The sequence below is a fragment of the Zingiber officinale genome, chromosome 5A (assembly GCF_018446385.1).
Source record: "Zingiber officinale cultivar Zhangliang chromosome 5A, Zo_v1.1, whole genome shotgun sequence".
Taxonomy (NCBI): Eukaryota; Viridiplantae; Streptophyta; class Magnoliopsida; order Zingiberales; family Zingiberaceae; genus Zingiber; species Zingiber officinale.
The window spans coordinates 635621-705221 of NC_055994.1; the positions used below are offsets into that span (position 1 = coordinate 635621).

General features: G+C 39.3%; 8 protein-coding genes across 17 annotated transcripts; 6 read left to right on the plus strand and 2 right to left on the minus strand.

Annotated features, from left to right (window-relative positions):
* The first annotated feature begins 892 nt into the window (after positions 1 to 892).
* Positions 893 to 4955, plus strand: LOC121979204 (trihelix transcription factor ASIL2-like). 5 transcript variants are annotated; one of them, XM_042531144.1, is made up of 4 exons: positions 893 to 1960; positions 3142 to 4025; positions 4122 to 4235; positions 4334 to 4955. In XM_042531144.1, the coding sequence occupies exons 1-2, from the start codon at positions 1090 to 1092 to the stop codon at positions 3192 to 3194; spliced, it is 924 nt and encodes a 307-aa protein (XP_042387078.1). In that variant the 5' UTR covers positions 893 to 1089; the 3' UTR covers positions 3195 to 4025; positions 4122 to 4235; positions 4334 to 4955. The 5 variants fall into 5 exon arrangements, with proteins under 5 accessions (XP_042387078.1, XP_042387080.1, XP_042387077.1 ...); XM_042531146.1 differs by having other exon boundaries at positions 893 to 2007; positions 3142 to 4049; positions 4334 to 4954; XM_042531143.1 differs by having other exon boundaries at positions 3142 to 4049; positions 4334 to 4954.
* Positions 3784 to 4667, plus strand: LOC121982645 (WRKY transcription factor 22-like). Its single transcript, XM_042535780.1, has 2 exons — positions 3784 to 4235; positions 4334 to 4667. The coding sequence occupies exons 1-2, from the start codon at positions 3784 to 3786 to the stop codon at positions 4665 to 4667; spliced, it is 786 nt and encodes a 261-aa protein (XP_042391714.1).
* Positions 4956 to 10067: 5112 nt separating the features above from the next.
* On the plus strand, positions 10068 to 12256 carry LOC121979206 (interactor of constitutive active ROPs 4-like). 5 transcript variants are annotated; one of them, XM_042531150.1, is made up of 4 exons: positions 10068 to 10548; positions 10623 to 10791; positions 10876 to 11738; positions 12121 to 12256. In XM_042531150.1, exons 1-3 carry the CDS (start codon positions 10535 to 10537, stop codon positions 11710 to 11712), a joined length of 1020 nt encoding a protein of 339 aa, XP_042387084.1. In that variant the 5' UTR covers positions 10068 to 10534; the 3' UTR covers positions 11713 to 11738; positions 12121 to 12256. The 5 variants fall into 5 exon arrangements, with proteins under 5 accessions (XP_042387084.1, XP_042387083.1, XP_042387085.1 ...); XM_042531149.1 differs by lacking the exon at positions 12121 to 12256 and having other exon boundaries at positions 10068 to 10277; positions 10367 to 10548; positions 10876 to 11863; XM_042531151.1 differs by lacking the exon at positions 12121 to 12256 and having other exon boundaries at positions 10068 to 10277; positions 10370 to 10548; positions 10876 to 11863.
* Positions 12151 to 16956, plus strand: LOC121979205 (sugar transporter ERD6-like 4). Its single transcript, XM_042531147.1, has 17 exons — positions 12151 to 12441; positions 12543 to 12632; positions 12731 to 12790; positions 12896 to 12961; positions 13043 to 13108; positions 13202 to 13277; positions 13561 to 13625; positions 13709 to 13801; positions 13935 to 14015; positions 14099 to 14183; positions 14452 to 14498; positions 14606 to 14668; positions 14756 to 14815; positions 14987 to 15052; positions 15141 to 15200; positions 16424 to 16538; positions 16639 to 16956. The coding sequence occupies exons 1-17, from the start codon at positions 12151 to 12153 to the stop codon at positions 16749 to 16751; spliced, it is 1497 nt and encodes a 498-aa protein (XP_042387081.1). The 3' UTR covers positions 16752 to 16956.
* Positions 16957 to 17122: 166 nt separating this feature from the next.
* LOC121979208 (peptide deformylase 1B, chloroplastic-like) lies at positions 17123 to 23062 on the minus strand. Its single transcript, XM_042531153.1, has 7 exons — positions 22793 to 23062; positions 22550 to 22688; positions 20466 to 20658; positions 19249 to 19359; positions 17923 to 17985; positions 17504 to 17642; positions 17123 to 17417 (listed from the first exon to the last, which is right to left on the minus strand). The coding sequence occupies exons 1-6, from the start codon at positions 23016 to 23018 to the stop codon at positions 17508 to 17510; spliced, it is 867 nt and encodes a 288-aa protein (XP_042387087.1). The 5' UTR covers positions 23019 to 23062; the 3' UTR covers positions 17123 to 17417; positions 17504 to 17507.
* A 728-nt stretch (positions 23063 to 23790) lies between these two features.
* Positions 23791 to 30503, minus strand: LOC121979209 (AMSH-like ubiquitin thioesterase 2). The gene is made up of 12 exons (XM_042531154.1): positions 30256 to 30503; positions 30117 to 30181; positions 29791 to 29866; positions 29540 to 29716; positions 26898 to 26929; positions 26345 to 26528; positions 26063 to 26152; positions 25891 to 25953; positions 25701 to 25775; positions 24716 to 24778; positions 24298 to 24350; positions 23791 to 24216 (listed from the first exon to the last, which is right to left on the minus strand). Exons 1-12 carry the CDS (start codon positions 30325 to 30327, stop codon positions 24033 to 24035), a joined length of 1134 nt encoding a protein of 377 aa, XP_042387088.1. The 5' UTR covers positions 30328 to 30503; the 3' UTR covers positions 23791 to 24032.
* A 25337-nt stretch (positions 30504 to 55840) lies between these two features.
* Positions 55841 to 58822, plus strand: LOC121979210 (ABC transporter G family member 22-like). 2 transcript variants are annotated; one of them, XM_042531157.1, is made up of 9 exons: positions 55841 to 55963; positions 56074 to 56420; positions 56487 to 56557; positions 56631 to 56866; positions 56931 to 57270; positions 57338 to 57646; positions 57720 to 58013; positions 58094 to 58486; positions 58570 to 58822. In XM_042531157.1, exons 2-9 carry the CDS (start codon positions 56096 to 56098, stop codon positions 58783 to 58785), a joined length of 2184 nt encoding a protein of 727 aa, XP_042387091.1. In that variant the 5' UTR covers positions 55841 to 55963; positions 56074 to 56095; the 3' UTR covers positions 58786 to 58822. The 2 variants fall into 2 exon arrangements, with proteins under 2 accessions (XP_042387091.1, XP_042387090.1); XM_042531156.1 differs by lacking the exon at positions 55841 to 55963 and having other exon boundaries at positions 55974 to 56420.
* A 5741-nt stretch (positions 58823 to 64563) lies between these two features.
* On the plus strand, positions 64564 to 65222 carry LOC121982562 (basic leucine zipper 4-like). The gene has a single exon (XM_042535713.1). The coding sequence runs from the start codon at positions 64582 to 64584 to the stop codon at positions 65056 to 65058; it is 477 nt and encodes a 158-aa protein (XP_042391647.1). The 5' UTR covers positions 64564 to 64581; the 3' UTR covers positions 65059 to 65222.
* Positions 65223 to 69601: the final 4379 nt, after the last annotated feature.

The window sequence follows — 69601 nt, forward strand, 5'->3', positions numbered from 1 at the left end:
TTCTAGTTGAAACATCAAACGCTCGTGTTTGCAGAATTCATAAATAGGCCAGGGACAGAGTCAAAGGGGGCATGGCAACGACAGCTTCTCAATTTTTAACTATAAGAAATGTATGTGTGTAACGAATGAAAGGTAACAATATGATCATCTCCACTCAACGTAAATACATACATTTCACCATCCTCGATATAAAAATTCAAGCTCCATCTGAAACAGAATCATATGATCTTATGATCCTACGTTCTAAAATATCAAATTGATCTTGGATTATACAAATCATAATTTTTAACTTAAATTAAATCACGAAATCTATAATATATCAACTTAAAACTTATTCAAATATTTACATTAATTAGCAAGTCAAATTCATAATCACCTAGTTTCAGATTTAAAAATATAATAAAAAATATATTTGTAGTCCAATTGATTTTTAAATATTTTTATTATATTTTGATTATCGTAAATTTAGGTTCTTTTGGTCTTTGTAAAGTTAGGGTTAAAGTTTTAATCATTTTTTATCAATAATATTTTTTGCTTTATAAGTTTTTGAATACCTATTATTTGACATTCTACAGAAGTAACAAATCTTTAAAAAATTATTTCTAATATTATTCAAATATTTCAATAATTTTTACTATTTTAATTGTTTTGTTACCTTTAAATTGAATTATCCTGAGAAAAAAAAAATTCAATAGACAATATTAAATTGAGACGACTAATTTAATTTTATAAAAAAAATTATCAATAATCAGAAAATCTAATATCACGTGATTATCCTTTGCACAATCGAATCGTCGGCCTAGGACTCCGAAAAATCAACGGCCATCCCCTGTCAGGCCCACCCACTTGATCTGCCTACAAAATTAACACGTGTCACAGTGGGCCTGGCCTTTTATCCGGTGAATTCCGAGTTCGCGTTATTCGCTTATCGCCGATTTCTTCTCCGTCGCTCTCCGCCGAGCCGAACCCTAATGTCGTCGGCGGTCATTAAATAACGACACGGTCTAATGAGGCGCCGACGCAAAGAGGGGAAACGAGGCGAACGAGAGAGATAAGAAGGGAACGGAGGAGTAGAGTTTGATCCTGTAGATGGAGAGGCGGGATGCTGCGCCGACGAGGCCGCCGAACCCGGGGCCGGGGGTGCCTTACCGAGAGGACTGCTGGAGCGAGGGGGAAACCTCCGTGCTTTTCGACGCCTGGGGTGATCGCTACATCGAATTCAACCGAGGGAACCTCCGGCAGAAGCAGTGGCAAGAAGTCGCCGACGCCGTTAACTCCCGACGCGGCGCCGGCCGCCGACCGTTGCGCACCGACGTCCAGTGCAAGAATCGGATCGACACGCTCAAGAAGAAATACAAGGTCGAGAAGTCCAAGGTTGCTGACGGCGGCGAGAGCCAGTGGCCCTTCTTCTCCCGCCTTGATGACCTCATTGGATCCGCCCTACCTCCGAGCTCCGAGAAGCAATCCATGTCTCCGCCACCTCTCGCTCATCCGATGCCTTCGCATCGAAAAGGCTCTGCCTTGCCCGTTGCCTCCGCCGTTCGACCAGCGGAGCCAAAGAAAAAGCCTGGGGTTGCTATTTCCGCAGCTGTAGACAACGCTTTCTTCAGGCGTGCTGCTGCTGCGGCGGCTGCCGCAGCTGCAGACGATGATGACGACGATGAGCAGGAGAAGGAAGATGATGGTTCAGATTCGTTATCAAGGTCGTCGTCAAGGTCTGGTAGAAGATTGAAAAGGGCGAGGGAAGAAGAGGGCAGCGGCGTTCGCGAACTGGCTAAGGCAATCATGAAGTTTGCTGAGATATATGAGAGAGTGGAGGAATCAAAGCAAAGACAGATGATTGAGCTGGAAAAACAGCGGATGGAGTTTGCTAAGGCGTTGATGTTCCAGAAGGTGCAGATCATCGTGGATTCGCAGATGCATCTTGCCAAAATTAAGCGTTCGAAGCGATCTGATACTGGTAAAAGAGTTGATCTTTCACTCCACCCTACCCTAGCCCATTTGTAGGTTAGTTTATTCTTCTTCTTGGCCAATGCCTACTTGTGGTACTGAATTATCTCTTCCTAATGTGAATTGGAACTGGAGCTTATATTCATGCCATGAATTCTGTCTGAATTTTCCTTTATTTGCTAAGTTGATTTGCACAGTTAGCATCATTAGCATCACTGGATTCTATGAGGTTTTGATGCACTGTTGTTGAAGGTTAAGATTCACTCAATTTTTATCTGATTAGGATTGGTTTACTGAGGTTTGGTTGTTGTAATTTAGTGTCACTTGTTGGATGTTTCATTGATTTAGTGGTCCATGATAAGTCCAATGCTAAATCAAAAAAATTTCACCAAATTTAAATTTGGTTTGATAATGTTAGCCATCCATATCCTAGTCAAATGGGAGATGCAAATTTTCCACTCAATAATTCTATGACTTGAATAAAAAGGACACAAACTCTAGAGGTTCTTACCTTCTGTATATGCATCTTTGAAGGTTAGTGTGTTCAATTGAAGGGCTTGCAACAAGTTAGTGAAACTTCCTGTACTATTGTTTCTTGAAATTTCTCTCCTTCAGTTGTGTTTTCCTTGTTTTTTGGTTGTGTGTGTGTTAGTGGATCAGAATTTGTTGCTACTTCTTGTGTACTTCCTTGATTGCTTTTGTTCTTCAACTTCATCCCATGTGAAGGATAAAAAAAGTCTACTCCTACGTTCCATAGTCATGATCCTGGTAATGAACTTATCTCAGCCAGTCCCCTCTCTCTCCCTTGATGCAATTTAAAGAGCTTGTCATGTTGCTTTTGAGCATTGTTGTGTTCTTGCTGCTCTAGATGAAGCTCAGAATCATCTGTCTCTGCCTATGTCTTCTATTGCGGCGAGGAAGGCAATGAATCTGTCATATTGGGACTTATTCTTGCGCCCCTTATGCAACACGCAGCAATCATATCACCATTCCAGTAGGGTGGGAATGGTTACTTCATAGTTGATACCTCCAATCAGAAATTAACTACTTTATTGTTTTCAAGATCTATAATCCCTAATTCTGTATAGCAGTGGCCCAGGTTAGCTAATCCTGGAACTGCTAATCTTGTCAGTCAGCATTTAATCCTTCTCTTGGATGTATCATTCATTCATGTGCTTGCCCTCTCTGCAGACAGTTATGTGGTGGACTTGGAAGATTCATCCAGAAACGTTTTAGCTTGTTGATCAGAAGCATATAGAGGGCCCGTAGTTCAGTAGCTTTAGGAACGTTTGAATTAATTTAGTAAACTTCTAGCAAGATTATTCAGTACCTGAGAGGATCTCTGAGATTTGAGAATGCTACTAGTTGCCCTGGATACAAAGTCCAAACCTTGATAAGGATATTGGAAGTGGGACATCCAATTACTTTTAATGCACGTGGAGTGTAGTGTGGGACTTCATTACCATGTAACGTAATATAGTGCTAATGGATAGGACAATGACTAATGAGGGCCGGAATAGATTTTGACATGAGCACGTGAATCGTGTGATTCCTTGACGGCTTCTTCTGCCTACTAATTAGGATTAAGGCACCGATATAGAAGGAGGTAACATTGAACATCAGCCGTTCGATCAGCATAACTTTTTGACTTGTACCTAGGGTCAACGCCAACTTGGCGGTAGGTTCTCATGATCCTTAGATTGTGTGAATCCATTATCCAGTCCCTGGCCCCACCAATGCGTCTAACAATCTGTCTCACCCATTATAAACACCCCCACCACTTCCCTCAGTTCCCTCCATTCGATTGAAGCTCTACTGGCTGACTCAGTTTCCATGCATGCTCCTCCCATGGACGACAACAACTGGGATCTATTCGCCGTGGTCAGAGCCGCCAGCTCCTTCGCCATTAGCGACTCCTTATCCAACTCCAAGGAGGAGGCTGTACGCGTTTCTAAAGACGAGGACGACGGCCTTTTCGGCTTCTGTGAGCTACAGGATCCCATAGAATTCCATCGACGAGCATTCAAACAGCAGCAAGTGATCTCTGATAGTCAGCAGAGCAGACGAGCCGAGAGGTTGATTACCCGTTCCAAACTAAGGTACAGATCGAGTCACTTTGCGACTCTCGCCTACCGTTCGGTAACTGTGGACGCCGGTGAACTTGATCGCAGGAAGAATCAGCAGAAGAAGGTGACCTGCCAAGTGCCGGCGGACGGCGCCCAGCCGGACCTGTGGGCATGGAGGAAGTACGGGCAGAAGCCCATCAAGGGCTCCCCTTATCCACGGTATAATGATTCTATGATTTGAAATTGATGATCGATTAATTTAGTTTTTGCTATCTTTGTTTGGATCGAAATTGATTGAGATTTTTGGGTGGAAACAGGGGATACTACAGGTGCAGCAGCTCGAAGGCGTGTGAGGCGAAGAAGCAGGTGGAGCGGAGCAGGGCGGATCCGGAGATGTTGCTCATCACTTACACGGCGGAGCACAACCACCCCGCCCCCGCCCATCGGAACTCGCTCGCCGGAACCGCTCGCCGGAAGCAAATCCTTCCGTCGACGATCTCGCCCGGCCAGGAACCGGCGAACGGCCGCGACGTGCACTTTTTGGAGGGCAGTGGGAACTTTGACGATCATTTCTATCGTTCGACGACGGCGCTGACTCTCTTCGATCCGCCGGCGCCGGATGACGGCCGCTCGTTGAGTTCCATCACTTGATTTGAATGATGTAGCCGTCGAGCAGGTTTAAGGATAACGAATTGTATGCCTCCGCAAGCTTTAAAACGATCTATGGCTGCGCAAGCAATCCGGCGTAAGATCGCAACGAAAAATAGTAAAATTCCGGTGGAGGTCAACTCGCTGAAACAGAGATTTTTAAATATTTAGGAAATGGGTTGGCAGATCTACCCATGAAATTGTTGTAGTTGCACTGTAGAACAAACCGGATTTGAGTTTGAACCTTATGTATCCTTTTTCGCTATCGAATTGCAAAAGGAATATGAAATTTCTCTAAACTACTGAAATATATAATTTTTAAAATTTCAGTTTTGACCGTGTGTAGCACCAATTTTATCTATTAATTGGTAAAAAGGTGGAACCGCCCTGGCCTCGATCCCACGAGATTCCAGAGGGAGTAAATCATGGTTTCGACCCCACGACTTCATTGGCAAACTACAGGTACCCAACCAGCTAATCCAGCTCGTGGGGGCAATTTTTTTTACCTATTAATGATATGATATATGAAAAAGTAAATTGAAAAATTATAATTAACTACTAAGGAAAATTATTCATTAGGCCCAAACCTATTGTAACAAGTCCTATCCCATTGAAACTAACTCAACCTTACCTCAGAGGCACTCTACATAAAGATCAAATGACAAAGGTGATTTCTTTGTTCCCAGTGTCCCCTCAATTCGTCCTTAGATCAACACGGTGAAAATAAATCATGAATGATTACTAACCATTAGTATAAGTGACCAAAATATCAAAGAAGGTATAGTCGAACACACTTGAATTTTAATCTCAAAATCTCATTTAATAATACCTCATATTTTAATTATCACACCGTCTCATAACACTATACATAAAGATCAAGTTAGTTCATAAGGCGATCAAGCGAGCGATTCATTAATGATTTTTAATAAATAGTTGAGGGATAATTAATCTTGTGCAACAGTAAAATAATATTATTGTAGGATTTAAAAGTCACATATTCAAATTTTAAAAATAACCTTTTACATACTAGTAAGATAAAACTCAACTTCCATGGAAATTTAGTGAACTCTTTTATTAAAATATTTCACATTGATATTTTATATATTTTTTATAACAATTATTTTTACAAGTCAATTATTCATAGATGATTTATAAATAACCTCTTATAAAAATAGAAGGATAAAATTACGTAATGAATGTTTCTTTGAAATCTCATATAACTAAAATTTTATGCATCGAACTGAATTTTTTAATTAATCATAGATGACCAACTTAGTTCTATAAAATACTTTTTTAATAATTCCAAGTAAATTTTGGAAATGCAGGCTTAAGTTGCTAATAAACTGTGATGATAAGGTCAAAGGCCCGACAAGGAAAGTGTAAGTGGAGATGCTATCCACTGTTTCTGCACGTGTTGTGTGGGCGTTCACTAGCTTCTTGTTAATGGTATATCGCCTATAGACATTGCATGTGGCGAATGGTGCACTTCTGATAGTGGAATTAGAGTAGAATCTTAGTTGGATACGATAATGAGATCGTGGGCTTAGATGGATTACGGATAGGATAATGAGAACATTCACATTTCACATGGCATCCCATTGGATTGGATATTTGGATTAGATTGGATGGGATTGGAGTGAGTCGGCAACGCGATATTATAGATGCAATGTCTTGGGTTCTTAGTTTAAGAGTGATAGTAAGTAATAATGTATAAAAGACATTGATAATGTAGGATCCATAAAAGAAAATTATAGGGAGATTTTTTGCTTGTGGAGAGAGTGGTGGGTTTTCATATTTTTCACATTTCATCGAGGTATCCTGACATGTATGGTTAGCATTTCAAAGGTCAATGCATAACTTTAACAAAAAAAAAAAAATTTATCAATGAATCCATTTACACCGATGAAAAAAATCAAAAAGGAATTGATTAACAACATACAATGAACTTTATTTCGACTATAGAAAAAGAAAAGGACTTTTCTAATCCTAGTAATAATTCAAATACTTATTACGATTTATCTTCCTTGTCCCAAGCATATGTATTTTACAAAATATTACAAACTCAATTATTTAACAACCATCACTTTAGATCTGTACTTCAATATCGCGGTACCCATCCTTTTAATCTCAGATGTGTCTATATCAATGGAATGAGTGACTCATTATTTCGATGAATTATTTCTTCGGATAGAAAGAGATTCTGGAAACACTTACTCGAAATCTTACTTATCAAACTCGAAATCTTACTTTTCAGAGTCAGAGTTCATTGTGGAAGAATCTTCTGAGGAATTGGCCATGATATATCTGATACATGCATAATATCTCTCAAAACGATTTTCATTTTATCCAATTTTATCATAAGTAATTCTTAAAATGAAAATAACACAAAAAAAAGAATGAATCGTTGGTCCTTAGTACGAACTTGAGTAAGGAGTAGTTCATTGTCTGTAGAGTTTTTCAAACAAACTATTAAAATAAGAAACAATTCCCTTTTTTGAGGTAACTACTTGTAACTCCCGAAAATTCTCAAAACTATTTTAGGAATATTCTATGATTTTTCTGGAATTTTTAGATATTTTTCCGGAATTTTCCGAGTAGCGGAAGTAGCAAAACTAATTAGAAGAATAAAAAGGCTTTAACGGGAATCGAACCCAGGACCTCTCGGGTCCGTTAAACCTTTAGTTAGCCTTAGTAACCGGTGAACCCAGCAGGGCCGTGCTGAGAGAAAGGAGAATCAAATATATTTATAATTGAGTTGGGCCAAAATACCCACTTAATATAAATGGGAAAACATAAGTTGGTTTGGTTTATTTTGTGTTGGTTCGGCAACTTCTCCTTCACCCTAACCTCACCGACGCCACCTCTCCCTCTCCTCCCTCTGTCGGCGCAAACCACAGGGAGACCTAGGGTTCTCTCCCTAGGGTTCCAAGGTCACTTTCCGGCGACGATTTCAGCACAAGGACGTTCCCCTCCGCGAGTAGAGCACGTGGACGCGTGCGAATCGTCGAGAAGTCGTCTCCACCGGAATTCCTAGCGATTAGATTTGTAAGAAATCTAGCACACAAGGTAAGAAACCCCTCACCTGCAGTATAAGTAGTTCCGTTTGGTTTTATACGCACTAGTTTAGCTATCTGTTGTTTTTATCGACGCATAGGGTGAATTTGACCCTCCTCGCAGATTTAGGGATTTAGTGAGTACTTCTAGATGGGCCGGACACGTATTCCCTCTTCAGTGGGGGTTCCTAGACGTTGTCGGGTGCCTAGAAGTGGTCTCCCTAATAGAGGGGAGAGTTGGGGCACACTAGGTGTTCGATAAAATAGCTAGTTAAGTTAAAATGCAAATTAGACATTTTAAATAGCTTAGTTAACTGCATTAGGAGCATTTAAATCAGTAAATCAGTTTATTATAGTTTATATGGGACTACGGTCCAATGGGTGGGCTCCCACAGTCGCCTCTAGGTTCAAACAACCTAGCTCTAGGTTCAGATAACCTAGAAACAACAAGTTAAAACAGTTAGCTATATTCAGTATTTTATTTTCAGTGACACTGTACTGGATCAGATATCCATTGGATTGGACTCCCACAGTCGTCCCTAGGTTTAGATAACCTAGTTAACCCTACTAAATTCGGGACTTGCAAAACCGGGTCTAGTTAGGGATGCGCGCACAGCAAGTACAGTATGATTATGTATTTTCACTTATTATGAATTAGTTTTCAAAGCTCAAATTAGTTATGTTAGTTGAGTTGGAATTCAGTATCAGTTTAGCTACAGTTTAGCCTATTATATGTTCAGTTCAGTGATCTTTATTGATTCATATGATTAGTTGCCATGCCATGTTCAGTATGCATGTTCAGTTATTTCAGTTTATGCTTGCAACCATAGTATGCCATGCCAGTACATGTTTTCAAATAGCATTCTTTAAAAGCATGTTTGCATCGTTGCATGTTTTAGTGAGGTAGTCGGTTTCTTACTAAGCTTTAAGCTTACAGATTCTATTTTCCTTATACTGCAGATAAAGGTAAGGGAAAAATGGACTAGCAGAGGAAGCTGGAGGCCAATGCAGAGATGGTGTGTGTGGGCAGGAACTTGGAGTAGAGATCTTAGGGAACCTTAGCAAGCTCTGTTTCAAACATTAGAACTTTTCAGTGTTTTTGTCATCTTGCACTTTAGTATGTTAATCGCTATGAATTAGTTAACTATGCACCTTATTATGCTTAGAACACCCCTTTTATGTTGTTAGAATGTTAGTTGTTGTCGTTGGAGTGTTTCCTAGTCATTTTAGTACTTGTAATGTGATTGAGGCACGAAACAGTGCTGAAATCAGACCTTTGGCACGGAATCAGAAACTCGAATCGATCAGCTGATCGATTCGAGAGTTTCCAATCGATCGAAGGATCGACTGGGCACTTGGATTCGCGAACAGTAGGCTTCTGGATCGATCGATCGATCGATCCAGCCAATTCCATCGCGGACAGAAGGCTCTGGGATCGATCACTGGATCGATTGATCAGTCTGGATCGATCAGCCGATCGATCCAGAATATTGCCCGAGCACAGTAGCGTGCTGGATCGATCACTGGATCGATCCAACTTATGTTCCGCATACAGTAGCCGGCTGGATCGATCACTGGATCGATCCGACTATTCCAATCGATCCGTGGATCGATTGGGAGGTCTGGTATCAGTGGGGGAGTGTCTAAGTTCAGTTCCTTGGCCATGGGGAAGGTAAAACATGTTATGAGTAGTTAGTTTACCTCCCTTAGCATGTATAGAACCAAGAAATGTCAGTAGTTTAGTAAAATTTTAATTAGTCCAGCTTCCGCATATGTCTTTAGTAATGGTCAGGGAATAGTTTAGCACAACATAACTGTAGCGATCGGCCTTACAACCTAGTTAATAGAAGACGAGTCGTTACACTACTTGAGCCGGATGAAAGGAAACCTTCATATCCGATTTTAAAGGGGAGAATCCAATCCTACAAGAATCTATCTCGATTTTTCTTTTGCTAGGCCCATAGCTAAAAAACCTACTTTAATTCATATAAAACTCTAAACATTAGAGATATCCTTAAATTAATTGTTACTTAGACATCTACAATAGCTAGAATTCTATATAAATTTGTGGTAGTCTTCAATATATCACTTCAATGTCATATTAAAAATATAAAAATGGACCTTTTATCAAACAAAATGGGTCTTTTATCTTTTTACGCAGTTTCATTGGCTCTATAGCAATTTTTAGGGTAAAGCCTCTCTTATTTATTTATTTATTTTTTTATCGTGCAACCATAAAATGAATCATATGAATTTAATTTTTTTTTTCTTTCTTACTTTCTAGAAAGTAAAGTGAAAAAAAACCCCAAAAAAAACCATGGCAATATACGACAGTGGTGCTCCCATACTTTGTGATTGTCTGCCGCTGTTTAGAGAGGTAGGACCCTGCAGCAGGGAGGTCACATGCAAATGTTCATCCGAAAGCAAGAAACTATGCCTTGAGCTTCACATGCTTTCACCTTCCTCCAGGCCGCTTGGTTCTTGTTTGAATGGATTTCCCTGATCCAACTACATCATTTCATTGAATGTAACGAAGATGGACGTAGAAGCTAAATCGAAGGTAACCAAAATAAACAGAAGATTTTGAGTTCTTGAGTGTTGAGTGGTGCCACTTCCTCATCCTGACTTCATCCTAATTTTTTGGGAAAGGAGATAAATCTTGGCAGCATGACTTCCAAGAACTTGAATTCCACTGTCGCATTGGCATTTAAATGCTGCTGCTCGTTCAATCTCTTTTCATTTCCTTGAGACAGAGCGTTTGAATTTTGAACTGCAGCAGCAGCAGCAGCAGCAGCTTACGCTTTACCCTTGAATCCGATGCCGAGGTCGAGGTAGGGTTTTTTTTTTCTGTTTGTTTGTCTGTTTGTGATGAGGCTTTTGTTTAGATCGGAGCGATGAAAGGCAGGCGTTTCCTTTCCATGGCGTCGAGGGGATCAGATGCGTCGCAGCGGCAGTCGCCGCGGGTGCCGCTCCACCTCAAGAGCACCGCCAGATCGGAGGCCAACGCCGTGCGCCGCCCCGCCGGCAAGGAACGCAGCCCCAAGGCGTCCCCTCGCGGCGGTGTCTTGCAAGAGGTAGTGTATCTTCGATCTCCTCCACCTCGTCCTCCGTCGGTGGGAACTAACTGATGTGATTTTGTGTGCGATTCGCTAAATTAGAGGAAGAGGGGCACGGAGCTGGTTGATCTGGAATCCAGGCTGAGTAAGGTGCAGGAGGAGCTCAAGAAGCTGCGGAATCGACTGGCCTCGGCGGAGGTCGCCAAGCTGGAAGCCGAGGAAGCTCTCGTCCGGGCCAAGAAGCGAATCCCGGCAGCCCCACCGGCCCCCGAAGAATCAGGCGAAGAAGATGAGGATAAGCGAGAGCGAGAGAGCAAATCCGAAGGAGAAGCAGTCACTTCGCCAGAGACGATGGATGTATTCGAAGTCGTAATCCCAGCTGAGTCCGTGCCGGAGGAGATGAAGACGATGGTCGCGAAGGAAGCCGTAGGAGAGGACGGAAAGGGAGATACATCGGTGGAAGATCTCAAAGCCAAACTGCTCGAGAAGGAGAAGGAGGCGGAGATCCTGCTCGAAGAGAACATGATCTTCAAGGCGCACGCCGCGGAGAAGGCAAAGCGGATCGCCAGCGCCGCGGAAGCGAAGGAGACGGAGCTGCTGGCGAAGCTGAGTTCCATGGAGGAGGAGATGCAAGAGAGCGAGGCGAGGGCGAGGCGGCTGGCGGAGCTGCTGGAGGCGGCCGAGGGCGCAAAATCGGCGCTGGAGGAGGAGATGAAGCGGCTGAGGGCGCAGACGGAGCAGTGGCGGAAGGCCGCGGAGGCCGCGGCGGCTGCTGTTCTGGCGGACGACGACGACGAAGTGGACAAGCACATCGCGGCCTGGGCATCGCCGCTGGCGATGGAGGAGGGCGACTGGAAGAGGAGGAAGGGAGCTGGGATTCGAATGTTCGGGGAACTCTGGAAGAAGAAGAAGAAGAAGAAGAAGGGGCAGCAGAAGTGAAGCTCCGATGGCTTTTTTGTTTCCTCGTATTCTCTCTCTCCCCTCTCTTTCGCTATTTCACCGCACGCCATCGTCCATGCGGCTGCACCGGCTAGTCAAACTTACCCCCGCATACTTTTTTTTAAAATGCAATTGCATTTTTGCCCTCGTACTCCCGGTTTTTCTCAAAATGCCCTCCACAATTTATGATTTTCTATTTACCCCTCAAATTTAGATTCTGCGGGAGGTTTATCAAGGGGGAATAATATGTAAATTAAATATACTAAACATCGGAGGATATTTTTAAAAATTAGAAAATGCAGGAGGAAGACTATGCGAGCGCGATCACAGTTGTGTCCTGTTTTGTTCCATACACGTCTCTTCTTCCTTCTCTCCATCGATTGAATCGTCTCAAATCCGTTCTCGTAGGAGAAGCAGGGGAGAGGCAGCTCCGCCACGATGAGCTTCAGAGGGGAGGAGAGTGGGAGCGGCGGTGAGGACGGTCGGGGCGACCTTAGGAAGCCGTTCCTCCACACCGGCAGCTGGTACCGGATGGGCACGGCCGGCATGGGGTCGCGGCAGTCCAGCCTGATGGCCTCCTCCGCCTCCGTCCTCCGCGACTCCTCCATCTCCGTCGTTCTATGTACCCTCATCGTCGCCCTAGGCCCCATCCAGTTCGGCTTCACGGGCGGCTACTCGTCCCCGACCCAGGACGACATCATTTCCGACCTCGGACTCTCGCTGTCCGAGGTCGCCTACTACTTCCCTCTTCCATCTCCGTTTCTTATTCTTCTTAGAATTTTCTCTTTCACGCGATTGGCTTGGTGACCGATGTACTTCGATGCTTTCAGTTCTCGATATTTGGCTCCCTATCAAACGTCGGTGCCATGGTGGGCGCGATCGCCAGCGGTCAAATTGCCGAATATATCGGGCGCAAGGGGGTGAGACGAATCCAAAACCTTGTTTTGACTTCCTTTTTCAAAGTGAACCTAGATTTCCCATTTGGATGACTGATCAATCGCCATTCTTGGTGTCGTAGTCGCTGATGATTGCTTCCATTCCTAACATCATTGGATGGCTGGCTATTTCCTTCGCCAGAGTTAGTTCGTTTTGCTGTTTGTCTGCTTAATCTCACTTACTATTATAAACCACATTTTGTTATTCTTCTCCAATTAATTTAGGCTTTTGGGATGTGTTTTTGAAGGACGCTTCGTTTTTGTATATGGGTCGGTTATTGGAAGGATTCGGCGTTGGAGTGATCTCCTATACAGTTTGTTATAGTTCTTATGGAAAAAATTTCTATGATGGAATTTGTGCATTCGAGTCTCCTGACTTCCTAACTATATATTAGGTGCCTGTATATATAGCAGAGATAGCTCCACAGAATTTAAGAGGGGCACTTGGCTCTGTGAATCAGGTAAGTTCAGGTCCTGAGCTGAACACATTCCTTATCGCAACAAGTTTGTTCTGCATCACATAAAGACCTAATTTTGGCCTCTGTCTTGTGTAGCTTTCTGTGACTATCGGCGTTTTTCTAGCTTATCTACTGGGTATGTTTGTTCATTGGAGATTACTTGCAGTTATAGGTAATAATTTTGGGCAGCTTGATCCCAGAATCTCGATTTCATTTTGTTTACCATTTGCAACTGCTAAAAATATGCACTTCTCTATAATATTCTTTTTAAGACCATGAATTTCTGAGATGTTTTGCACAGTTAAATTTGTTCTTGTATTTGATCACATATGAACTTTTGTCTTTGCCAAATTAATCTCAATTGATTGCGCATCCAGCATCTGGCGTCATTTCTAAATTAAATCATGGATCTGGCATTGGTGTAGATTGAACCAATTTTTACATATGCTTTTTAGGAATATTGCCATGTACCATCCTCATTCCCAGTCTTTTCTTCATTCCGGAATCGCCAAGGTGGTTGGTAAGGTTTCATCAGATAATTGTCTATATCAAGAAGAACCTAAAGTTACATATTTAGATTTATCTTTTCCTTTATTTGTGCAGGCAAAAATGGGCATGATGGAAGATTTTGAAGCTTCTTTACAAGTTTTGAGAGGTTTTGATACTGACATCACCGTTGAAGTGAATGAAATCAAGGTATGGACTGCCTATCTCTAATCTGTGATGTGCAAAAGTTTTACTAAATGCAGAAGTAAATCAGATACATAAATGATTCTTATTTGAATGCAGCCTTCCTCCTGTTGACTAAATTTAAATTCTTTTTATGCAGAGATCTGTGGCATCGTCAACAAGAAGAACAGCTATACGGTTTTCGCAACTGGGACAAAGAAGATACAAACTTCCTCTTATGGTGATACACTACAAAGACTTCTTTGTTCTTTTGTTAACAGGAGAAAATCACCTTGTTCTCATCATGAACTATGCAAAACACAGATAGGTATCGGTCTGCTTGTACTGCAGCAGATAAGTGGAATCAACGGGATCCTATTTTATGCCAGCAACATTTTCAAAGCTGCTGGTAAATGCCTTGAGAAACTTAAATCTGAAATGTTTTATTTCATTCATCAACAGTCAATCTTATTATATTTTTCATCCTGTCGAATTTACTCTAGAATCTTTTTAAATTGGAATTTTATACACTTTGAACTGTTAAGAGATAGGGGTTTCCATTTGTTAATATATGTGGATAAATTGATGTCAATCTGTAATGGTAAACCTCTAAACCTTCATTTGAGTCAGATAATTCAAACATGTCCAATTTTGTCTGGATTTTTATACTTGAACAGGGATTACAAATAGTGACCTTGCCACATGCGGTCTTGGAGCTATTCAGGTAGTCATTTTGAATCTCATTTCAAGATTTTAATATAATATTCTAAAGTTTCAGTGTCTCATCTTCTTACCCATCTTCTTACCAAAGGGACATCAACTATCTTTCAGGTGGTTGCTACTGGTGTTACCACATGGTTAACAGACAGAGCTGGTCGGAGAATTCTTCTTATAGTAAGCTTATGCAACATAAATTACCTTTTTTATGCATCTGTTTTATAAGTAGTAATAATGTACATGGAAAATCTTATCTGGTTGCAGATCTCCACTGCAGGAATGACACTAAGCCTTCTCCTAGTTTCTGTTGTTTTTTTTCTGGAGGTCAGTCTGGCAATAGTCAGTTTACTAAATTGATTCTAGTACAATGATTGTTTTGTGGCACAACTTGATGTTCCTTTTTAACGTGATCAGGCATCCTTTATACTTATCAAGGCATTCTTTGCTCAAGTTTATTTCAATAATTTTTTAGATTTTTGTAATTGTTGATAACAGGGAGTCTTTTCTCAAGAATCTTATCCATACCATGTAATGAGCATTCTTTCTTTGGTTGGACTTGTGGTATGTATATGTCAGCCGTGAGTTTGTCATTTTATGTTACAGAAGTCATTGTTTTGTAATCCCTAATCTGTTGTTTATCTTCTCATAGGCTTTTGTCATTTCCTTCTCTCTTGGGTTGGGAGCAATTCCATGGATTATTATGTCTGAGGTATGTGAGTTAAAGCAAATTAGTTTACTCTCTTCAGAAAGACTGCTGCAGGTTCCTGGTGTTCTTGTTGAATGTATGGTCGGTTAGCACATTTCTCTGAAAGTTTAAGAAAAACTTATTAACAAAATCAACGATGATTCATCAATTATCCACAAACTCATTATATAGGTGCTTGTGTAATATACTTAATGACTCTGGTCTCACAAGAATGCTTTAATAATGGGTATTAGCATGTATGTTCCTCCTGTATTTTGTTATAGTTAATTATTTCAATATAGAAATATAGATACTGAGGAAGAAGCCCAATTTATAATCTACATAACAAGTGTATTACATTTTATTTTCCAAGTATTCCACCGACGACTTCTTGAATGTCCTTGTGCTTATGTTAATTGTGTTATTTGTAGAGGACCTCAGATGACAATTGTCACAATACATAGGGTAGAGGTACAAGTAGGTTATGTGATTGAGACAAGTCACTGCAAATTTTGTTTTAACATAAAGATGAAATCCTACAAGTATAGAAAATTAAGAGTAAAAAAAAATAAAATTGAGACTTTATATGGGTTTTCTTTTACCTTGATGGATCTTATTGTGTTTTATTGTTGTTCATTTATTTACTTTTTTGCAAATTGTTGACCTTTACTGAAATTATTGAAGTTTTACTATAGAATATTGAGTCATTGAGGTGTCCAATTATGAATTTTATAGTAAACATTTTAATTGTGAAAACTAAGAAATTTGACTGTAGATTTCACTGTTTTATGAATTTTTGCTTGGTTGACATTTTGGATTTATGAGAAATCTTTTTGTGATTTTATGTTGTATGCGAAGTTCACACTGAGAAAATGATGAGCATTATTAGTCCTGAGTCTTACCCATGCGTGTTCACTTGGGAAGTTGAATCTCAATAAGCGTTGCGGTATTAAATTATATCTGCTTATGAGATTTTTCATATGTGATATTTTTCATAATCGTTGTGCATATCTATATCAATGTAATACTTGAAATGTGGTACAGAGAAAACTTAATCTTCATTCATGATACTGATCGTTTGGAATGTGACAATAACTTACATATTGAATCTGCATACAAATCATAGCCTCAAGGCCATTCCCTTGTAACATTCAAATTGCTATGTCCTATCAATTTGTTAGACTGACGATACTACTTAGCTAATATATTTTCATCCTCCCCCGTGTCTTATTTTATGCCTATTGCAGATACTTCCTGTTAACATAAAGAGTCTTGCGGGCAGTGTAGCAACACTTGCCAACTGGTTGACATCGTTTGCGGTAACAATGACTGCAAATTTGCTTTTGAGTTGGACCTCTGGAGGTTGAAATTCCGTCACCATGTGCTTCTCTCTGAAAATTGGCACCTATTTTTGTTGCATTAACACAGGATTTTTTTTCTTCTTCTCTTTTATCTTTGCCAGGTACCTTTTTGATTTATGCAGTTATGAGTGCCCTCGCCCTATTGTTTGTCATAATATGGGTTCCTGAGACCAAAGGAAGATCTCTTGAAGAAATACAATGGTCTTTTAGATGAGTTCTGTAAATGCTCATCAAGTGTGCTCTTTATATCTACTTGACTCGAGACCTCGCGGGTTCTCGAGTTTGTTCAGCCACGGGCAAAGTACCAAGATGATCAAACCTCGGCTATTGCTTGTACATGTTGTCTCTTGTAGTACATATATTTTTGTATCATGCTTGTTTAGCGAGTCCACTCAATTTTCATTTCCAGTTTTGCTAAATCGATATGGACATAAATAAACAGTACTGTGCTTTCACAAATTTATAGTCGAATAATGAACATTATCAATTCTTGGTGGCTTCAGAATTCACAAGTGCAAGGAATTTCTTGAGGTTGAAATTGTAAACACAGTTGAACATTCTATGTAACTTAAAAGCAGAATACCATTCTCAAGATCAATTCTCAAGTTTTTACCACCATTTTAAATTAAACTTTACATGTGTGTATTCCAGGATAAACAATCAATCAAGTTGGGTAACAAGAGGTATAGAGCATAAGCCATTAAGAACTTAGAAAATTAACATAATCTTTTCAATAAATCCTAACATGAAGCGAGCATAAACTATATGCATTTAGTGCAGGGTAGGATCAAACGATGCGACATCTGTAGGTTACTTGTGCATAGGTCTGCTTGTTCCAGCCAAAAAAAAACCAAAAAACTTTGCAGCACATATTGACTTCCTGCAGATAGAGAAATTCAGCAGCATCAGTGTTCTATAAGAGAGTAGAGTGATATAATTAGATGAGTAAAGCAGTAAACCACAAACTTGATCATCTTCCAGCAAAACCAGTAATCTCTTTTCTTTGAGCAAAACCAGCAATTTCCCTTCTTTGGCCAGTGATGTTTTTATCAATGCTTTCAGGACTTTCAAGTCCTGTTGTGTCTTCATACTTCTTTTCCAATAACTGCAGGAATTAAAAGGACACTTGCAGACTATAAGTAATAAATTTGTTAGAATGCAAGCATAATAGCATAACAGGCCACGTGTTCACATCTAAATCTACAGTTCTGCTCATATATATCCAACTAAAATGTAGAAATCTGAATGAGCCATTGTATTGTCCATGTTCTACTGTGGTTGGTAGAGTGGAATCATAATCATGAATAGCTCGATGAACTAGAAAATAAAGCAACATCACAATTGAATTTTGCACATCGACTTAAAGATAAATCCGCACTACTAACCTTCAGCTGTGAACGGATAGTTTCAAGAACATCTTCAGTCATCCGATCAAAGAAAAGAATACCCTGAAAGGTTGACATAAGGTATCTATTCTAGTAAGTATAAATAAGCAAAGAAATTACAAGTAAATCTACAAGTTGGAGAGTAAATCAAAAGCAAAGAAATAACAAGTCGAGCTACAAATTGCAGAGTAAATCAAAGTGAAATATATCTAGACATGAAACAACTTAGCCTTTGTGTTCACCAAAGTAAACAAGAATGTGTTAATCCAAACTATTCAAGCCATTTACACCTCTCCATTAAATTGTATTCAAGGTTCTCTTAAATCACTTTTGATTACGTTACCTAGACTTTTGGTTCCCTCTACCTCTCGTACCTTTAATTCTAATTGATTCGATTTGTTGAAGAAAATAATTTATTGGTTGTTTTTGTATATGAAAATGTCTATGTTGTCCTAACATATTTTTCTCTCATTGCGTCACCTATTAGAGCTACACCTAATTGCTTGTGATCAATAATATTTTTGAAATTCTCTTTCCCAGTAACACCACTAAGCATAAATCTGAGCATTTTCATCTTTGTTATCCTAACGTTTAAACATGACATCTCCATGGTACCCGACACCGTGGCTCATAAACAATGATTGATAATACACAATCATACAAAACATTTCTTTTTAATCTTAAGCGTCACAAGGTGCTTACACTAGACTTCAAAAGCTACTCTCTCCAATAGCCATCTACTCTTTGTGCTACAAATGAAATCTCCAGCATATCTCAAACTTGTAGGAATTTAATATTCATTTATCATTATAATTGCATAAAGCTCAATAGAGGGATAAGATTTATGTGGCTGACTTCCCTAATACCATTTGAATTTGAGGGGAAAAGTAAAAGGAAAATTAATACCTCATATAGATTCCTCGAATGATATATTAGATTCAACATGTTACATGTAGATGATTATATATTTACATAGCCATAAGTTGGTTTATCAACAGAATGGACATTACCGTATAATTTGAGAAAATTATTATTATTCTCTATTCATGTGTTTGATAATATGAAATTCAAACTATATCCAAATATGTTGCCTCATTAGTGCTTTTATGCATTATTGCGTCATGAGGTTGCAATTAACAAATTGGTTTGTTTAACTGGTATGCATATGGTGCATACTTATCTTATGACACTATTGTCAATGAAACAATTTTATAAACTTCAAAGATGCATTCTGTCAAGCTTTGGCTCTAATTCTTTTTTCCTCAATGCATTTGGAAACAGAGCCGCAGAAATATACATGGTAGAAATGTTTGACAGAGTCAATACCTGTAAATGATCAAATTCATGCTGAAAAATCCGAGCAGGAAGTCCAGAAAGATTGACTCTAAACCTTGCACCGTTTATATCTCGAGCATCAACCTTTATAGATGCTGGTCTCTGTAAGGGTAACAAGATATTGTAGGATCTTTTAATAACAAGATTAATCGGAGTGAAGAAAGATTAATGAATGAAAAAAGTGTCTTGAGATGAACATGAGATAAACCATCATAATCAAAAGGGTAAGATATTATATCTTAGTTGTAGGTCTAGCATTTAGCAGGTAGGACACAAACAGTTAAGAGGCAGGGTCATAAAACAGTGTAAAAAATAGCTTCTAAAACATTTGAATTTAAATCATAATAACTACAGAAACGCAGATTGAAACAACAAGGGTAAACAGGTGTATTTGTATATTAACATGCAGTGTATTACAACAAAAAACTCACACGGATTCCATAGTAGACTGGTATTCAATATAGATTAGTGTTGAAATGCTGGATAAGGTAAGAAATACTAATATCCAAGTGCAATTAAGTGTAGCACCAATAGATGATAAATGAAAGAAAATAGGTTGAGATGTTCAAAGATCACTAATCAATTGGAGGAGTTGAATAGAGAAGGTGTAAGGGTAGAAAGAGACTGAAAATATAGTTAATGTAAGAAAAATATATTTTAATTGATTTGAATATTACAAGCAATATAGCATTGCATAGAGCTCTACATAGATTTTTGGTCGACTCATTTGGCTTTATTATACAAATTTGTGATAGTTCACCATCTAATATCATCCTAACTGATTCCAACCTAATTATGCCCTGGATGTATTTCCCTATGAAGCAAAATTCATGCCTGAATTTTCAATTTAATATTTTTGGCTGACTAATTTAGCTTTGTTATACAAAATTCTGATCACCATCTAGTATCATCCTAACTGATTCTAACAGACTAACCTAAACATCAAAAATATAATTACACAATTTATGCAACTGCAAAATTGCTTTTGTGATCAATATATCTAGAGAATTCAAATAGAAAAAGAGAAATAACTACATTTGAACTCAGTCAATGGACATATAAAAAAGATATGAAGCTCAAAAAGGAGAAAAATTACCCATCAGATCATGACTTCTTTCATACTGTCAAACACTCAAACTACAGGTTTGGTTCTAAAAGATAAATAAATGTGCTAGATAATAGAATGCTGAAGGTAAAAGATGTATTACCTCTACATCTGCATAAATTCCTGGAAAAGATAAGCATCCCTCATTGTAAAAAAAAGTGCGTGTTGAGGCTTTATACATTTTTGGGTTCACAAGAACAATTTCCTCTCCTTCACCTCGTTCACCAGCAGGATTAAATACCATAAGTTGAACATTCACTCCAACTTGTGGTGCTGAGAGGCCTACACCATCAGTTCTGCCCATAAGACAAAGATTTTCCTAAGTTAAATTTATTGGGGACTCTTCAAATTATTTAAGGAAATCCTACCAAACAACAAAATTATTACAATAGAATCATCTGAATAGTCCTTGCATAGGAAAAAATTATATGCTAAAGAAATATATATCAGTGAGACTACTTGATCTAATGTATGCATGTGACAATCTATAGAACCTGTTACTATAGAAACTGTGTTCATACAGACCAGCTAAGTCAACAAGAAGAGTAAACATCTCTTGCTCTACTCAACAAATGTACAATTTTATCAGCTCTAGTTGAATAGGTGTAATATAAAAGAGGTAAGTCCAAAAAACTTGTCAATAAATGTGCAACTTTATCAGCTTAGTTGAATAGGAGTAATATCGATGAGATAAGTCCAGAATGGATATGTCGTGAGAATCTAACTCTGATTTTTTTAACCACTTCATGGTAATGTCTTCCGGAAACTAAAAGATTAATCTCTAGAAAACTTCCATGATGTTTGAGAGTTTCTTGTATTGCAATCTTGTGACTTCTCCCCTCCTTACAAAACAATGAAGCTTTGAATTGAAAAAAAAAAAATTTGATCACAGATTACCCTGAAACTGCAAGCGGTTGATGACCTTCCAAGTAGTTCCATATTTAGAGCTTTTGATACTGAAATAAACTGTGTCATCCTTTGCCTCTAGATCTGTGCTTCCTAATATAGGTGGGGATAGACCAGTCCTAGTGCAAGTCAGCACACAGAACAACTCAATATGATCACAATCATTAAAATTGTGTTGGTATTGTGTGTTTTGACCAAGGTCGTCTATAAGAGTTGGTTCTGCCGGGTACTGCTCAAGATCATTGCCAACAACCACTACAACTGTAAGATGCCAGAATTGGCTATTCCATCTCCAAAAGTTAATTTAGTTGTTCTCACCCATTTCCAGCTCTATTATACTCCTATCAGCCTGCCTCTTATCCACCCATCTATAATCTTTCTAAATACTCTCTTGGGCAGCTCTCAACACTCTCAAATCTTCTCGAGGGCTTGATTTGTTGGAACTCGCAAGATAATTTTTATCTTTAGATGATTTTGCAGCTAGATATACTTTGATTCACTTCTCTTTAGTTTTTTTATTTAATATTGTGATAACTAAGTTTAATTGAAGGCGTTAAATAATTAAATCAAAGTAGACAAATGGCACCAAAAAGACTAGTCAATTATTACTCGTCGTCATTTGTGATTATGGTTAATGACCACCGTAGGCAAAGCATACACTGAATACATCAGTTACAACACAGGCATCACATGCCAAAGTAGCATATTGCTAGCAAATATCCCCTATCATTCCACAAGAAATCAAATGTGCATAGCCTCAATGCTGAATATGTCATCAAACAAAACAGCCAAGAGCACTAGGAATAAATCATTGAACTTCCCAACAACCCAAGGAAAATTAAAGGTGGTGTGGAGATGATATGAAGCACTATCTAAAGTTGATAGCTTCCTTTCATGATTTCTATGCCAAATACTACTATGAGCTTAGGAGAAGAATGTCAAAGGACAAGCACCATTGACAAGACAGAGACACTAGTATAAATGTCGGATTGATCAGCAGCAACCATGAAGTGCTTAATAGGACTGCTAGTGTTTCAACTAGCACCAGAGCAGTAGTCGAAGACCACCCATCACCACTATGAGAGCTTGAGGTACCCTGGTTCTTCTTCCCTTTAATAAACATAAGGCTTCCAGTTGATGACGTCAATTTTCACCTAAAGGTCTTTCTATCTCAAATTAAAAACAAAACGTCAACGAAATAAATCACCAGCAAACCTAACGCATTACTTTGTAGAAGTGAAAAATAACCACGACAACTCAAAACATAAGAAAGTGCCATACTTGTACATGATATCGAACATCTCATCAACCAGTTTCCTCAAATTCTCGTCAAACGCACTAATACGTTTATTCCTCGCCCTCAGGATCGGGTCAGGGTACTCCACAATCTTCAAAGGCGACTCAAAGCACAGATCGGCAGCTAAATCGATCCAATTTCTCATCAATTATGCCGAAGAAAGAATACATTTTTTCGCGTAGTGAATCAATATAACTAATTTAACAAAGTGAAAAAAAAATACTTACGGGAGGCTAAGTCTTCGACCTGAGAAGAGGGACCGCGCCGGGCTTGGACGGAGACGTCCGCGAAGGGGGAATCGCGAACAACGGCTAGCGGCTGAGAGGAGAAGCCACGAAGAGCCGCCCCCGAGTATGGGAAAGGGAAGGAGCGGGGGAAGCAGGAGGAGGCGGCGCGGCGAGAGACGAGAGCGGCGTAGGAGAGGGCGGGCGAGGCTGAGAGCCGCGCGGCCATTTGGCTTCCTTCCTGTTCGACGGTTTGCCTACCTATTGATTTTTCCACATTTCACTTTATATATATATTTCATATGGTGCGGACCGAAAACCTGAGTTAGCCGAGCACAGATCCTCTAGTCCGTAATTTACGGATCAAGGGATGATCCACTATTATAGACCCTTGATTCGGATGAATTCTATCAATTTAAAGGTGGACTCCATTCAAATCAATGGTCCTCGTACAGTAGATCATCCCCTGATCCGCAAATTACGGACCAGAGAATCCCTACTGGAGTTAGCCGACGTCCAAAAGAGCCTCAAGTAAGTCGGAGTGGTGCACCCGAATCACTTCGGGCGTCCGACCCTTAGGTCCGAGCATCTCAAACAAGTCAGAGTCCGGGCATCCGAATCAGAGCCTCAAGTAAGTCGGAGTGGTGCATCCGAATCACTTCAGGCGTCTGACCCTCAGGTCCGAACACCTCAAACAAGTCAGAGTCTGGACATCCGAATCACTTGACCCTAAGGTCTACAGCATAAGCCTCAAGTAAGTCGGAGTGGTGCATCTGAATCACTTTAGGCGTCCGACCCTCAGGTCCGAACACCTCAAACAAATCAGAGTCCAGACATCCGAATCACTTGACCCTAAGGTCCACAGCATATAAAATCGCTATTCAGATATATAAATTGTGGCGCCAGACGAATGCTCGCAGTTTGCGGCTCCAACCGGCCCTTCTCTTTCTATTCAAATTTTTAAGTGGTCGTTATTTATTTAAAGGAATAGAACACTACAATAATAAAATTATTGTTTCTCACTGAAAGTTAGTTAAGCGAAAAATGTTTTTAGCCATGTGAATTGCTTAGTGCAAGCAATGCATTTCATAACTACTCTTACAAGAATTTCTCACAACTTTGTTCTTCACCTAGATGCTAACAGTTAACTTAGTTGAGAACTCAATCCTATACATAGATTTGCAGTCTTTATATGTATATATATATATACATACACACATATCATATTATCAGCTGAAGATGATCAGGACGAGATTCGGAGGTCGATGATCTCGAACCGCAGGTTTGAATTTGTATAAATATTGGAGCAGATCTCGTAGATCGGACTACTGTCGGCGGTGGTAGAGTGAGGATGGAAATCCCTCTCGTTGCATTCTTTCAGAACAGCGATTCCTCCGGGATCGGTCAGACGAAATATTCCGCATCCCCTGAAAGAAACAATTCGCAGCACGAATAGAGTCATTATGCATTTCATGAAAGAAAAGAAAAGAAAAGTGGGGATGGCAAACTTTGAAGGATCTGTTGGTGCCAAGACGATTGCTATTGCCTCGGGTAGCATGACCTGTAGGGAAAATTACCAATTTGTTTGTTAACTATAAGAATGACTATAAAGCAATCGAGCTATGGTGCAGTTATCATACTTAAGAATTCATATTTATGCATGGGATCAACATACAAGACGATTTCCTTGTAACCAAAGCTCTATTCAACAGGCTAGACAACTGATAACAACTTTAAGAGTTCAATATGGAACTTCCAATCAATGAAACTCAAGAAGAAGAAAAAAATTCTCAGCTTGTTAATTAACCATGTTCATTAAAGGCAAATATATTATTGCAGACACATAACAGGGATGGCAGAGTTGAATTTATCAAGTGCAGTAGTGTAATTATATCAAAAACAGAAAATAAATATGCCGTTGAGTACCTGGTATGAGTACTGAGTATGCAAATCTATCGATGACAGAAAGCAAGTTTGTGAAGGGTGTGTCTGCCACAAAAAGAAATTGCATGAGTCCAGAATGTTATGTTCTCAGAAAATGTAAATTCAGATTAACTACAGGCATAATGACAAAACCATTATGGATTTCTCTCGATGAGTGATTGAAAAATGGTTTAGGTTACAATATCAAATTGGAAGGTTAAACAAGGACGAAGATTTGATTAAGACAACAAGCGTTACATGGTTTTGATTCATCTACAATTCCAACCAGTAAGGAAGTAATAGTATGCCAGTCAAAAGGCAACTGTGTAATTAATTCATTTTAGAGCACATAGCAAAAACACAGAGAATCCTTTGTCTAAACATTAGTGTTGGAATATCCATTCTAGTTCTATAAGAGATATTTATCTACATATTATGGTGCTATATATATATATATATATATATATATGAGCAATAGTCCTATTTTCTGTGAATAATAATGCTCTACAATTGGCAACTTTGTATCAGAATATACCCGATAAAAGAACTATCCAAATTATAATAAATTTACTCATTTAAAAACCTCTTTGAACAAGTTATGTTAAAGCTTTTAAGTAACCATATGATGTGACGTAGAGTACAATTAGTCCTCTTTTCATTGAACACTATTGTTAAATTAAAACCAACCACTAGAAACAGTTAGAAATTAGAACTATACAGATTCATCATATAGATATAGATCGCAGATGTCACCTAAACAGTTTTAGGAAACAAACAATAAGGAAAAAGGGGAAAACCATTTGTGACTATAGTGTATTAGTATAATTCACACACAGAAATAGTGGCATTAAAAATTGTCCAATTTTTCTGACCAAAATAATAAATGATCCACAAAAGGAGAAGACCATAGTGTATTAGTATACTCGGAGCACAGAAAAAGAATAATAGAAGAGTATAGGAAATGCAAGGGAAGTAATAAAATGCTTACATGAATCCATCCTGCAGGATAAAGAGACCTCTCATCCAATATGGCATAAATTTCTTCCTCATTTAATGCCTGGCACTGCATTCATAGAAGGTACAATTGCTAAGAATAAAGTTATAATATCCCCAAATAAATCATGTATCACTGTGCAAACAACTTGAAAATAGATTATCCAACGAATATACTGACATACTGAATTGGAAGTTGACTCCTGCTTTGGTATTATTAGTGTTGTAATGTAGAAAGTGTGATTCTTCTGCTCCAGAACAAATCAAGTGGTAAACATACATTTTAAATTCCAATAAAAAGGAATATGGTACCCTTTATCCTAAAAGATATTAGTAAAGGACAAGATTTAGGCTTACAAGAAAAGCACCAAGAATGCCGCAAGTCTCTAAGTCCCTATGTGTGTTTTCTTTAGCAAGATCCAAAAATTCTTCAGTCAATTTCACTGACTGAAATGAGAAAGCACGTAGACATATAATTTTTAGTATGATACTAGTATAGATGAAACATCAAAACAACATAAAAAATCACCCCCAGTGCAAATCTCAAACTCCTACACCTGCAGAACAGAAAATATGCCTACAGAAAGCACTAAAGCAGGAAATATATATATATATATAAAACAGAAAGTTGATGCTTACTATATGCATATCCTTAGTAGAGTCTGAAGTTGAAGATCCTTCAGATATACATTTTGAATTACCATCGTTTGAACTGGGAAAAATAACATGAGAAACTTGCCCAGAAGAACCTCCCTCCTCTACCCAAGAAACAACAGAAGAAGGAAAGTAGTGCTTCACAACATGAACTTCATTGTCATCACCTCTGACATTTTCAAGAAATAATAGAAAAAAATAAGTAGTCTGAAGCTAGAATATAGAGCAACATTATATACTGCAATAAACATAATCTGCTATTTAACTGTTGCATTTTGTTGTCATAATTTGCTATGCAACTGTTGCATTTTCTTCTGGTCAGCTTTGTTAGCTTTTGTTGCCTGCACTTATCTGCATTGAACCCTTAATGTAGGTATGTTCGGAACTTATTCTACTACTCTCGTACTATTTATCTTTTCTTTTCAAAGAAGTTTCAAGTTGTTCGTTCATTGGTTTTGACATGTTAAATTGGTATGATCCACAACAAGACAACATATGGTGAGTGGCATGTATATATTTAAAGTAACAGAGAAAATACCTTTGACATGTTCTTGAATCGTAATGTCCAATCTGCAGATACAATATCAAGATTCACAGAATGAACTATGTGAAGGAAGTGTGAGGCAATCAGGAAATACATTGACCACCAAAGCTGAATGTTCATGCATCTCACAGAAGGAGACAAGACATTAAAATAAAGTAAAACAAATAAGGACATCAAAATTTAAAAATCATAGAGAAAGAACAATATATAAATGCTTCAGTTACCAAATTCAATTTTAAGTAAACCTTAAAATCCTTCGAATAATGATGACATCATTAAAAGGGCAAATATAAAGTAAAACAAATAACTGCAAAACAGTCACCTTTAGGACACCAAAATTTCAAAACCATAGGGAAAAACGATATATAAATGCTTCAGTTACCAGATCCAATTCTAAGAAAACTTTAACGTTCTCCAAATTTAGAACGCATCATTAGATGTGCAAATTTTAAGCATATTCCAAAACTGAGAGTTCCATTCACATCTAATCGATAGAAATTGAAAATGACAATAAAGTTCCATGTGCTTAAACATGGAAAAACATGCCGAGAAAATTTCAAGAAGTTTTCTCTCCAGTCATCACATATAAATTATGAAATAATTCAAATATTAACTAATAAACATCTTGACATCCTTTTCCAGATTAGCCATGTTATATTGATGCCAAGGAAGCTGGTGCGTTGTGTTCAAAACAGTCCAGATTATCCTTGTTATTCAAAGATTATCTAATAATCATCTTAACATCCTTTAGGGCATTGTGTGCATCAATTATGAAATTGTTAGTGCATTGTGTGCATCAATTATGAAATCCGTAGTGCATTGTGTGCATCCACCAAAGCTAGTTGCATCAAAGTAATTTCTAGTCCTTACAATCAAAAGACACTATATGGAGTAATCCTGGATCATTGTAAGCTAGAGGGTTGAGATTTGGCAGCAACAAAGCAACCAGACTCTTAAATGATATTGATTTACTGTTCTCCCAAAATCTTTATCAGGAAAGCCTATTCCCTGATTCAACAGTGCTATCCATTTGACCAACATCTCATACTATTGGCATCATGATTTTGTCCCATAGAGAAATATAACACTAAATCCAGGAACTTCCTGGGAGGTCAACTGTCCTGGAATTGCTTTACACTCAGCATGCTTAACCACATAATTGTTATAAAGATCTTAGCTAATTCCATCAAAAGATGTCTCATTATTAAGAATACATGCTTAATCCATTTGAGAAATTTTACATTGATGGCCTAGTGCCTTAGAAGCCTGCCATGAGCTACACCTTGTCCAAGCTCTCTGCCCCAGCGATCGCTCTCCACTATTGATAGAACAGGTCATAACAAGCTCACTGACTTCTGTTAGGTTCATCCTCAAACAGCAAGCCCATATTGGAAATTAAAATTGTATTACCTCTCAAATCATTGGTAGTCCTAATATATGGGATCCTAAAGCCCTTTTATATATTGACGATGCAACTTATTTTTCTAGCAAACTTTTTTAATAAAACCACACAATCTTATCTAAAAATTAAACTAATTTATATATTTTTTTCAAAAATAATAAAGACATCTACGCTATTATATTTTCCTAGACTTCTAAAAACATAATAAAAAATTGTTGAATATTTCAATAGGATCCTACAATGGTACCAATATGTAAAACTCCACTTTGACCAATATCTCATACTGTGAGACATGATTTTATCCATGGTAAAATATAACTCTAAGTTGAGGAGTTTCTCAGGAGGTCGCCCATCTTGAAATTGCTCTCCATGCAGCATACTTAACCAAAGAGTTTTTATGGAGAACTTAGTTAATTCCACCAAAAGGCAACCCATTAATTATAGTGCATACTTGATCCTTTAAAGACATTTTACACCAATGGACTACTCACACATTTTCCACTTCGTATGTGTTCTGATCTGTTCTTGCCTCTAGCATCCTTGAAACCTGCTAGTAGCCACACTTTGTCTAACTCAGTTAATTCTTCCAATAATCACCTCCGTATGTAGAACCCATACTTAATCCATTTAAGACACTTTACAATGACGCCAAATCAAACTTATCCTGCTTCGATGTGTATTTGGGTTCCTTCTTGACTCTATCATTCTAGTGTCCTCCCAGGAGCCATACCTAGTCTGAGCGTTCTTGCCCCAACGATCACTCCCTTCCCTCATCAAACTAGTCACAACAAGGACCCAAATATAAACTCATGATTAACCATAATACAACAACCCTTTGCTTTAGAGTTTAGATCATAACAAAATCACATAAAGAAAAAAATAGTGGACCCAGGAGAACAGGTCAATACAAATCACAAGAAAAAAAAACAACACGAAGCACATGGCAAGCTTCAAAATACATGTCCTTGGTCTCAAGGCCTTCAATAGCATATTAAAATTTGATTAGACAACCACCTATATCAGAAAATTTCAACTTCTGACAGAAGAACCCAATTCATACATGTACGATTTTACAAACAAGATCATCATCTCCCAGCAGGAACTCCTAGTTCCTTTTCTTTCCACCATTAAAATTATAAGGACATAAAGCATGCACAAGTTTAGTACAAAGTCAAATGGAAATTTCTTGTTCGCCGCAGCAAATTTATCAATCTTGTAAGAAGTTAAAATGTACCTTCCCTTCCTTGAAGCTAGAAAAGTTCAAAATCTTCTTGGTCCACCTTTGCGATGTTGATCTGAAGTTATTTGCGCTATTCTTAGATCTCCTACCTAGCTGCGAACCACTTGAATTGATGTTAGTCGTAGCTAATAACTTCAACTTTTCAGCCTCTTTGGTCGACTCTTGCAGAATCTATAAAGCAATGGGTTTGCTATAAGAAAAACGAGGTAAACTTATTGTGTGTGCCGACCGTACAAATAACTCACTTTCGTATGACGAAGTTTTTCCTTTGATGAGTGCTTGGAGTAATTCCGATGCTGCGGAATCACCTGGGACACCAACCTGCATCGCAGACAACTTAAACCAATATAAAAGAGCAATTTGCACCAAGCGCAGTTTCCTACTACAAGAAAAACAATGAAGAACAAACTTTGGGACTTAGTTTCAAGAATCGTTGGGAAATTCGAACACGCAAAAGGCTACCTTCCAAGGTTCTTTGAGATCAGACAGACCAGAATCTCACCGCAGTATCACAACAGTAGAAAAAAAAAAAAATTCGAACATCCAATAAAAAAGTGAATGATTAAGATACCTGACGTAACGGTTAAGAGTAAGGTGAAGACAGTCTAAATTCCCTTCTTTCCGATAAACATCAGCCTAAATCCCAGAAAACAAAGATATGAATTCTCGTAAGCAAAAGAGAAACCCAAAGGAAGATAGGGTAATCGCACCTGCTTCAACAGTTGGTCGGCGATTCTGAAGTAGAAGGATACGGGGAATCGATCATCCACCGAGGGCAACATAGTGGCATCCAAAAGATCCCTCCCTTCTGGATCGTCGATGGCGGTCTTGATCCGAGCAAAGGAAAGAGACAAAGCGGAGCAAGAAGAGGAGCTGTGAGTGGGGAGACGTGAAGGTCGCCTCCGAACAACGCTACGCCATCAACGAACGCGACGAGACGAACTGATGGTGACGGTCCTTATCCCACACTATCCGCCGGGCACTAACAATGACCGTTTCAAAAAAACCCTCATTATTTTCTAAAATTATAAAAAGGCACCTCATCCCATGCTATCTGCCCACTAACAATGAGCATTTCAAAAACACCCTCGTCATTTTCTCAAATTATAAAAAGCGCCTCAAACTCGCCAACTCGTCGTTATCCCACACTATCCGCCCACTAACAATGAGCATTTCAAGAACACCCTCGTTATGTTCTCAAATTATAAAAGGCACCTCAAACTCGCCATCTCGTTTACGAATGATTTCTGTACAGAAGGCGACAGATCACTCGAGAAAATCTCCAAGGTGCATTTAAAATTTATTTTATATATATATTATATATATATTAAATATTTTTAATTAAAAAATTAATTTTGTTAATAAAATATTAAAAATACTAATTAATTTAGCAGTAATAAATTATTATAATAACTTCAATGAAAAAAAAGTCTACAGGTAGAAATGTAAATCAGTCAAGCCGTTCGTGAATTATTCGAATCTCGATTTGATAAAAGCTTGTTTAATGAGATTCGTTAAAATAAACAAATCAAGCTCAAGCTTCACAATATTCGGCTCGTTAGTTCGTGAATATGTTCGTTAAGCTCATAAATCAACTTTTAAATAAAAAAATAATAGTTTTAATATTGAATTTATAGATTTTACACTAAAAACATAAACAAATATATTAAATTTATTTATTAGAATAAAATTATAAATTTTAACCAGAATATTATAATTTTTTAAAAATATATAATTTAGTTTTAAATGAATATTTAAATTTATAATTTATATTTATTAAGCTTGTTTAGGCTCAATAAAAGCACGAATAAGCTAGTCATGAATATATTCGTTAAATAAAGCTCGAGCTTAACTCGATTATAAACGAGCGAAACTCAAACATTTAAGAGTTCGACTTGACTTGACTCAACTCGGCTCTGCTCGATTACACCCCTATCTAGATGCAATGGTAAAATTATTATTTGTGAACTAGAGGTAATAATATACTTAGAATACCGTAAAAGTATTTTTTAAAAAATATACTTAATTTAGTTAGTAAATTAAACTTTCGTCAATAAAAAATAAAAAATAAAAAATAAAAAATTATGGATCAAATTTTAATAATCATAAAAATAAATTACCAACCAAATCTAATATTATTAATAAAAATTTAAAATTATCAACCAAATTTAACTTTGACAGTAAAAAAATTAAAAACTAACAAATTTAACTTTAATCTATAAAATATTAAAAAATTATTAGTAAAATGTAAAAACAAATAAAAATTATTAACGAAATTTAATTTGACTAATAGAAGGGGAGTCTTGGTGCAACGATAAAATTGGTGTTTTGTCATCAAAAGGTCATAAGTTTGCATCCCGGAAGCAGCCTCTTACAAAAAGTAAGATAAGATCGAGTACAATGGATCCTTCCCCGAGATCCCATATAGTAGGAGATTTGTGTACCGGATTACCTTTTTTTAAAATTAAATTTGACTAATAAAAAGTTAAATTTATCAATGAAAATAAATCTGGATTAAAATTTATTTTAACCATAATTTTTAATATTTAATATCCAAACACATATATTTCTAAATTAATATTCATGTTTAATTATATATTTATATATAAAATTTAGTAAGCCCCAATATAATAGAAACTCTAGTATAGGTATAAATTTTAATAGACTATGAAGTGACATTACATTTACATGTAACATTTAATCTATTTTCTTTCCTCTCTCCTAATGTTCCTCTTTCTCTTCTCTTCTCTTCTCTTCACTTCTCTCTAAAATTAATTTGGTAATAATTTACACAAGCTCTAAATTTGTTTATTTTGTTTTTTAATTTTAATTTTAAAATTTAATTAAAAAATTAATAAAATATAAAAGAAAATTAATAAAACACCCAAAATATTTTTTCTATTTTTAATATCTTCTATTTTTAATATCTAATTATAAAAGATTAATAAATTTGATTATATTAATAAAAAATAAAATAAAAATTATTTTGGTATTGGTCTTTAGAAATCAGTATCACAATTTAAATACCAATATCATTAGGGTGTTAGTTTTTGAAGACTACCGTCACAATATCATAAAAGTTTCAAATTATTTTGAACACTATTAAAAAAGTCTTAAAATAGTAAACGAGAGCTTATTTTGACTCAAGTTCACCTAATAAACATATAGGAGTTAAAATAAATATGATAAGAGTTCTCTAGGTCTATTAGTAGATTTTGATCTAAATTCATTAATGAATTTAATGAATTTAGGAAATTTGGATTTCTAAAATCTTGAAATGAGGTAGAAAAGGTGAGTGTGTAGGAGGAAAATATGATGAAAAATTCTAGTCTTGAATCTCTTACACGAAGTTATAGGCCTATGTCAATTGGTACAAAATCTGGAACTTTCTTGCTGAGAATCTTTTACGATGATAACGGAGGGTGCCCTTGAACTTTAGGACACTATAAAAATTTACAGGAGTTAGAATGAGTCTAATCAAAACTATCTAGGTCTATCAATAGATTTTAACTAAAGCCTATTGATATACCTAGATGACTTGGATTTTGAATTTTTATAATGAGATATAAGTGTAGAGTGTGTAAAAAATAGATATGGTAAAAAAATTTAGTTCTGAGTCTCCTACATGAAGTTATAGGCATATGTCAATTGACACAAAGTTTGAAATTTTCTAAACTTTCTCAGAAATGTTGAGAATATTTTACAATAATAACGGAGGACATCCTTAGACTCCAAGGAACGATAGAAATTAAACATATAGGAGTTGGAATGAATCCGATTAGAACTCTCTAAGTCCGTTAATGAATTTTAATCGAAATCTATTAATGGGCTAGATAACTTGGACTTCTTAAATTTTATAATGAGATAAAAATATGGAATGTGTAAAAATTAGAAAGTATATATGGTGTCTAATCTTGATCCTAAGACACATAGACACTAGGTAAAATTATAATTCCATGTCAACTAACATGACTGTGATGATAGTTTCTGAAGATTAGTATTATTATGGTATTAATCTTTAAAAATCAGCACCATAGTGCTAGTCTATAACATATAATTTTTTTGAAAAATACAGAAATAAGTAATAAACTAATTGCACGAATTAAGATGAAAGTTGTTTCTTCCATTGGCTAATAATTTAGTTAGCTTTAATTTGAGAAAACAAAATGAAATCAAGTTTGTCCAGAAAGATATTAACTAAAAGGAACCTAATTTATAATAATAATATTATGTTACACATAATTAGTATATTGTTTTGTTTCTTTGTTTTGGAAATTCGTCCTTGAAGAATTTAACTTGTGGCTCCAGATATGAGATTCGACAATTCATCTCTGTTTTACATGATGGACGAAGGAACATGCTGATGTGCTTTATTAAATATGATGATAAAAGTTGAATATATTCGTTTCTAATATTTTCGTCTATTCATCCCAAGATCAATACGAAAGAGGTAAATCATGGACAATTATTAACATGTAAAATAGTAACTAATACATAAAAAATATATATTTACCTTAATTTGATTAAAATTTAAACTTTAAATTTTATAATAATAATAATATTTTATGTACTAATCATTAGATCGTCGTCCCGAAGGAACGTCTGCTTCACCAAACATGCTCAATATGCATAATAGATATCCATTATGCCAACATGCTCAATATGCATAATATATATATCTGACCACATTTATACTTTGGACATACAATAATTAACTTGCTCCATGTGTCAGAACGTTAATATCTGAAAATCAGGGCCACGATAGCATTGATCTTCGTAAATTAGTATTATTATAATGTTGGTATTTAAAAATTAGCATCATAGTCTATGTTAATTAACATATGATCATAATTACCTCATTTTTTTTGCCACAAAAAAAAAAGATTGGATACTGATGCGATGACGATGAGAGGCTTCCGCCCCCACTATCATGATGGAGGTTAAAATCAAGATGGTCAACGAGTTGATGGTGTTGACCGGTTGAGCGAATCACACTCCGACCAGGGATTAAACACCAATCCACCGACACAAGAAATAATCAAACCGACGCTCAAGAGACACGTAGAAGCCGAGCTGAGCGGCTATCCCGCTCGGCCAAGCAATAGAGCATGTGGACAGTCGGCTTCTGGTTGAGCGACCATCTCGCTCGGCCCAGCAACGGACGACACTTAGACAGGGGACTTTCAGCCGAGCGGCTATCCCGCTCGGCGTGACAGCAGACAACACGGGGATAGCAGAATTCTGACCAGGTGATCATTCCGCTCGGCCAAGCAACAAACACAACAGGATATCTTTGGATATCCTTTTGGGAGCTAGTATCGTTGATAAGCGGCATGGTCAGACAGAAAATTATACGGCAGAAGCTTCCACTGTCACTTCATAGATATGCTCGGGCGGTTAAGGTATTGTGTCAGAGACACTTTACTGACATATCTTTTCAGGGAAAGTTTTGAAATGTGTACTCACCTTGATAAGCATGACAGCGTGCACGTGCGCTTCTGAAGCTCTATATAAAGGAGGTATAAATATCGACAGAGGTATGTTTTACACATGATTTCTACTGTTGTGCTATAATTCTGGTTTCTTCTTACTTTATCGGAGACTGACTTGAGCGTCGGAGGGTCATTGCCGGGGACCCCTTACCTGGCTCGGCACTGACGCTGCTTGTGTTGCAGGTGGGAGTGAAGTCCACCGAAGGTCAATAGGAGCGGCATGTCCCCAGCATCCATCTCTTCGACTTTCGGACAAGATCATATTTGGCGTCGTATGTGAGAACGTCACCTGAATCAAAACCGAGAAGATGGAAGATGCTGGACGACCAACCACCGTAACGCTTACTCAGGAGGAAATGGAGATGCTCGTGCAAGCATGAGCAACAAAAATGATATAGCAACAACAACAATAGGCTCTAGCCAATTGACTAGCACCGCAGCCTGTAACATCGGCAACCGATAAGCAAGTGGGGCAAGAAGATCGAGCGGAACAACTCTTCGTATGGGGACAGAACCGAAGGCCGACCGACACCCAAGAGGAAGCGTCGCCCACGCCGATCCCCTTCCATCGAACTCTGTTCCAAACCCCTTCGGAGATAGCCCAAACGCATTAAGAGCAAGGATCATCTTCAGATGATGCGCCCGTTCAAGATGCGCAGAAAGGTAAAGCGTCCTGAAACGCCGCGTCTCCTGAACAGATCAGCAGATAGTTCTCAGAGGAGATCCTACAAGACTCTCTACACCGACATTACACCCTGTTAGCGATTGGGACGTACAATGGGTCGACCAACCCAGATAATCATCTGGATCGGTTCGACAATGAAGCTACGCTGCACCAGTACACGGGCGGAGTGAAGTGCAAAGTCTTTCTCACGACTCTCTCTAGATCAGCGCAACGCTGGTTCAGAAGACTGTCGGACGGCTCAATATGAAGTTTCAAGGATTTCCGAGCTGCGTTCCAGCATCACTTCGCTAGCAGCTGGTGCTACCAGAAGACAAGCATCAACCTCTTCACCTTGAAGTAGGGGTCCAAGGAAGCACTTCGAGCATACATTTAGCGCTTCAATTAAGTGGCCATGGGCATCCCCTCGGTCTCGTCCGAGACCATGATGAACGCCTTTACCTAGGGGCTCACCAAGGGAGATTTCTTCCTATCACTCATCCGGAAGACGCCCAGGGATTTCGACCACATGCTCAAGAAGGTCAATAAATACATGAATATGGAAGAAGCACAAGCGGTCAGAAGAAAGGAGGCGCCGACCGAGAGTACGACACTAACCGAGCGTCGACCGGCGAGCAGCCATCTACCACCCAAGGGGCCGAGGGCTGAAGGAGAACGGTCACACCAGAAGACCAGGGCACATGTTGTACAACATGTGGCGTCCGGTCAGCCTAAGGCGCCGAAGGGCAAGGTATGGACTCCTATGTTTTGTTCATTCCACCAGTCGGCGACGCACAACATGCGGGATTGCCGGGGACTAACACCGATTATCATCCGAATGGCTCCAAGAGGATACCGCCGTCGATCGCCTTCGCCCGATCAGCGACCACAGCACAGATCCGCTGAGCGTCGGGACGACGGAAGGGCGCCTGAACGCCATCACCATCACCAACATCAGTGGTGGGAAGACACCAATTTGTCCCGGGCCCCAGCCGAGCGAGATAGACCATCCGCTCGGGAAGAAGAAAATAGGAACAACACTTCCTGGGGATAAATAGGCATGATCACTGGGGGGGCCGACCGACGGTGACTCTAACCGAGCCCAGAAGTCATACGCTTGGCGGTTGGAGATCCACACTGTTGGATGAATCAAGGAGAGGGCCGAAGGCCCCTAGATCAGCTTCGGCCCCAGCAATCTGGAGAGTGTCAAGGTCCTTCATGATGATACTCTGATCATCCGTGCGATGATCGCCAACTACACCATTCACCGGACTTTCGTTGACACGGGAAGTTCGGTGAACATCATTTTTAAAAAGACGTTCGATCAGCTACAGATCGATCAAAGCAAGTTGCTGTCCATGGCGACCCCACTATATGGATTCACAGGCAACGAAGTTTTGTCGATCGGCCAAGCAAGGCTGGCTATCTCGCTGGGAGAGGAGTTATTGAGGAGGACCCAGACTACTAATTTCATAGTAGTGGATGCACCATCGGCTTACAACGTCATCTTGGGCCGACTAACCCTCAACGAGTTCCGGACGGTAGTGTCAACTTATTGCCAGAAGATAAAGTTCCCAGTGGATGACCAGGTGGGCGAGGTCAAGGGCAATCAACTGGCCGCTCGGCGTTGCTATGTGGAGATGGTCAAGACTGAGGCTAGAGCCGTTCGAAAGACGCTGCGACTAGAGGTAAATGCTATCGTCGAAAAACCTCCCACTTTAGTATATGAAGAAAAGGAAGAGGTCCAGATCCACCCAAGCCAGTCGAAAGCCACGACCTTTGTCGCCGCCAACATGGAGGAGGAGAAGAAGGCAGAGTTGATCGCCTGCCTCAAATAGAACCACGATATGTTCACCTGGTTGACACATGAGCTGCCCTGCATCTCCCCGAGCGTGGCTCAGCACAAGTTTCATGTCCGACCGGATGCTCAGCAGGTCAAACAAAGGAAAAGGGATTTCAATGCAGAGCAGAACGTGATCATCCGAGATGAGGTAAAGAAGCTACTAGAGGCTAACCATATCAGGGAAGTCCAATTCCCGAGTTGGCTTGCAAACGTTGTGCTAGTCTCTAAGCCAGGCAACAAATGGTGGGTCTACATCGACTTCCGCGACTTAAACAAGACATGCATGAAGGACTTCTATCCGTTGCCTAGGATAGATCAAAGGTGGACTGGACGGCGAGCTGCGGGCTCATCTGCATGCTCGACGCATATCAAGGATACCACCAAGTGCCGCTCACCTGGGAGGATCAAGAGAAGGTTAGCTTCATCACAACCAACGGGACATATTGCTACAATGTCATGTCATTCGGACTAAAGAACGCTGGAGCCACCTACCAGAGGCTAATGAATAAGGTGTTCCAACGGTAGATCGGTCGTAATATGGAGGTATATGTCGACGACATACTAATTAAATTCCTCCGAGCTGCTAACTGTTAGTTAGAGCCCTAGAGCCAATCATTTGATGATTGTTGTATGGACTAATTGTATCATATTTCTTATGTATATAAAGGCATTTGTTTATAGTTATTATGCTTACTTGTATTGGTGTCAAATAACTAAGTATAATAGCGTCCTTGAGTAGAAGGTTCTTACCTATATCAATCGATTGGTTGAATCGATAGTGAGATGATATAGGGAACACTACTCTTAATCATTCATAGTCAAGTATTAACATTCAAGGACAATGTTAATGCGACGAGACTAGCATGTAGGTCAACTCGATGACTTGATCTCACAAGTCATGGATATAGAGATATCAAGTTGACACATGGGGTATGCATTGGAGAATGTATACTGAATGACCCGCCATGAGAAAGTATCATGGATCGTTATATGAGTGTCATATACTTTCTCATGTGGCTATTAGTATGACTATTAGTCCTTGGACCTGAAGTCACCATGGTTTCCTACGTAAGGAGTTACATACTTTGGCTTCGTCAAACGTCACCCGTAACTGGGTGGACTATAAAGGCAATTACTAGGTATGTAACAAATTATGCGGAGGGATGTGAGTGATGTAGATGAGATCTATCCCTCCTATATGACGGGAGTGACATCATTATTCTTAATAGAGTGAGACCACTAAGTGCATGGTCATGCCCAAATGAGTCAATATGAGATATTGAGCTCATTTGATTGAGTGAGTCTACTTGGGATTCAAGATTTAGATTGATTAGAGGATGACACGATCTATGCCTCATATTGATCAATCTAGATGTCAAGGATAGAATGACACTTGTCATATATTGTGAAGGGTCACAACTAGTAGTCACAAGGTGATGTTGGATCTCAACATTCTTGTAACTTGGGTAGTAATGATGTGTTGATAGATACCGCTCATTACTTATGCTTCTAAACGGGGCTAGGAGCATTGCCAACGTTACAAGAACCTATAGGGTCACACACAAAGAGCAATTAGATGGAGATTAGGTTTATATGATGAACCAAGAGGATTAGGTTCATGTGATGAACCAAATTGGATTAAGAGTAATTCAAAGTAAACTAATTGAGTTGGACTCAATTTGGTTCATGTGTTAAATGAGTCTAATTTGGACTTAGACTCATTGAGCCAATTTAATTCAATAAATAGAGATTCATTAAATTAAAAATTGACTTGAACCAATGGTTAGATTTGATCAACCATGGGAGAGAAGTGGTCAAATTTGACTTGACTTGAGAGAAAGATGAAAGGTCAAGTTTGACTTGACCATTGCCACCTCATTTGTGAGTTGGCATTAAGTGGACTAATGATGATGTGCCACATTATCAAGGCTAGCACATGTGTGTACCACCTCATGAGGGAGATCAAGAGTTGTGACTCTTGAAATCCCATGGAGGTTTATAAGCCTAAAAAAGGTGGTCGACCACTAAATTCATAAGTGTGAGTTTCATTTGGTTTTGGTAACCTCCTCCTTCTTCCTCTCTACCTTTTTTCTCTTCCTCTCCTCCACCATTCTGATCCTCTAAGGTTGCTAGCACATCTTTAGAGGTTCTCTCCATAGATTTGTCTGTGTGGATACACATAGAGGGTTGTACACTTGACAACCTTGAGATCCGGTGAACCTTGGATGAGCGGGATTTGCGAAGGGTATCGCATCAAGGGTAATCTTTTTTTTTTGTAAATCTAGTGTAGATCTAGGTTACAGAAACTCGTACACGTAGAAAATTTTGTTTTTATAACTTCGCACGGATCCGGTGGCATGAGATTCGAGATTTCCGCAACGTAAAAAGTGATTTTTACGGCCCGAAAAACCCAACACTAACCTATGCGTAGATATTGACAAGACTTGCCGAAAGCTAAGGACATATGGAATAAAGTTGAACCCGAGCAAGTGTCTGTTTGGTGCGAAGAGCGGGAACTTCCTGGGCTACATCATAACCGAGCGGAGCATCGAAGTCAATCCAAGTAAGGTCCAAGCTTTGCAGAACATGCCTCCACCTCGGAACTTGAAGGAAGTTCAAAGGCTGACCAGTCGGATCACGGTACTGTCCAGATTCATATCCAAGTCATCTGATTGAAGTATGTCATTCTTCAAGGTGCTTCGTCGAGCCACGAAATTCCAATAGGACGTCGAGTGCGACCAACCGCTGGATGAGCTGAAGGAATATCTAAACTTGCTGCCTGTATTAGCTAAGCCAGTTGTGGGTGAGCCACGCTGGATCTACTTGTCATCTAATGAGCAGGAGGTCGGGTCAGCCCTAGTTGGGCAGAATGGTCAAGAGCAACAGCCTGTGTATTTTTTGAGCCACATATTAAAAGATGTTGAGTTCCGCTACACTGGTCTCGAAAAGTTGGCTTATGCATTGGTACTCGCCGCGTGGAGGCTTCACCCGTACTTCCTAGCGCACTCAATAATAGTGATGACTAACATCGCTTTAGGGAGAGTTCTCCTCAATCTGGAGGCATCCAGACGGTTGATTAACTGGACGATAAAGCTCAGTAAGTTCGACATTCAGTATCAACCCTGATCGGCGATCAAGACTCAGGCCTTGGCGGATTTCGTCATAGAGGTCTAGAGCGACGAGCCGACAGCAACATGGAAGATATATGTAGACCGCTCGTCTACTCGGCAAGGCAGTGGGATCGGCATATTGCTTATCTCACCATGGGAGCACCAGATGCAGTTGTCCATTCGGTTAGACTACCGAGCCATTAATAATGAATCAGAGTACGAGACATTTCTAAATTTTAGCTGAAACTTGATTTCAGAAAATCAGAAACTCAATCGATCGGTCGATCGATTGGGAATGTTCAATCAATTAGTTGATCGATTGCATTGAGTTTTTCCGTGAATAGAAGCTCTTGGAATCGATCAGCTGATCGATTGAACTCTGCGTGGATCGATCAGTTGATTGATTCAAGTGCTTTTCCAAGGACAACCTTATTGAATCGATCAATTGATCGATTGAAAGGCTTCAATCGATTGAGTCCCAACTTCAATCGATTGAAAAAGCTAATTTTTGGTTGAAATGGTCTAATTTCAGTCCATTAAACCACGGTTAGTCATGTTAACAATCCCTAGCCTTAAGAAATTTTTTTGTGAACATTTAAGGGTAGTTTTTTTTTATGAAAATAAGAAAGGAATGATCTAAGAAGATTAACTTGAAGTTTAGGATGAGGTTTATATTCAATATTGACTCTTGAACCTTAAAACTTCAAATTTTCGATTTCCTAAAGTCTTAGGAACTCCAAGTCATTATTGGTGTAATGATAAAATTTTTAGAGCGTGTTTTGAGAGGGAACTACTCTTTAAAAACATGAATTCATTTTCCACAAAACTATGGAAGGTTGTAAACTTTCGTTATCGTGAATGCTCAAGGTTGAGCATTGAAAAACAATGGAAGATTGGATATCTTCATTATGGTATGTGAATGCTCTAGGATAAGCATTTGAGGCACAATGAAGGGTATGAGACCTTCATTGTGGTGTTGTGAACAACGAGTGAGGTTGTTGAACAATGTGTGGATAACTCTTCAGACGGAGAGTTTTTAATGTGTGCTAAAGGGGGAGAATGTAGGATTTAAGTTAGACCTTCATTACCTAAAAAGGGGGAGTTTATCCTCTAGGAAAAGGAGAGAATGAAGGAAACTCTCATTCATACTTTGACATGAAGAAGAAGTTGATGTTATGAGTGTTGGAGTGCATACTGAAAGCCTAAGCTTTTGTAAACATTTATTTTGAATAAAGAATCACATTTGGTTAAATTATCTACATTTGTTTGTAGTTGTTCAATTAATTTATATTGTAGATAACATAGTATGTGGTGCCACATACAGAAGATGATGTTATCAATACCTTATAAATTATAAACAGTAGCTCACGACCAAAATGGAAAGGAACAAACCATTGGAAGGTCGTAGTGTAATTAGGAATTAGTTTATCTTGACTATATAATTACACTAGTACACTTTGAGTGTATTGAGTAGGACCATTAGAGGTCATTTCTTTTATACTGACTTTATAAAGAGACAAATACCTCAGTTATTATGGAAGTGTGTGCTCTTAATCCTAATATAATAACAAGCACATATATTTGATATTTATTTCTTTAATTTATCAATGGGTGAGATTTAGTTCGATAAATCAATAAGCCCGATAAGTTGGGAAATGATATCACTTATAGTGTGTGTTGTTGATTATAGAAGAAAACTGTGTCCTAGTAATCTAGGTTGATAATGCCCCCAAGATGAGCTTATAAAGATTGTCATGTTAAACCCTGCATGTGGACTTAGTCCGACATGACGATAAGGTTGAGTGGTACTATTCTTGGATTAAGATATTAATTAAATGAGTTGTCAGTAACTCACTTAATTAGTAGACATTCGAGATCTTAAACATAGGGAGACTAACACACTCATAATAAGAAGGAGCCCAAAAATATAATTTGGGATTGGTGCGGTAGTTCAATAATAGTTCTTTAGTGGAATGAATTATTATTGATAAAATTAAGTTGTGTGTTCGGGGCGAACACGGGATGCTTAATTTTATCGGGAGACCAAAACCAATTCCTCCTCTCGATCCTTATCGTAGCCTCTTATTTATAGAGTACTATACCCACCTATACCCACCTTCATACCCATGATAAGGGGGCCGGCCAAGCTAGCTTGTGGATCAAGCTAGGGCCGGCCAAGCCTTGATTCATGGGTGGTCGGCCCTAGCTTGAACCCAAGCTTAGGTGGCCGACCCCCATTAAATTTAAAAGAATTTTGATTTTAAATTTTTCTTATGTGGAAGATATAATTTATTAGAGAGAATTAAAATTAAAATATCTCTTTTACAAAAGATTAAGAAAAGAGATTAGATCTCTTTCTTTATTTGTAGATAGGAAAGATATTTTATTTTTTCTCTTTGTAAATTATTCACATGTAGAAAAATTAAAATTATAAAAATTTCTTTTTATCAACCATGAAGGGATTTTAAATGGAAATTTTATTTTTTTAAATTTCCGAAGATAAATAAGGAATTTTTAATTGTTGATTAAAAATTGTCTTGTTTGATCTCCATGAGGTGGCCGACCATTACAAGGTTAATTGGGAAATTTTATTTTATTTTTCTCAATTAATTCATGTCAAGGAAAGTTAAGGAAATTTTATTATAATTAAATTTCCTTATTTGCCAAAGTCAAAGAATATAAAAGAAGGGGTTGGGGTGCCTTCATGACACACAACTTTTATTATTCTTCTCCTTCTCTTCTTCCTTGGTGTGGCCGGCCCCTTCAAGTTCTCTCTTCCCCTTGTTGTGGCCGAACCTTCTCTTCCTCTAGGAGATTAAGTGGTGGCCGGATTCAAGCTTGGAGAAGAAGGAGAGAAAGCTTTATCCCTTGGAGCATTGGTGGTGTTTTCTCTTCATCCTTGGAGGAGCTATTGACTTGGCCGAACCTTGCAAGGAGGAGAAGAAGGTGCATTGGTGGTTTCTCATCTTGGAAGATCGTTGCCCACACAACGTCCGAGGTTAGAAGAGGAATACAGTAGAAGATCAAGAAGTCTTTCTAAAAGGTATAACTAGTATTTTTCCTTTCCGCATCATACTAGTTATTTTTGGAAATAATACCAAATAAAGAGGCTTACGATTCTAGTATTTCGAATTTGTTTTCGATGTTGTGTTCTTTTGTTTTTTTTCTTTTCCTTGTGATTTGATTGTTTTTTTCGGTTGACCTAAAGTTATTTAAGGAAATTAAATATTAACTTTCCTTAAAAGGCTTTGTCTAATCGGTGGTGGTTGTTCCCATATCCAAGAAGGTCATGTGCCTCGCCATGTCAATACTGGGAGCCAATTTTGGAAACTAATATTTAATGAAATTAATAACCTAGGTGATTTGGATCGAACGTATTAAGTTCCACAGGAGATCCGAGTCTAAACCTAAAAGAACAAATAGATTAAACTTTGGATCAAACGTGTTAAGTTCCGCAGGCGATCTAAGTTTAATTTAAAAGAACACATGGTAGCTAGGAAAAGGTTCAGACCTTTGTACAAAATTTTTGTACAGTGGAATCATTAGGTTTTCCGAGTAGCAACCAACAATGAGATTAGCCTAACTTAAACGTATTATCAAACATAAAAAAGAGAGAGATTGTTGTTACAATTTCTCTAGGTCAAAGTTGACCAGGTTGACTAAGTTTGAATTGACTCAAGCTTAAGTCTTGATATTTGAGTTTTGATATATGACAATGTATGGAGATTATAGGTGCAATCGTTCATTTGGAGAGATTGTTAGAGCAATTCTTCTCTTGTCAATGTTTGACCAGTTTGGTGTGAAGAAGAATCAAGTATGTTAAGGTTGACTAGATACTTGATTGAGAAGTCCTAACTGGAAGTTAGGGAATGACAAGTCCAACGGGGAGGTTGGCAGATGATGAAAATCCAAGTGGGTCAATTTTGACCGGATACTTGGTGTGGAAAGTCCTGGTGAGTGAGGTCAGACAGATGAAAAGTCTTAGTGAGTGAAGCTAGGCAGTTGGAAAGTCCTGGTGAGTGAAGCTAGGCAGATGGAAAATCCTGGTAAGTGAAGCAGGTGAATGACTTAGTAAGTGAAGCTAGGTAGTGAAAAAATCCTGGTGAGTGAAGACAGGTAAAAGACCTAGTGAGTGAAGCTAGGCAGTAAGAAAATCCTGGCGAATGAAGCCAAGTGAAAGTTTTGATGAGTGAAGTCAGACATGTGGAAATCCAGGTGGATCTAGGGTGGCCAGACACCTAGTGTTTGGAAGTCTAAGTGGGTTATGGAGGATTAGATATTTGGTACAAGACGGTATGTAACGACCCGACCCCTCGACCCCTTGGTCGGCCACACTGGCGGCTCATTTGGCGGTCCCTTGGGCGACCCAACTGGCAGCCCAACTGGTGACCCCTTATGTCGTCGACCGATGACCTTCGGCCGTGCTGTTACTCACTAGGTCTTCCCACCCCTGGCCAGTGAATTTTTGCCTTCCCTAGGATTCGAACTCTAGACCTTCAGGCTAAGTACTAGAGTTTATGAATCCTGGTAGCCAAGTGAGCCAGTTGGGTCGCCCAAGGGACCGCCAAATGGGCCGCCAGTGTGGCTGCCCAAGGGGCCGAGGGGTCGGGTCATTACAATAAAAAGACGCCTTTTATTGTAACGGCTCGACCCTTGGCCCCTTGGGCGGCCCAACTGGCGGCCCCTTGGCAGTCCCTTAGGCGGCCCAACTAACGGCCCAACTGGCGACCCCTTATGTCGTTGACCGACGACCCTCGGCCGTGTCGTTACTCACTAGGATCCGACCGCCGATTAACCGTATCTTTTTTAGTAAGTCTCTTCCTGATCAGTTACCTGCTCCTTTCTCTCATCTGACTCTTGACATCATGTATGCCGACTTCTTTGAGGGACCTCGTCCTAAAAAGATGTCAACTGTACCTCTTAGTCCAAAAGATAACACTTTTTATAAGATGATTGTGTCTTGTATTTATCCTTTATCATCTGGAGATCAGGGCGTTTTGCGTCCAGTTCATCTTTTTCTGATGTACGCCCTTAGACATAGACTAGACTTTGACCTAGACTACTGGGTATTCAGATCTATCATTTACTATTCAGGGTACAACACTTCATTTAAGGTTCATATGATTCAGTGTCATGTTCTCACTGCTTATATTGCCAATCTCGGAGTAGGGGTTCATCGAGGCGAGTTGATTGAGTTGTCTGACTTTGATCTTGTCGGGGTTAGGCAATTATCCTTGGCTGGGATTAAGACAAGCGCCGAAGGGCTTGTGTACAAACGAACACATCCACACTACATCCCACCGGCTGTCGACGATCCTATTGATGAGGATGATCCAGTTCCCGTTACTACGCCTCCTCCTATGGTCATTGATCCTGGATTTGCCATGACACCCTTCTTCGATTTTCCTCAAAGCAGCTCATATGCTCCTCCTCCTCCTCCTCCAACTAGTGACTTCTTTACCCGTCTGCGAGATGATATTTTCAGTCGCTTTGACTCCTTGGAAACAAAAATGGATGATCAGTACAGCTCTCTTCAGGGACAAGTTGCTGATCTTCGTCATGAGATGATAGAGTGTACTGATGCTTTACAGAAGGAGTAGCAGAGGATTTTTGATTATCTGAGAGATGATGAGGACGAGGATGAGTGATTTAAGGATTTATCTTTTGTGACTTATTGTATCTATTACTTAACTTGAATTATGACTATGCTTAATCTTCAGTGTTTTTCAGTCTTTAGTAGTTTTTGATAAATTTTGTAAAATAGGTTCTTTGATTTTGAAAATTACTACCTAGTTTAATTTTCAAATTTATTTTTGTAAAAATTCCCATTTAATTTTTTTTTCAAAATTCTTTGAAACTATGTTTCATTTTATGAAATAGCCTAGGTCTTACCGTAGAATTGCATGATCCTATAGTTCTAGGAGCCAGCATCTCACAAGCATAGTAGGATCCCTTGTTTGATAACTTAGAATGAGTGAGATGCTTAGGTCCTAGCCCTAGATTTTAGATGCTTATGTCAGTGCATCGCTATAAATCTGGGCTTTAAATAACAAACATTGATCAATTTGAGTTGACTAGTAAGTAAAAACCTTACTAGTTATAAATGCTCAAATTGACCAACCTGAGTCAAATTACTATTATCTTGTGATAGCTAGCCTTGGACAAGGGTTGGACATTTCATCATAAGGACAATTTTTCCTTAGTTTTTCTATACCCATGCTTGGACTTTAGGAATTTGTCAATTTTAGGGGGAGCTTCAAAACAAGATTTTTTTAAGCTTATATTATTTTTACTTAGTAATCATTTTCAAAATATATTAAAAAAAACATTCTTTTCAAAATATTTTTCATTCTTTTTAAAATGTTATTCAAAATTCAAAAAAATTTTATTCATTCGTTTTCAAAAAAAAAAAAAACTTTATTTTTCAAAATGTTATTTTCAAATGTTATTTTCAACTGTTATTTTTATGTTTTTCAAAATTTATTTTTCAATATATTTTAAATTGTTTTTCAAAATTCAAAGTATAATTTTTCATAATGTTGTTTAAAAATTTATTCTTTTCAAAATATAAAATGTTTTAATTTTAAATATCTTTCAAATTTATAACATTAGTAAATGTTTTCAGTTATTTGACTTAGTATATTTTTGGTTTATTAGTAAAATCATTGATAAGTCTATTCAAAATTTACTTGGTTTTTTGTTCTGCCCCTATTTTTGATGTGTGTCAAAGGGGGAGAGATAGTGAATTCAGGGGGAGAGTTAGTTAATTCAAAGGGTGAATTAAAAGTTAAATTGCTTGTTTATTTACTTGTTGCATATTTTTATGCTTGTTTATTTACCTGTTGCATATTTTTGAACTTAACTTTGAACCTTGGTTGCCAAACATCAAAAAGGGGGAGATTGTTGGTGCAAGCTGTACCAGAATCAAACCTGAGTTTTGATGTTGTCAAAGGTTCAAGTTAAGTCTTGTTATGATCTAACAAGTTGACTGAGTGTGCAGGATGTTTACTCAACCGGGAAAGTCCTAGCTGGAGGTTAGGTAGAAAAGTCTTAGCAGATTGTGGAACCCAGGTACAAATCCAAGCAGGTCAAGGGGACCCAATGCTTGGTGGTATGATCGAGAGGTCTGGAGGGCTGAAGATCGAAGGAAAGTCCTGGGGAGTCAATCAAGGCTAAGTGAAAAGTCCAAACTAGATCTGAAGGATCAGAGTTTGGCAAGTGGGTTGAGGTAAACAAACTGGAGGAGCGACAGTGAGGTCGGGTTCCCGAAGGGAACAACCTTAGGTCACTGATCCAACTGAAGAAACCGGAAAGGTTTCCAAGTTTAGATCAAGACAGTTCTACTGTCTATATTACTCATGCATTATATTACTGTGCTAACACTTGTTTTGCAGGAATATTGTTTAAACTTTGTTTTACAGATTCGGCCTGATCGGTCGACCGAACAGGAGGATTGGTCGACCGAACCAGCTTAACTCAGACCAAAGATGAGTTCAGATCAAACTGAGTCCAAGTCAGATCAAAGCTTGATCGGTTGACCGAACTGTAAGATCGGTCGACCGAACCATGATGACTCAGCCTAGCCAGTTCATCAGCACCGATCAGCAGCAAAGGAAAGAAGGGCTGATCGGTCGACCGGACTCAGGGATCGGTCAACCGATCCAATCAAAATTAATTGCACCATTAATGAAGATTTTTGCAGATTTCGACGAACAGGGAAATTGACTGTTCGGTCGACCGAAAAAGGGGTTCAGTTGACCGAACCATTAAAGATCAATAAATGCAAAAGATCGAGCCAGCTTCGGACTTCAGCCAGAATGGAAGGGAGCAGGTTCGGTCGACCGAACAGAGGGATCGGTCGACCGAACGTCCAAAATTCTTATAAAACATGCTCGAAGCCAGAAGCAAAAATACAACTTTCTGATCGAAAATTCCTGCTCTGTGAACAACTCGTCTTCATCAGCTCAGCAAGCTACTGCATCCTAAAGCGCCGACCTAAGCTCCATCTACAATTTTGTTGTCGGTATATTTTAATTAAAAGCTTGCATTGTAATTTCTTTTAAAGCAAGATAGTAGTGTGTTACTACTATCTTGCTCCATTATACGATTCACTTCTTTCCGAGAATTTCGGAAAGAAGGATTATAGTGCCTTGCTCACCGGTGCGGTTAAGGACCGCGAGCCTTCGAGTAGGAGTCGAGCTAGACTCCGAATGAAGTAAATAACCTTGTCTCATTTATTATTTTCACTGCACGACTTTGATATAAAAGAAAAGAAATAGTTTTTAAAGGAGCGATATTCACCCCCCTCTATTGCTTCAAACGATCTATCACTAACAACGAAGTAGAGTACGAGACATTTCTAAATTTTAGCTGAAACTTGATTTCAAGAAATCAGAAACTCAATTGATCGGTCGATCGATTGGGGATGTTCAATCAATCAGTTGATCGATTGCATTGGGTTTTTTTGTGAATAGAAGCTCTTGGAATCGATAAGCCGATCGATTGAACTCTGCGTGGATCAATCGGTTGATTGATTCAAGTGCTTTTCCGATAACAGCCTTACTGAATCGATTAGTTAATCGATTGAAAGACTTCAATCAATTGAGTCCCAACTTTAATCGATTGAAAAAGCTGATTTTTTGCTGAAATGATCTAATTTCAATTCATTAAACCACGGTTAGTCATGTTAACCATCCCTAGCCTTAAGAAATTTTTTTGTGAACATTTAAGGGTAGTTTTCTTGATGGAAATAAGAAAGGAATGATCTAAGAAGACTAACTTGAAGTTTAGGATGAGATTTATATTCAATATTGACTCTTGAACCTTAAAACTTCAAATTTTGGATTTCCTAAAGTCTTAGGAACTCCAAGTCATTATTGGTGTAATGGCAAAAATTTTAGAGCGTGTTTTGAGATGGAACTACTCTTTAAAAACATGAATTCATTGTTAGGACCTTCGGACGCGGCTAGAGAGGGGGTGTGTGAATAGCCGACCCCAAATTCACGTTTTTTCCTACAATTTGAGTTAGCGCAGCGGAAATAAAAGATAGAAACGAAAGTGGAGAAGATCAAACCTCAAACACGATGATGTAACGAGGTTCGGAGATGATACTCCTACTCCTCGGCGTGTCCGTAAGGTGGACGAATCCTATCAATCCGTCGGTGGATGAGACCCCGGATAACCGGCTAATATGAACTCCTTCTGGGTGGAGAAACCTCGCCACAATCTCTCTTGCAACAGCAAGAATGGAGTACAACCAATAGAGAAAGAAAACAAGAACAATATAAATGTAAAAACACTTTGCTTGCCTTCTCGTCGACTGGAGTTCGATGAAGCAGCAACTTCACAATATCAACAGCAGCTGATCACCCAGTCGAGGAAAGCTCACACGAAGCTTCAGGAATAGGGAGCTCAGCAAAGCTCAGATCGCAAGAGTGAGGAAGAAGGATAATTGTGTAGAGGCGCTCAGCATCTGATTTATATCTGCACCCGCGAAAAAGAAGACAAAGAACAACACAGAAATCTAGCCGTTGTGACTCAACGGCTAGGCCTGGACCAATCAGGCCGAAATCCCTGATCGGTCTGGGGACCGATCAGGCCCTAGGCTGATCGGTCCCCAGACCGATCCCAACTCTCACAGAGAGTTGGTTTAGGGCCCTGATCGGTCTGTGGACCGATCAGGAAGAGCCCTGATCGGTCTGCGGACCGATCAGGCAGAGCCCTGATCGGTCTGTGGACCTATCAGGCCATAGGTGGATCGGTTCACAGACCGATCCCCCTATTGTTTTCTAAACCCCATTGCTTCTTACTGATCGGTCACCAGACCAATCAGATAACCCACAGAAAGCTACTGTGTGGTTACTGATCGGTCACGAGACCGATCAGATAACTAAGGTATCACTGGATCGGTCGACAGACCGATCCAAACAACCAAAGTATCACTAGATCGGTCGACAGACCGATCCAATGCCTCTGTTGGTTTTAGAGCTTCCCAGCCCTAAACCTTAGAGCCTTTCTAGTCTAGAGAATGAGCTATCGAGCCCTCTCTGACTTAGTCCGGAGAACGAGCTACCGAGCCCTCTCCAACTTCGTCCGGTCCAGAAAATGAGCTACCGAGCCCTCTCTGATCTAGTCCGGAGAACGAGCTACCGAGCCCTCTCCGACTTCCACGTCCGGTCCAGAGAACGAGCTACCGAGCCCTCTCGGACCTAGTCCGGAGAACGAGCTACCGAGCCCTCTCCGACTCCATCCAGTCCAGAGAACGAGCTACCGAGCCCTCTCTGACCTAGTCCGGAGAACGAGCTGCCGAGCCCTCTCCGACTTCGTCCGGTCCAGAGAACGAGCTACTGAGCCCTCTCTGACCTAGTCCGGAGAACGAGCTGCCAAGCCCTCTCCGACTTCGTCCGGTCCAGAGAACGAGCTACCGAGCCCTCTCTGACCTAGTCCGGAGAACGAGCTACCGAGCCCTCTCCGACCTCCCATGCCGAGCTTCCATACTTGGACTTTTCCCCGTGCCAAACTTCCTGCTTAGACTTTTCCCGTGCCAAGCTCCCTGCTTGGACTTTTCCGTGCCAAGTCTCCATACTTGGACTTTTCCCGTGCCAAGCTCCCTGCTTGGACTTTTCCGTGCCAAGTCTCCATACTTGGACTTTTCCCGTGCCAAGCTCCCTGCTTGGACCTTTCCGTGCCAAGTCTCCATACTTGGACTTTTCCCGAATCAGGTCAACTCAAGTCGGGTCAACCTGGTCAACCTTGACCAAAGGTTGCACCTATAATCCCCCAAGTTCCTATTCTTGTCAAACATCAAAATACAACTTCTCTTATTCTTGTCAAACATCAAAATATACCTCGAGTCAGGTCAACTCGAGTCGGGTCACCCAGGTCAACCTTGACCTAAGGTTGCACCAACATTCATTTTCCACAAAACTATGGAAGGTTGTAAACTTTCGTTATCGTGAATGCTCAAGGTTGAGCATTGGAAAACAATGGAAGATTGAATATCTTCATTATGGTATGTGAATGCTCTAGGATAAGCATTTGAGGCACAATGAAGGATATGAGACATTCATTGTGGTATTGTGAACAACGAGTGAGGTTGTTGAACAATGTGTGGATAACTCTTCAGACAGAGAGTTTTTAATGTGTGCTAAATAGGGAGAATATAGGATTTAAGTTAGACCTTCATTACCTAAAAAGGGGGAGTTTATCCTTTGGGAAAGGGAGAGAATGAAGGAAACCCTCATTCATACTTTGGCATGAAGAAGAAGTTAATGTTATGAGATTAACCTAACTTAAACATATTATCAAACATCAAAAAGAGAGAGATTGTTGTTACAATTTCTCTAGGTTAAGGTTGACCAGGTTGACTAAGCTTGAATTGACTCAAGCTTAAGTTTTGATGTATGACAATGTATGAAGATTATAGGTGCAATCGTCCATTTGGAGAGATTGTTAGAGCAATTCTCCTCTGGTCAATGTTTGACCAGTTTAGTGTGAAGAAGAATCAAGTATGTTAAGGTTGACTAGATACTTGATTGAGAAGTCCTAACTGGAAGTTAGGGAAGGACAAGTCCAACGGGGAGGTTGATAGATGATGAAAATCCAAGTGGGTCAATGTTGACCGGATACTTGGTGTGGAAAGTCTAGTGAGTGAGGCCAAACAGATGGAAAGTCTTAGTGAGTGAAACTGAGCAATTGAAAAGTCCTGGTGAGTGAAGCTAGGCAGATGAGAAATCCTGGTAAGTGAAGCCAGGTGAATGACCTAGTAAGTGAAGCTACGTAAATGACCTAGTGAGTGAAATAAGTGAAGCTAGGTAGTGAAAAAAATCCTGGTGAGTGAAGCAGGTAAAAGACCTAATGAGTGAAACTAAGCAGTGAGAAAATCTTGGCGAATGAAGCCAGGTGAAAGTCTTGATGAGTGAAGTCAGACATGTGAAAATCCAGGTGGATCTAGGGTGACCAAACACCTGGTGTTTGGAAGTCTAAGTGGGTTATGGAAGATTAGACATTTGGTACGAGACGGTAAGTCCAAGTGAGTCAAGGTTGACCGGACACTTAGCACTGCTAGAAAAGTCTAAGTGGGCCAAAGGATTGACCGGACACTTTGTAACGAAGTCCTAGTAGGTCAGGGTTGACCAGATGCTAGGCATGAGTGAATCCTAACAGGTTACGGTAGACTAGATATTGGATTTGATACCCTAGACTTGAGTTAGTCAAGTTAGGGTTGGTCAATCGATCAACCGATCGATCGAACCAGAGCCCAGTTGATCGATTGAGAGAACTTTTAAGAAAGGATAACCCAATCAATCAGTCGATCGATTGGGGCTACGCCAATCGATCAACCAATCGATTGGAGGCCACTCGCACGAAGAGCACAATGTACTCCCCAATCTATCAACCGATACTCCAATCGATCGGTCAATCGATTGGGGCTTATTTCTCATGAGATTGCGAGGTAGCCTGAATCGATCGGTCAATCGATTCAGGATTTATTTGCGAGAGCACAGAGACGCTCTGAATTGATCAGTCGATTGATCAAAACCTCCCCCAATCAATTAGTTAATCGATTGGGATATGACTATTGCGCAGATTGCGAGGTTTGGATGACTGGGATCGTGCAGATCTGACGTGGCAATCGATTGAGAGCAAGCCCAATCGATTGGGAGCCCTAGATTGTGGAGTATAAAGGCGATGGTGAGGTTCAAATACAAGACCGCTCACACGACACTTCTCCCATTTTCTTCCGCCAGTTCTTGTAGTTGCTTGGAGCAAGGTTCTGCTGTATTTTCAAGCATCAAGAGGCAATCTTCATCAACAAGGTCAAGCAAGAAGAAGGTTTATCTGTAATCTTGTGTATTTACTTCTTGTTTGAGTTGCATCTTATTGTTGAGTCTTGTATGAGGTTTCTCCACCTCCAGTTGTTCCGAGAAGGAGAGTTTACGGTGTATGGATCCTTGGATTAATCACCTCTTCTTGAGATATATACCAAGTAAATCCTTGTGTTAGCATTGGAAGCTTGCTTCGAGTCTATTTTGCTTCAAATCAACATCTACGAAGCAAGCGAACGAGCGCAAGAAGCTATTCACCCCCCGTCTAGCTCCTGAAGTGACCCAACAAACTATGTATTTGGTCATTTTCTTATTCTATGATATGTTTATACCTTGTTCTTATTTGATTGAATGTGTGTAATGTGTGTGCTATTGGATGTCAGGGTTTGGTCACTATGAAAGGGAAATACTTTAGATTGTATGACCATTGGTCCTCACGTGATAGGGGGTAACATTTTAAGCGGACTTTTTAGAGTCATTACCTTGAAAATGGGCTAATTCTTTACAAGGGAGGGCTAATTCTTTGCCAGGAATAGCAAACTATTGATTAATGGGTTTTCTTCAACTTAGTGTTAGGAAGTAGATTACGTAATCCAGACTGTATGACCGTTGATCCTCACATGATAGGGGGTAACTTTTTAAATGGACTTTCTAATGTTGCCTCTTTACTTGATAATATTGAAATTAGGATAAACATTTCGATACTACCTTCACGGGATTGTATCGGTAATTTGATTATAATCCCTACAAGTATGTAAACATGGAGGTAGGAAAGTAAACAATACTTGGGGACATCAACTAGCATTATAATAAAATCGAAGTACTAAAATCGTTCCCCCCAATTTCATCTTCTCCCTTTAACCACTTGCCTTCTCTCTAGGCCCTCTCTCAAACCTTCTCCTCTTGCTCTCTCAACTCTTTCTCATTCTCTCTCAATCTTTTGTTTTCGTGACTAAACACAACTCTGATCTTCTAGATAACTAGTTTTGCAAACTCAACTAGTTCTTAATTGATAGTCCTTATAGATTTGATATTTTATTACTTGACAATAGAATCGTGCACTTGTGATTTTCCACATCAACGAGTTTATAACTTCGTGTAGGAAACTTAGAACTAGGATTTTTCACCATATCTCCCTTCTACACACTCATACATTTCATCTCATTTCAAGTTTTTAGAAATCCAAGTCTCTTAGATCCATCAATAAATTTTGGTCAAAACTTATTAATGGACCTAGAGAGATCTAATCGAACTCATTTCAACTATTATGTATTTATTAGATGAACATGAATCCAAATAAGCTTTTATTTATTATTTTAAGATCCTGCTAATAATATTTAAAACGATTTGAAATTTAATGACAGTATTATGATATTGATCTTTAGAAATTAGTACCATAACGATATTGATATTTAAGATGCGGTATTGATTTTTAAAGACCAACATTAAAGTAATTTTTACTAATAGTATCAGTTTTATTAATTTCATTTTATTATTCTTTTATAATTAAATATTAGAAATAGAAGATATTAAAAGATAGGAAAAATATTTTCGGATGTGGTATGAAATGTGAGGAAAGACAGAAATAGAAGTAGAAATGTGTAAAATTGAAATCGCCTTTGCAGAAGAATTAAACTCGGATCTTCCTTGTGGGTAAAACCAAACGTTAAGCATTCCCTTTGGAAATTTCAGAAACAATGGAGACAATTTCAGCATCTTCCTCGTGGAAAATATACGAATCGCTGTCTAATCGATCTATCTACGCGAAAAATCAAACGACAGCTTTTGGAACCGATAAGTCCATGTGTGCGCACGAGATTGCCGAAGGCGAAGTTGCCGCGGCGATAAGGCTGTCAGTGGAACCGCCGCTGCTTTCGTAACGCCACGCATCCTACGAAGGCGGAAGAAAAAGATCCGAGGAAAATATTTTTGAAATCGAAATTTTTCTGCCTTTTCTTTTTCCCGTGAATTCGACCAGCCATGTCATCTTCAGCCCCGGGCGCCGAACAAGTGTCCGACAGCTTTGCATCGACAAGTGGCGCGAATTAATTCCCGATTTCTTGGATATTTTCAGTCCATCAAAAGAGTACTGTACTGCTGATGGTATTATGATTAAGATTATGTATTCAGTTAATTCGATTTATAAATTAATTGAATTAATTGAAAATCAATTTAATATTAATTAATTGAATTAAATCAAAATTTTATTAAAATTAAATTAATTATTTGAGTTAACATCAAATTAATTAAATTTATTTAAAATAATAATAAAAAAATTATATAAAATTAATATCAAATTAATTGAATTAACCGAATGTTTTAAAAGAACAGCAGTGAACTGTCTCTCCAATTCCCTCTGCCACACGACACTACGAATCGAGCTTTGGATGCAGGTGGCATGTGTATAAAGGAGATGATGAAGAACTCAGTTGGCATCTGAGCTTGGATTTCCATTTCTCTCACTCCACTCCTTTTCCATGTCCCGGTACCAATAATATCTGCTTTAATGTGTTCTTCCTCAGCTAGAAAGATTTCATTTCACTTCTTTTCTTGTTTCTGCATTGAATGCATCTACTACTGCCGTAAAAAATACAGTTATAATTAGAGGCGCCTCCGGATGGATTCAGCGGACGCACCGGAGATGGCGCGGCAAGCTCCGAGCCCCAGAGCGTCATCCGAGGCCGTGCCGGTCGCCGACGGCGGCGGCCTGATCTCCGGGAAGAAGTCGGTCGGGTCTTCGCCGGGGAAGAAGGCCGGGTGCCACCTCAGACAGACGAGGAGCGGGCAGGTGATGAAGATGGACTCGGAAGAGGTCGGCAGCGGAGCAAGCCTGAGCCGAGCCTCCAGCGCGAGCTTGGGCTTCTCCTTCTCGTTCACCGGCTTCACTGCCCTCCCGGAAGACATAGTCTCTGATATCAGAGCTTTCCGTGAAATCGAAAACGGTAATTCAATTCATGCGAGATCGAAACCGGCTTCCCTTTCCTCTGTTCATCACTTTTGGCTTGCAGGAGCTGATCTGGAGTCCGGAGAAACTAGGAGAAAGATGATGGCAGAGCCAACTTATCCAATATATCTTAAGGTAGTAGTAATATTAATTGCTCAATCATTCATATGGAGGCAGCCAACTTTTAATTACGTTGTGTTGTATGCAGTTTACGGATGTGGGATACAAAGTAGTTGAGAAAAGAATAACGAGTAGCACTGAGAAAGATATTCTCCTAGGAATTACAGGTTCAGCTCGGCCTGGAGAACTCTTGGCCCTAATGGGGCCTTCGGGCAGTGGGAAAACTTCACTCCTCAGTCTCCTCGGTGGAAGAATTACTGGTAATATTATTCGAGGATCCATCAGTTACAATGATGAACCGTATTCCAAGTCCCTGAAGGGCAGGTAAACAGACAAGAACATGCTCGATCTCTTCTTCTACGATTTCACCTCACAATCTCTCTTTCAGGATCGGGTTCGTCACGCAGGATGATGTTCTGTTTGCGCATCTCACTGTAAGAGAGACATTGACGTACGCCGCTTTGCTAAGGCTTCCGAAGACGATGACGAGACGGCAGAAGGAAGAGAGGGCGATGAACGTTATCACTGAGCTGGGGCTTCAGAGGTGCCAAGATACGATCATTGGTGGATCCTTTACTAGAGGAGTGTCAGGTGGGGAGAGGAAGAGAGTGTGCATTGGGAATGAGATCCTTGTCAATCCTTCCCTGCTCTTCCTCGATGAGCCGACGTCTGGTCTCGATTCAACAACAGCGCTGAGGATTGTTCGAGTGTTGACTGAGATAGCCGAGGTGATTTTGTAGCTTTGATCTCTCCCTTGTGATCACTATGCATCTCATGAACATGTGTATGCTGCAGTCGGGCAAAACGGTGGTGACGACGATTCATCAACCATCTAGTAGGCTCTTTCATAGCTTCGATAAGCTGATTCTGCTCGGAAAGGGTAGCTTGCTCTACTTTGGGAGGGCATCGAAAGCCATGTCTTACTTTTCGTCCATTGGATTTTCTCCTCTGATAGCAATGAGCCCGGCAGAGTTCATAGTAGATCTCGCAAACGGCAACACCAACGATGTCACAATCCCGGCGGAGTTGGAGGTCAAAGGGCGGCCGGGAGAATCAGATTGGGACGGCAGAAGTGGCAAGCTATCTCCGGAAGATGTGCATGAGGTAAAAATTTGATTTTGCATCCATTTTATTTTATAGAACAGACAAACTAATGAGAAGGACTCCAATGGAACAGTATCTGGTAAAGACTTATGAAACGAGAGTCGCCGAGAAGAAGAAGAAGAAGAAAACTCTGGCTCCGCTTCCGATAAGCGAAGACTTGAAGGCCGCAGTTTCGTCGTCGCGGAGAAGAGATTGGGGAGCAAACTGGTGGCAGCAATACTCCATTCTCTTCTGGAGAGGGTTGAAGGAACGAAGACATGATTATTTGAGTTGGATGAGGATCACTCAAGTTCTTACCATTGCAGTGATCCTTGGATTGCTCTGGTGGCAATCGAACACTAGGACTATCAGAGATTTAGAAGATCAAGTATTCATTTTTACTTTCTTTTAAACAAGTTTCGAATATGCTTTTTTTTCTAATTTGCCATTCCAATTGAGCTGTTTCAGGCAGGCTTGCTGTTCTTCATATCTGTCTTCTGGGGCTTCTTTCCTGTGTTCACGGCGATCTTCACATTCCCTCAAGAAAGAGTGATGTTGAACAAAGAGAGAGCAGTCGACATGTACAGGCTGAGCGCATACTTCATGGCGAGGACGACAAGCGATCTTCCGCTCGAGCTCTTCCTTCCTGTAATATTTCTGCTGATTGTCTACTTCATGGCGGGACTGAGGCTCAGCATTCCTCACTTCTTTCTCAATATGCTCGTGGTGTTCCTCACCATCATTGCGGCTCAGGGCCTAGGGCTGGCCATTGGTGCTTCGATCATGAACATCAAGAAGGCAACGACTCTAGCTTCGGTAACAGTGATGACATTCATGCTGGCCGGAGGATTCTTTGTGAAGGTAAGCAGTCTGGTCTGGGTGTTAATGATCATTCATGCCGAAAACTCTCCGTGACACTACTGCAAATTTTGCTCTTTCTGCAGAGAGTTCCTGACTTCATTGCCTGGCTCCGTTTCCTGTCGTTTAACTATCACTCCTACAGACTACTGCTCAAGGTTCAGTACGACCACGTACCTCCCTCTCTGGATGCCCCCGAACTCGACAATGGCGTTAAGGAAGTCGCAGTGATGATCGCCATGGTGTTTGCTTACAGATTCTTGGCATATGTGTCCTTGAGAAGAATGGAGATGGCCAAGTGAGGAAAAGATTAAATCGCCTTTTTCTTTAATTTCTTAGCTGTTGATCCAGAGCATTTTATAAGAACAACAGAGGAAAATGCTCGATCGAGTCTGACTTTGTAAATTATTGAAGTTCTAAGCTTTTGGAATGAATATAAAATCCACCATGAATTATCTTGAACTACAGTTCGCCTCATCAGAGTTTTGGGAGGTTTTCTTAGGAGATCGATCTGTTTTTTTTTCCCTTTCTTTCTTTTAGTATTTTAGGCCCAAATTAACCAAAATGAACAACCAAATTCACAATCAGATCTCCAAAAAGATCTGAATAGAAAATTGAAAAAGAAAAAGAAAAAGAAAAGAAAACTGTATAAACTACCAGACAGTAAATTAGCTACGGATGATCAAGCTAAGGCTGCTTGTTCTGGGTGTAGATGTAGTCTGTGTGAGCTACAAGAGTTCTCCTCGTCAGGCACTCTTCCTCTCCTTCTCCCGCACACTCTTCATCCAGTGCCTGATCCACAGAACAAGATCAAAGCCACAGTATCAAAAAGCAGGGAAATTTCTCGGAAATCACAACGCGCGCACCTCTGTTTTCTGCGGCTCATCGCTTCGCCATGGATCTGCCGCTGCTGCCTGCCTGAGGGAGCCATGGAGCAAGAGAAGAGAGAGAACGAGGAAAGCTGCGAACTTCGACATCATTTCTTGGCTGAAGAAGCAAGATGTGCTGTTGAATCAGGAATTAAAGCAGGAGGATCGAGAAGTGGGAGAGGAGGATTAAATACAGTAAGGTGTGATTGGAGTTGATGATTAAATTAAGAGAAAATTTTGTTTTTGCCTCTAACAGTTTAGTTATTTCTTAGCAATGCCATCCACACTTTTGACGCAGGACTTCGATTTCTTTTAAAGGTTTCCTTTTCTGAAAAGATTTTTTTTTAATCAGATATACCCCTAGTCCATCGTGGTTGACCACCGTCGGCCGTCGCCGCCGGCGACTAGCGCCCGCCGCCGACATCGCCAAGACCACCGCCGGCTGTCGTTGCCACCGCCGGCGACCACCACCCGCCGCCGCCACCGGTGACCACCGTCGGCGACCACTGTCCGTCGCCGCCGGCGATTGTCGCCGTCGGCGGTTGCCGGTGGCGACTGCCAATAGAGGAGGCCAATGGCAACGACCGTTGGTTGTCGCAAGCTTCGACAGAGGTGCAGCGGTCATCGGTAGAAATCGCAGGATATTTTTATCATTTTATAATAATACGAATTACATTCTTTATAAAAAATAATGGACACCAAACAAAAGAATGTAATATCCTTGTAATCAAAATTACATACATTACATTACCAAACATAGTAATATAATTATGGTTACATTACATTACATTACAAATTTGATTACATTACAAACAAGATTAGTATATTTCAAAATTATAATAATTTCAATATTTAAGATAATTTTAATATGTCACATATTTTATGGATTAAGATTCGTCAATTTAACTATTTGAGAGATTATTCTTAATTTTTTAATAACATTTATTTTTTTTATAAAATATAGAGAAAGATGTGTTTTTTCTTTAATTTTCTACAATCTCTCTTTCGCTCTCTTCTTAATTTTTTTTTTTTGATAATTACTATCCAGTCAGGGATGTAATCGAGTCAAGCCGAACTCTTGAATATTTGAATTTGATTCGTTTATAATTGAGCTGAGCTCAAATTTTATTTAATACATATATTCATGACTCATGAGCTTATTCGAATTTTTATCGAGCTTAAATAAATTTAATAAATATAAATTATAAATTTAAATATTCATTACAAACTAAATTATTTATTTAGAGTAAATTATATTATTCTTATTAAAATTTATAATTTTATTCTAATAAATAAATTTAATATATTTATCTATATTTTTCATAAGTATAGTGTAAAATCTATAAATTTAATATCAAAATTATTATTTTTTTATTTAAAAATTGATTCATGAATTTACTAACGAACTGAGTATTATGAAGATTAAACTTGATTTATTTATTTTAATGAATCTCATTAAACGAATTGAAACGAATTTTTATCGAATCATTTATAAATAACTTAATTCATTTATACCCCTAATTTAGTCCGACCTACTTTTGAAGCAAGAGGATAAAATAATATTTTAAAACTACAGGGTAAATTATGAGAAGTAACACTCTTAAATTAATCGATTGGTTCAGACGTTCAGTGTTTGTCAGGATGTATGATCAGCCGTGGATTTACGTTGACTTTTGCTGTTAGGTCCGGAAGCGCTGTGGTTGGATTTGAAAGGTGAGCGTTCAGATTTCGATTTGGTCAAACACTACTATTTAAAGAACGTTCCAAATTTAAGGGGCCCTCCTATGTTGGATTCCATGATCCATAAATGATAGAAAAATAGGCATATTTGTCCCGATGTTTTCGCTACTTGGTTTAGGGGTATTCAAATAATGTCACAGTCAAGCTGGTTATTATAGAAACTCTTTGTTAGAGACACGTTACGTATTACAAAAGTCAACCTCTTGTAGGTCCACGTCGAATATAATCAAAGATTGAAGTACTTGTCTGTTTATACAAATTGTAGATAAGAAACTGGAAAGACATTGTCAGCATCTACAATTCAAACAGAAGACATGCAGTATTGCAGAAAAATGCAAGAACAAAGCCAACATCCGAACATCTTTTATAATTGTTGGATTTTAAGAAGATTTACTATAATGAAACCTAGCTAACATTGAATGCATGCACCAGCTTGAAATTAACGTACGTATGCATGGAAAAAATATAATCTTGGTTTGTTATTGTTCACTTTGACTTCCATCGATTCACATCAGCCCTTGCGTTTGCAGATTCATCAGCCGAGTTAAATTATGTTAGCTAATTATCTTGTTGCGGCTAGCTGGAGATAATTAACAAGGGAATTTACAAAATTAAAAATTACAAATTCAACTTTAAATTAGGTTGAGCGATATGAGTTGATAATCGTAAGCTGGCCTGTCAGTCTTGGAGGTTAGGTCGAGCTATTGGGTTGTCCTCGTACAAGTGATCAAACTTCTCTGGTTGCAGTCAAGTTCTAGATCTTTTGAGTGTCGCAAAGGTATGCTACTCCGATACTTTTCGAATTGTCAAGAGTCGAATCGGTCAAGTACTCTGAGTGTTGAGTCGCTCGAATCATGGTTCGTCGGAACTAGCGTTCCGGCATGGGAACGACTCGCGTCGTTCCAAAGTTCCGGTAAATAACGAGGCTTGCTTTGAAATGCTGCTCTCGAACTTTATAATGGTAAAGAACGGATTGGAACGGTCGGAACGGAATGGATCGGAAATGATTACCTCCGAATGAATCGTAAAATGACGTCGGAAGTGCTCTGGCGTGTCCTGATCGGGAAGCTGGTGCACTGTCGAAGAAGGCGGTAACGGTGTCGGCAATTTAGGTAGGTACGTAGCCAATATTTAAAATTACCTAGGGCTGATCGTTGGTGTTGGTGTTCCGACGACAATGATTGAGTCCGAGTCGTGATGACAGGGCGGAGTCGATGCACTTGTGGTAGGGAGAGCAGCAATGACAAAACTATCAACGGGGATAGCAATGAATGTGATGTCGTGGTTGTTAGAGAGGAAGGTAGAGACGATAGGCTCGCGACTGCAGCTGCGGCAATGTCCCACCAATATAGCGCGCTAATAAGCAGAAGGTTTGTCGCGATTGTACTAATCAAGCCGAGGCTAGATGTATGCGAGGAGGGGCAAGGAAGACAGTGACACCGGCTGCTCATGCGACAGATAAAGTAGTACACATATGGAGTGAAGCAGCAAATAAGGAAAATTTTAGGTTTAATTAAAAATTTTGACAATTCAATAAGGAGAAATAAAGAATGAAATAAAATTACTATAAACTATATGACCTAAAATAAAATGAAAATGGAGCTGAAATAAAATTTTACTTATAAATTTTTAAAAATAGGTGCGGCTAGAGCCCACCCTAGCCCAGGGTGGCTCCACCCTTGGATTTAGGGCTTCGACGCGTGAGAAGTGAGAGACGACAGAGAAGACGCTAGTTAATAAAATTTAAAACTTAGATTTTAATAAATAAAAGTCATTTTATAAAATATAATCATTTTAATATAATAAAAAGTCATTTTAGTTTTTTTTTTAATTTTAAAAATCTGTTTAATCATATAAATTTATTTTCATATTAACTATTATTTATATTATTATTATTTTTCTAAATAAATAAATTATATTAAATTTAAATTAATTTTAATTATTAACATTATACATATAATAGATTTATTATTATTATTATTATTATTATTATGTTGTTGTTGTTATTGTTTAGTATTTTAGGTCTATCATATGCATGTGTCTATATATATATATTCGCGTCGTGATCGTTCTGTGAAATGATATTGAAATTAGAATGGTAAAATCTACAACTATTATCGTGACCATTCCGACTATCAGGATAAATCAGAAAATATACGTGTCAATCAATCCAATATCCTTTAATTATATGTCCCATTTAAAAAAAAAATTCTATAAATATATCATAACTAAACATCAAATTAAATTAAATGATCATCTTAATATCTTAACACGACACCTCCCCGAAAGAAGCTTTACTTGAAATTAATTAATGCCTTTCTTTCCCTTACGTCAACCAACACACCACGTGCAATTAAGCTACTCTTTAATTATATGACAGTAGCCTTCAAATCAACCTACAGGTTGAGCCCCTGTTTGAGCTAGAGTGCCAAGAACATCATGGTAAAGATTAATTAGTTGTCACTTATTCTCTTGAAACTAACTTTGAAGTTCAAAGTTAAGGGCGATCGATCATGATTGCATCGTTGCCTCACCTCTTCCTGACATCAAGGGCCATTCTTGTTGGAATCCACGAAGTTGCAGCTGTTAAGTAATGCACAAAAGGCAGGCAAAAGGAATAAAATGGTCCAAAAGTGTGTTTTCATTCATTAGCTTATCCAAGGTTCTACCGTAGCCACAGTAGATTGTAAAGTATATATTCACGGACAATTCTACTTTGTGTAGAATATATAATCACAAAACAAAAGGGAGACTAGGAAGGAAGAATATGAACCTTTTAGTCTACATCAGAGGAAAGTATATACATGCACGGACCACTTTGAAGATAATCTTCTTCCTGTTCTCCACTTTCTTCATCTTTAGATGAGAACTGAGAACTGAGAACAGAGAACTTCAATTCAGTTTCTTGATCTTTAGATCGAGCGTTCGTTCGTGAAGCAACTAGCAGTCGCTCGAACAAAACAAAAACCGAACCAAATTGAGAAACTCTGAAATCTGTCATTGCTTATCGAAACAAAGAACGAAGCTTTGCGAAAAGCTTGGAAAGTTCCTTTGCCACGAACCAACAGCCGATTGGTCTGGACCTCTGGTCTGGTCCAGCCAGCAATTGAGCTCCCCAGTTTATTCCTTCGCCGTTAAGCTAATATTCACCAATCTTTGGATCGAATGCTCCGACCACACCAGCCGCGTTCCTGATTTACTGATCTCGTCCGTTCATCAGGAAGGAGGCAAATTTTAACGGATATGATGGAACTGATATATGTTTTGTGTATTGGGATAAACAGTCGATCCTAGATCCGACATCAGCCGGCCGAATCCACAGTGCTCCCTGACTAGACCGGGCCCACTCTTATCCATCGAGAGATACGGTGGCCGTGACACGTGGAGTCAGGTCCCCGCTCGGTGGGTCCGACGTCGCAGCTTAAATGCTGCTCCCCGTCTTCCTCGGCTCTTCCCTTCTTCCACCGCCGCGCTCCGCCTGCCGCTGCTATGGCCGTGCTTGACTTCGCCGTCGACGCGTTCGAGCTCGAGTTCTTCGCTTCCCCGCCGGGAGGGGTCAATGAGACGCCGCCTCCATCGCCCGACGAGGAGCGCCGCCTCCGTCGCATGATCTCGAACCGGGAGTCCGCGCGGCGGTCCCGCATGCGGCGGCAGCGGCACCTGGAGGGCCTCCTGCGCGAGGAGGAGCGCCTAACGGCGCAGAACCGAGGCCTCTCCGATCGACTCGAGGCGATGAACTGCTACTCCACCCTGTTGCGCCGCGACAACGAGCGGCTCCTCCTCGAGTCCGCCGCCCTTCGCCGGAGGCTGGCTGAGGCCAGCCGGACTTACAATTACCTTTTGCGCGGTCGTCTTGCCTGGATTTCCCGTCCGCCGCCAGCCCCGCTGTCGTCGATGGCGGCGGGAAATGATCCGACGTTGGCGTCGCTGACGGCGCATGCAGGAGCCTTTTTCATTTCTAATTAAAAACGTGGCGGGAACAATTAACTACTGTTAATCGTATTAATTTTTTTTTCTAATGTAAATATAAAAGGCAGTAGAAAATCGTATTAAATGGCAGTGTAACTGTAATAGAGAAGAGAGGAGAGAAGATTCTTCCTTTTATTCCACTTTTATGGAGAAGGCTTAGACGAGGAGGAATTTACCATTAAAAAAAAAAATCTCATCTGGTAGAAAATAAGCTTATTTTACGTGGGCATAAACTTCTGCCATTAGTTAATTATAGACTAAAAAGATCTTTCATCAAGAAATCATATGCAATGTGAAACGTGGAGAAAAGTACGATGAGTGATATGGTTGATAACTAACTATTAACTAGTAAAAAAATATATCGTCTACCCTCCTCCTCAAGCTCAATTTAGATCCAATCATATGCGACTCAGCCCTTAGGTTCGCAGATCTGGCATTGAGCCATGTATTGGGTTAGTAGAGTCGTAGCAAGATAGCAACAGGAAACCAGAGCAGCTAGAATGACAATCGAATACGTAGAAACTCGTATATCTGTTGTTCTTGAATGTTTGATCGAGACATCCTTATAAAAAGTGTGTGGAAGACACCTTCCATAACATAACCTTAAAGGCGTCTTCTATATGCAAAACTTCATCCCGAATTCACTGCTCCTTATCGCCGACAAGGTCTGAATTTTATCCATTAAAAGGCGTCTCCCATAGCACCGAAGGCGCCTTCCATGAACAGTATCAAAGGCGCTTTCCAATTCTTAAAGGCGCCTCGAATACTGTTCACCTGAGACCTTTTTACTCCTTTTATTCTGCAAGTTAGGTTAGTCCAACATGACAATATCTAACCTACAAAATAAAGTTAACACAATAATAATATGATTTAATTAATGACTTAGACCCTATCCTCTAGACTAGCATCTAGTTAGGGTCTCAATTTAGGTTTCTGAAATAGACCTAAATTAGACCGACGTCGACTGTCCCCTCAACCTGGACGCGCCCTTACTTAGTCTCTCTCCTCCAATGGCTTACCTCCACTTACCTGCCAGATATCTGGTCGTCAGATCTATTTAGACTTTCTCTGGTCTTACGTAGTATTTGACCAAGCTGATCTATTAAAACTTACCTGCAATATTGAGTTAGCACAATAGATAAAATAGTAAAGTAAAATAGCGTTAATATATTTCAAGATTCACTGATCCGGTTGACAGTGCATGGTCGATCGAAAACCAGCCGATCACACATGCCTCCAAGAATTCTCATTATATAGGGTTACCTCCCCCTAGAGTTGCCTACCTTCACTCACTAGGACTTTCATTGTCTCACTTCACTCACCAGGACTTCCACCACCTAACTTTACTCACCAAGACTTCCACTACCTACCTTCACTCACTAGGACTTGACTTCACTCACAAGGACTTCCAATACGTAACTTCACTCACTAGGACTTCCATTTTCCTAACATCCAGTTAGGACTAGTCACTCAGTAGACTTCTTGTTGGATGCAATCTTGAGGGTCCGTGTGACTATGTGTTTTGATGTTTGAGCAAAGAGTTTAAGTTAGGTTTACCCTTGTATTTGATATATGTATGTGAGTGTGCAGGTTTACAGGATAGACAAATGACTCAACTTAATGGCTTCGAGTTCGGTGAAGGATAAAGCATTAGAGTGACTGTGGACAAAATAGTAAGGACAAGAGTCGAGGGAAGCGACTTCGAGGCATATGCGAAGGTTGGAATTGGGGCAAGCCACGGGCTTGTATGCATCCGAGGGACGAGAGCCAAAGGACGTAGGCTTAAAGGCAAGAGGTCAAGACTGCGAGAAAAAAATCAAGTGAGTCATAAGGATGAGAGTCTGAGTGCTAAGAGATTATACTCAGGGTACCAGTCGATTGGTAGTTTCATCAGTTAACTGGTGTAGTCGACTGAGAGCGAACAGAATGTCACTGTTCATTCGGCCAGTGTAGATCAGTCGACTAATACTTTTACCAGTCGACTGGTATCAAGCCTTTGGATTGTAATGATCAAAATTCCACAGAGGGCAGTTGATTGACATTTTCACCAGTCGACTTGTAGGCAGGGTTTTCCAACCCATGACCTATATAACCAAGGCTTGGGAGCTTGGTTAAACTTGACGAAATAAAGGTGGTTAACCCCTATTAGTAGTCTACCAGTGCCCTAGCATCTCAAGTGTTCTTGTGAGAGTTGTGGTGAGATTTCTCCACCCACAAGGAGCTACGTGAGCAAATCGGAGTTTCCCAAGGAGTCATCCACGGATGAATCAGGACCATCCACCTTATGGACAGTTATAGAGTTGGAGCTTTATCTCCGAACCTTGTTAAATCGACGTGTTAGTGGTTTGGTGTTCTTCCTTATTGTTTATCTTTGTTTATTTATATTTTTGTTGTGCAATTAACACGTGTAGTAAGAGAGAAATGCGAATTGGGGGGTACCAACTATTCAACCCCCCCTTCTAGCCAGTCATCGATTTCCAACAAGTGATATCAGAGACAAGGTCGCATTTCATCGAGCTAACTGCCGAGAAGAGCAACTTTCTAGGATGGCTGACTTGATTGCTCCACCAAAGTATGAAGGAGGAGGCTTATGGGACATCATGTATTGGATGATAAAGATGTATTGGGACACCATGATAGTTGTCAAGGAGTCAATCGAAGTCCTAAGGGATAAGAAAGGGAAAAAACTCTGACCACGCTATTGGACGGAAGAGCAAATCTCACGGTTAAAGGTAAACTCAAAGGTAATATCAATTTTAATTGATATTTTACCTAATGATGTGGTGAGTCGTGTAGGTGAATACGAGAATACCCACGATTTGTGGAGTAAAGTGAAGAAAGTTCTAGGCGAATAACTTATGCCTACACAAGAAGAAGAAAAATTCGAAGAAATGGATGAAGTTGCTCAAATAGAGGAGGAGCAACCGGAAGGTGACATGTGTTCAACTTCCGAGGAGAAGGAAGATAAGGCATCATCCACATTGTCAAAGGTTGAAGAAGAAGTCAAGATGGATGAAGAAGAGGTTTTGGAAGTAGTCAACTTAGCGAGCACCTCAACCGAAGTGAAGTTAAAGGACCACATCATTTGCTTCGGTTGCAATGAGAAGGGACACTAAAGAGTAAGTGTCCAATGGGTATGAAGAAGGTAACTTCTAAACCCTATCAAGTTATTTTAAATACTAACATAGGTTGTAGGAAAGGAGTCAAGGAGAGAAACATATTAGACGTTTCACGTGTGGTAAAATGGGGCACTACCACACAAAATGCCTAAGGAAAAGAGAGCTTAAAAAGTTGAAGCATTTGAAGAAATAGGAAAAAAAGAAGAGCTCAAGTCAAGGGGGAGCTTCAAGGGTAAGGAGGTATATCCTAGCTTGAAGGTTAATTTAAATTTAAACTCCTCAATGCATGATAGAAATAATTTTCATTACCTACCCATGCATAATTTTGATTTTAGATATCATGATAGAAATATGGTCAATATAGATCATAACCCTAGGAGACCTATACATGATAAACTTAGACATATTAGATTCTCATTACCTAAGAAGAAGAAGGTAATGGAGAACCAAGACATTAATCTCAAGAAGGGGAGACACATGCCTAGGAAGGGTAGGTGTAGGAATGTCCAAGGTAGACATGTTGACTCTAGGTTTAGAAACCTAGAAAGAAAAATTAAGCTTTGAAGGCAAAAATTAATTAATTGGAGAAACCCCTAAAGAGATTCACGGTCAGATCAAGAGGGGTTAGATACGGTGTTGGGTAGTTCGAGTTTGGGATACCGATCTAATGTCTCCAAGGCTAAGGGAAAGTCTTATGCTAGAGTTGCATATGACTATAGCAAGGATAAGTCACCATTTAAAGGTAAGGAGAAACTAAGTAAGGACAAGGTCTCTAAGATTAAAAATGTTAAGTTTGTAGGCTAAGTGTCACCCGAGGTGCACCGATGTGGCCTAACAATTATGAATGAGTCACCTAAGGAGGTGACTAAGGTTAAGAGCCCTAAGGTTATGAGCTCAAAGAGTCTTTGAGATCCATGGTAGATGAGCTATCAAATGTGCCAAGTGGTTAAGAGACGGACTTGAGTGATAGGACCTAACCTAACTTAGTTGATCACATCAAAACCACCTTGGGATTTCAACAATCTCCCCCTTTTTGATGTGAGCAACCCAAGTTAAGTTAGGGTAAACAACTATAAAGTTAAAACAATAAATTTTGCAATAAAGTACAAAAAGTAACAAAATTTTAAGCTACATCCCCCTAGACTTAATTTTTCCTTCTCCTCCTTTGATCACATAAAAATTGGGGTTCCAAAAAAAAATTTAAGAGTATCTTTTTGAACAATGATAAAGTTTAAGTTTGAAAAGAAATTCTTAGTTAAATTAGTGATTTTTTTTGAAATTTCCTGATATTGAACAAAAACCTTCTAAAACAAATTTTCAAGCAAGAAAAAAAATATTTTTGAGAAATTTCCAAGTTAAAATTAAAAAAAAATTGAATAATTATTTAAAGCATTGAATGCCGAATTAAAATCTTTAAAATT

Excerpts from the sequence above, each read along its gene's own strand:
- LOC121982562 (XM_042535713.1), top strand. The coding sequence starts at position 64,582 with ATGGCCGTGCTTGACTTCGCCGTCGACGCGTTCGAGCTCGAGTTCTTC.
- LOC121979208 (XM_042531153.1), bottom strand. The coding sequence starts at position 23,018 with ATGGCCGCGCGGCTCTCAGCCTCGCCCGCCCTCTCCTACGCCGCTCTC. Across the intron at positions 22,689-22,792 it reads GGTCGAAGACTTAGCCTCCC|CTGCCGATCTGTGCTTTGAG; the intron begins GTAAGTATTTTT and ends GGATCGATTTAG. Across the intron at positions 20,659-22,549 it reads ATGTTCGATATCATGTACAA|AACTGATGGTGTAGGCCTCT; the intron begins GTATGGCACTTT and ends TCTTATGGGCAG.
- LOC121979206 (XM_042531150.1), top strand. Across the intron at positions 10,792-10,875 it reads GCGGCGGTGTCTTGCAAGAG|AGGAAGAGGGGCACGGAGCT; the intron begins GTAGTGTATCTT and ends TCGCTAAATTAG.
- LOC121982645 (XM_042535780.1), top strand. The coding sequence starts at position 3,784 with ATGCATGCTCCTCCCATGGACGACAACAACTGGGATCTATTCGCCGTG. Across the intron at positions 4,236-4,333 it reads AAGGGCTCCCCTTATCCACG|GGGATACTACAGGTGCAGCA; the intron begins GTATAATGATTC and ends GGGTGGAAACAG.
- LOC121979210 (XM_042531157.1), top strand. The coding sequence starts at position 56,096 with ATGGATTCAGCGGACGCACCGGAGATGGCGCGGCAAGCTCCGAGCCCC. Across the intron at positions 56,867-56,930 it reads TCCAAGTCCCTGAAGGGCAG|GATCGGGTTCGTCACGCAGG; the intron begins GTAAACAGACAA and ends TCTCTCTTTCAG. Across the intron at positions 57,647-57,719 it reads CTCCGGAAGATGTGCATGAG|TATCTGGTAAAGACTTATGA; the intron begins GTAAAAATTTGA and ends CCAATGGAACAG.
- LOC121979209 (XM_042531154.1), bottom strand. The coding sequence starts at position 30,327 with ATGTTGCCCTCGGTGGATGATCGATTCCCCGTATCCTTCTACTTCAGA. Across the intron at positions 25,954-26,062 it reads GCATTCTTGGTGCTTTTCTT|AAGAATCACACTTTCTACAT; the intron begins GTAAGCCTAAAT and ends GTTCTGGAGCAG. Across the intron at positions 24,217-24,297 it reads GCACCAACAGATCCTTCAAA|GGGATGCGGAATATTTCGTC; the intron begins GTTTGCCATCCC and ends TGTTTCTTTCAG.
- LOC121979205 (XM_042531147.1), top strand. The coding sequence starts at position 12,151 with ATGAGCTTCAGAGGGGAGGAGAGTGGGAGCGGCGGTGAGGACGGTCGG. Across the intron at positions 14,669-14,755 it reads GTCGGAGAATTCTTCTTATA|ATCTCCACTGCAGGAATGAC; the intron begins GTAAGCTTATGC and ends ATCTGGTTGCAG. Across the intron at positions 15,053-15,140 it reads TTTCTTTGGTTGGACTTGTG|GCTTTTGTCATTTCCTTCTC; the intron begins GTATGTATATGT and ends ATCTTCTCATAG.
- LOC121979204 (XM_042531141.1), top strand. The coding sequence starts at position 1,090 with ATGGAGAGGCGGGATGCTGCGCCGACGAGGCCGCCGAACCCGGGGCCG. Across the intron at positions 1,961-3,141 it reads TTCGAAGCGATCTGATACTG|ACAGTTATGTGGTGGACTTG; the intron begins GTAAAAGAGTTG and ends CCCTCTCTGCAG.